At 33.9% G+C, this 53,267-nt stretch overlaps 2 protein-coding genes across 7 annotated transcripts; both read left to right on the top strand.

Moving 5' to 3' along the window:
* The first annotated feature begins 11,969 nt into the window (after positions 1–11,969).
* LOC117339412 (methyltransferase-like protein 27) lies at positions 11,970–23,231 on the top strand. 2 transcript variants are annotated; one of them, XM_033900981.1, is made up of 7 exons: positions 11,970–12,140; positions 16,685–16,822; positions 20,901–21,067; positions 21,511–21,642; positions 22,064–22,199; positions 22,406–22,498; positions 22,714–23,231. In XM_033900981.1, the coding sequence occupies exons 3-7, from the start codon at positions 20,945–20,947 to the stop codon at positions 22,896–22,898; spliced, it is 669 nt and encodes a 222-aa protein (XP_033756872.1). In that variant the 5' UTR covers positions 11,970–12,140; positions 16,685–16,822; positions 20,901–20,944; the 3' UTR covers positions 22,899–23,231. The 2 variants fall into 2 exon arrangements, with proteins under 2 accessions (XP_033756872.1, XP_033756874.1); XM_033900983.1 differs by lacking the exons at positions 11,970–12,140; positions 16,685–16,822 and adding an exon at positions 19,988–20,256.
* Positions 23,232–36,361: 13,130 nt separating this feature from the next.
* Positions 36,362–53,035, top strand: LOC117339142 (HEAT repeat-containing protein 4-like). Of its 5 annotated transcripts, none has more exons than XM_033900558.1 (16): positions 36,362–36,565; positions 37,337–38,396; positions 38,668–38,807; positions 40,761–40,775; positions 43,878–44,018; positions 44,265–44,479; positions 44,887–44,995; positions 45,607–45,938; positions 46,121–46,315; positions 47,002–47,106; positions 47,326–47,509; positions 47,990–48,175; positions 48,547–48,736; positions 49,385–49,580; positions 51,131–51,259; positions 51,884–53,035. In XM_033900558.1, the coding sequence occupies exons 2-16, from the start codon at positions 38,236–38,238 to the stop codon at positions 52,775–52,777; spliced, it is 3,192 nt and encodes a 1,063-aa protein (XP_033756449.1). In that variant the 5' UTR covers positions 36,362–36,565; positions 37,337–38,235; the 3' UTR covers positions 52,778–53,035. The 5 variants fall into 5 exon arrangements, with proteins under 5 accessions (XP_033756449.1, XP_033756447.1, XP_033756451.1 ...); XM_033900556.1 differs by lacking the exon at positions 40,761–40,775 and adding an exon at positions 39,438–39,455; XM_033900557.1 differs by lacking the exons at positions 36,362–36,565; positions 40,761–40,775 and adding exons at positions 36,821–36,918; positions 39,438–39,455.
* The last annotated feature ends 232 nt before the right edge of the window (positions 53,036–53,267 follow it).

Genomic DNA, 53,267 nt, shown 5'->3' with positions numbered 1-53,267 from the left:
GCAAACTTTATCACAAGATAGTGCTTCCTCTTATGTAATACTGTGTCACAGAGTCTAAATCATTCTAGACGGGAGCTTGGTTATACTAACGAATATGAATTTACACTTAATAAATCTAAATAACAAGTTTCAGTGACGACAAGATTTTTTTCATTAATATAATATGACACCAGATGGGAATATAGTTAAATATGTTCCCAGCATTAAGACATACAAGCAAATAACATCTCCAAATATTAAGTTAATGAATATTTATGTATATGCAGAATTTTCGGCATATGTCTGTATATCAGCCATAGAATCAATCAGCCTGATATTGCATAAAGCTGTATTGTACTATCAGTGTTCCAGTTAACTAACGACAACATATGTAACCATGTTTCTCTATCCGAAATAAAAGTCATGTTGAATTCTACAAACGACACGTTCACGAAATGACACTAAAGTAGTTTTAGATTGATGTGACAGGATATCAGATATAGTGTGCGGACGTATGCACTCGTGTGTGGTATAAGAAACATCAGACTTCCAAATAGACCTAGTGTTTGCTCTTGATGAGTTGGGTCAACGCATTTTGACATCATGTTAAAACTTGCTAGGGTAGACAATGTAACGAAGGTGTTAAAGTAAGAAGATAGCAATATAAAATGGTATATATAGAATAAACAAATGTGAAACACCTAAATGCAGCTATTTACATTAAGTTACAGTCTAGTTAGAGTTAAAATACAGTCATCTTATGCTTTGCAATTATGAACATAACATACAGTTAGTTATCGAATGAGACAGAGGGTCATATTTTCCACTATATTTAGCGACATTCCTTTGGGTAAGGTTTCATCAGAGGGTAAATATTATGAACATATGACACTGAAGGTAATATAAATACAATTAACAGAGTAACGTTGGAAATCATATATTTAAACAATTGAATTCTAATTTCAAGAAACATCACTTTAAAAAAAAAAAATTGACATATTTTTCTTATTTTCTTTTTTAGTAAGTTTGGTCGTTAGGTTATCTGCTAAATATGTACAGTTACTGACTGTGTATGATATAGATAGAAACAATATATGTGTAATAATTGACTGTGTATGATATAGACAAATGCAATATATATGTAGTAATTGACTGTGTGATATAGATAGATATGTGTAGTAATTGATTGTGTCTGATATAAATAGATATGTAGTAACTGACTGTGTGTGATATAGATAGATAGATAGATATGTAGTAATTGACTGTGTGTGATAGAGATAGATATGTGTAGTAATTGAATGTGTGTGATATAGATAGATAGATATGTAGTAATTGATTGTGTGTGATATAGATAATTATATGAAGTAACTGACTGTGTGTGATATACCAGGTAGATAGATAGATATGTAGTAATTGACTGTGTGTGATATAGATAGATATGTAGTAATTGATTGTGTGTCATATAGATAGATATGTAGTAATTGACTGTGTGTGATATAGATACATGTAGTAATTGGCTGTGTGTGATATAGATAGATAGATAGATATGTAGTAATTGATTGTGTGTGATATAGATAGATATGTAGTAATTGATTGTGTGTGATATAGATATATATGTAGTAATTGACTGTGTGTGATATAGATAGATATGTAGTAATTGACTGTGTGTGATATAGATATATATGTAGTAATTGACTGTGTGTGATATAGATAGATATGTAGTAATTGACTGTGTGTGATATAGATAGATATGTAGTTATTGACTGTGTGTGATATAGATAGATATGTAGTTATTGATTGTGTGTGATATAGATAGATGTATGTAGTAACTGACTGTGTGTGATATAGATAGATATGTAGTAATTGACTGTGTGTGATATAGATAGATGTATGTAGTAACTGACTGTGTGTGATATAGATAGATATGTAGTAATTGACTGTGTGTTATATAGATAGATGTATGTAGTAACTGACTGTGTGTGATATAGATAGATATGTAGTAACTGACTGTGTGTAGTATAGATAGATATGTAGTAATTGACTGTGTGTGATATAGATAGATATGTAGTAATTGACTGTGTGTGATATAGATAGGTATGTAGTAATTGACTGTGTGTGATATAGATAGATATGTAGTAATTGACTGTGTGTGATATAGATAGATATGTAGTTATTGACTGTGTGTGATATAGATAGATATGTAGGAACTGACTGTGTGTGATATAGATAGATATGTAGTAATTGACTGTGTGTGATATAGATAGATATGTAGTAATTGACTGTGTGTGATATAGATAGATATGTAGTAATTGACTGTGTGTGATATAGATAGATATGTAGTAATTGACTGTGTGTGATATAGATAGGTATGTAGTAATTGACTGTGTGTGATATAGATAGATATGTAGTAATTGACTGTGTGTGATATAGATAGATATGTAGTAATTGACTGTGTGTGATATAGATATATATGTAGTAACTGACTGTGTGTGATATAGATAGGTATGTAGTAATTGACTGTGTGTGATATATAGAGGTTCCCCAACGAGTGGAGGTTGTTTATCATTTTTATCCAACTCGAATTAGTAAATTTTCTAATTTTGAAAAGACACGAGCTTTAGCGAGTGTCTTTTCAAAATTAGAAAATTAACTAACGAGAGTTGGATAAAAATGATAAACAACCTTTACGTGTTGGGGAACTTGTTTATCCCATAACTCTTATTCTTCAACTGTGCCGAGTTCAAATTCTCCCAACGTAGCCATTGATACGCTGTTAGCCGCATCACTCCTTGACAGAATATAGTTCCTAAATAGAGAACTCTTAATATGTCGTTTAGAATAACGCTCGTGATAACTGTGGTATATTAGTTGCTGTTAAGGAAATTGGAATATGAAATTATACAAGAAAATAAACATTTTAAATGAATTTCATTAATACAGCACTTGCTATAAATCACTCCGCGTTACAAAGATGACACCGCGCTCCAGGTCGAAGCTACCAGCTACAAGCTTAATCACTGTCCGATTCGATAATGGGACGTTTCCTGGACTTTGCAGCAATGTAATTATTGTTAACTGTGATGTTAAAAGTCCCCCCGAAGATCTGTCCATTCAGTACACCACAAGGAAGACGCGTATCTGCAGGCTTTCCGGAGATAGAGGTGGAATGCTGGCCTACTGTCATGGCACTGGTCATGGTGGAGCTGGTGACACGTGTAGTTTCGGTATTCATTGCTGATGGGATCACAGGACAGCTAGCACTGCTGCCATAATCAGAGGACAACATATTCGAAATTGTCCGTTGTTGTTGAGAGTTCAACGTCGAATATGCGTTAATGCTTTGCACATTTTTGTGTCCGGAGATCTACAGTGGGAAAAAAATCGTGCATTAGGAAATTTGTCAGTTGATCCGAGATCTCTTTTTGAATTTAGGCCTTCCAAAAAAACTAGTGATAAAAAATAATATGGAATTGTATATTTTGTGTTTGGGATATAAATTCATAATAAAGGTAAGTGGACTGGTTTAGAAGATGGTGTTTGTTACATGTGTTTTACATTTTTAATACCTGCATGATTTGTGTAGGCGCTATACCACTGTCGTTCAACTTCTGGACAAGGTACTTCCTGGCCGAATGGTTGGTCAACCTTTTCCCAGTTTCCCCTTTTACTTTGAGGCCTATGAGAAAAGCGCATAAACTGGGTAACCATTGTGCATATTTAATAATACATTGACAATTTTAAAAATAAATATACGACAAACCGCGTGATATGAACGAAGGGAGACAACTCGTATTTATTTTTAAGTAATCATACCTGCTTTCACTGCCATCGAAGGCATGAATTTCGACAACTTGTTCACTCCCATAGGCTGGTTTTTAAACCATTTCTCCGATTTCTCGGTGTTTGTGTTTGTCGCAATGTAAAATGGCGTTTCTGGTCCACTACAGGCTGCCGGCCGATGGTTACTGTACATTTTATAATACTTTACAGGACATTTGTCAGGGTTTGTGGGTGTCGCCCATGCCCAAGGGGGGATCGCCCGAACATTCCTTGTGTTTGAACCGGGACGAGTTTTCGTCTGACGTTCATTGTATTCCAGATACTCTCGGTTGTCTGTGTCCAAACACAACTTCACGTCGCCCCATTTCATGTTGTGATGTTCAGTTACCCCGCGCATACCGAAATGAATTGTATTCAAAAACCAGACTGTCCTCAACAAGGCATCTGGTGTTTTACTACCAAGTTGATCGAATTCAAAACGGCGATCAATCTCTTCATCAGTGATTGGATCTGCACGGTGTTCTAAATTTCCTTTGCCAGAACGTTTCAATTTCTTCTGTTTGGTTTTGATAACTTCTTGAAGTTTAGAAAAAATGCTATCATTCACGATACTGTAACCATAACTTTTTTGGCGAAGATATCTATCTATACTGGCAGCGATGCCACGAACAGTGCTCGGTTCATAATCATCGCCGTCTTTTTTCTTCATATTAACAAAGAAAATGCACAGCAATTTGCACAAATCATTTGGAGGAATATGTTCAATTTGGCGACATTCCTTCAGTTGTGTTTTCAGGAAATCCGACAGATTTCTCATATCATTTTCCGTTTTCCGTGCAGTGTTTTTGTTTTGTTCTTCTTCGATAAATTTATCTACATCCAAATTGTACAGTTCCATATCAAAACCGTTATCGTTAGATAGCTCTTTAGACTCTGTGACTAAATTTGTTTTCTGTTTTGGTTGAGCGACAGCGGACGTACCAGGGACAGGGGGGTCAGATTTGGGTACATCAATCCGATATCTGCCTCCGTACATGTTTTACCGTCATCAAATTGAATATCAAAGGATTCAAACCCCAGATTATTCGACTTTTCCCGTACGACACCCTTCTTACCCATGACAGTCACTGTATCGCCAATGTTGATTACCGGCAAGTCTAAAAACGTGGCCATGTTGACGTTTTTTGATTGACAGACGACAACAAAACAACACGCGCTGGGTTAAAAGTAGTCCGGTGTCAAACGTCAGAGGTTAGCCAATCAGAACTGTTGCAGGTCAGAGTTAGCCAATCGGACGCTCTGAAAGTGGTTACACACCGCGGTGTGTAAACAAAAACAATAACACACTGCTACGATCTTTAACACGTGCCATATCAGTTGTGAAACAAGCGTAAAACATGTACGGAGGCAAGATATCGGATTGATGTACCCAAATCCGACCCCCCTGTCCCTGGTACGTCCGCTGTCGCTCAAGCAAAACAGAAAACAAATTTAGTCACAGAGTCTAAAGAGCTATCTAACGATGACGGTTCTGATATGGAACTGTACAATTTGGATGTAGATAAATTTATCGAAGAAGAACAAAACAAAAACACTGCACGGAAAACGGAAAATGATATGAGAAATCTGTCGGATTTCCTGAAAACACAACTGAAGGAATGTCGCCAAATTGAACATATTCCTCCAAATGATTTGTGCAAATTGCTGTGCATTTTCTTTGTTAATATGAAGAAAAAAGACGGCGATGATTATGAACCGAGCACTGTTCGTGGCATCGCTGCCAGTATAGATAGATATCTTCGCCAAAAAAGTTATGGTTACAGTATCGTGAATGATAGCATTTTTTCTAAACTTCAAGAAGTTATCAAAACCAAAACAGAAGAAATTGAAACGTTCTGGCAAAGGAAATTTAGAACACCGTGCAGATCCAATCACTGATGAAGAGATTGATCGCCTTTTTGAATTCGATCAACTTGGTAGTAAAACACCAGATGCCTTGTTGAGGACAGTCTGGTTTTTGAATACAATTCATTTCGGTATGCGCGGGGTAACTGAACATCACAACATGAAATGGGGCGACGTAAAGTTGTGTTTTGACACAGACAACCGCGAGTATCTGGAATACAATGAACGTCAGACGAAAACTCGTCCCGGTTCAAACACAAGGAATGTTCGGGCGATCCCCCCTTGGGCATGGGCGACACCCACAAACCCTGACAAATGTCCTGTAAAGTATTATAAAATGTACAGTAACCATCGGCCGGCAGCCTGTAGTGGACCAGAAACGCCATTTTACATTGCGACAAACACAAACACCGAGAAATCGGAGAAATGGTTTAAAAACCAGCCTATGGAAGTGAACAAGTTGTCGAAATTCATGCCTTCGATGGCAGTGAAAGCAGGTGTGATTACTTAAAAATAAATACGAGTTGTCTCCCTTCGTTCATATCACGCGGTTTGTCGTATATTTATTTTTAAAATTGTCAATGTATTATTAAATATGCACAATGGTTACCCAGTTTATGCGCTTTTCTCATAGGCCTCAAAGTAAAAGGGGAAACTGGGAAAAGGTTGACCAACCATTCGGCCAGGAAGTACCTTGTCCAGAAGTTGAACTACAGTGGTATAGCGCCTACACAAATCATGCAGGCATTAAAAATGTAAAACACATGTAACAAACACCATCTTCTAAACCAGTCCACTTACCTTTATTATGAATTTATATCCCAAACACAAAATATACAATTCCATATTATTTTTTATCACTAGTTTTTTTGGAAGGCCTAAATTCAAAAAGAGATCTCGGATCAACTGACAGATTTCCTAATGCACGATTTTTTTCCCACTGTAGATCTCCGGACACAAAAATGTGCAAAGCATTAACGCATATTCGACGTTGAACTCTCAACAACAACGGACAATTTCGAATATGTTGTCCTCTGATTATGGCAGCAGTGCTAGCTGTCCTGTGATCCCATCAGCAATGAATACCGAAACTACACGTGTCACCAGCTCCACCATGACCAGTGCCATGACAGTAGGCCAGCATTCCATCTCTATCTCCGGAAAGCCTGCAGATACGCGTCTTCCTTGTGGTGTACTGAATGGACAGATCTTCGGGGGGACTTTTAACATCACAGTTAACAATAATTACATTGCTGCAACGTCCAGGAAACGTCCCATTATCGAATCGGACAGTGATTAAGCTTGTAGCTGGTAGTTTCGACCTGGAGCGCGGTGTCATCTTTGTAACGCGGAGTGATTTATAGCAAGTGCTGTATTAATAAAATTCATTCAAAATGTTTATTTTCTTGTATAATTTCATATTCCAATTTCCTTAACAGCAACTAATATACCACAGTTATCACGAGCGTTATTCTAAACGACATATTAAGAGTTCTCTATTTAGGAACTATATTCTTCAAGGAGTGATGCGGCTAACAGCGTATCAATGGCTACGTTGGGAGAATTTGAACTCGGCACAGTTGAAGAATAAGAGTTATGGGATAAACAAGTTCCCCAACACGTGAAGGTTGTTTATCATTTTTATCCAACTCTCGTTAGTTAATTTTCTAATTTTGAAAAGACACTCGTTAAAGCTCGTGTCTTTTCAAAATTAGAAAATTAACTAACTCGAGTTGGATAAAAATGATAAACAACCTCCACTCGTTGGGGAACCTCTATATATATATGTAGTAATTGACTGTGTGTGATATAGATATATATATATATGTAATAATTGGTTGTGTGTGATATAGATAGATATGTAGTAATTGGTTGTGTGTGATATATATAGATATGTAGTAACTGACTGTGTGTGATATAAATAGATATCTAGTAATTGACTGTGTGTGATATAGATAGATATGTAGTAATTGACTGTGTGTGATATAGATAGATATGTAGTAATTGACTGTGTGTGATATAGGTAGATATGTAGTAACTGACTGTGTGTGATATAGATAGATATGTAGTAATTGACTGTGTGTGATATAGATAGGTATGTAGTAATTGGCTGTGTGTGATATAGATAGATATGTAGTAATTGACTGTGTGTGTGATGTATATAGATATGTGATTATAGATACATGTAGATATGTATTAATTGACTATGTGTGATATAGATAGATGTATGTACTAATTGAATGTGTGTGATATAGATAGATATGTAGTAACTGACTGTGTGTGATATAGATACATGTAGATATGTAGTAATTGACTATGTGTGATATAGATAGATATATATGTAGTAACTGACTGTGTGTGATATAGATACAGTAGATATGTAGTAATTGACTATGTGTGATATAGATAGATAGATATTTAGTAACTGACTGTGTGTGTTATAGATATATATGAAGTAATTGACTGTGTGTGATATAGATAGATATGTAGTAATAGGATGTGTGTGATATAGATATATATATGTAGTAATTGACTGTGTGTGATATAGGTAGATATGTAGTAATTGACTGTGTGTGATATAGATAGATATGTAGTAATTGACTGTGTGTGATATAGATAGATATGTAGTAATTGACTGTGTGTGATCAAGATAGATGTATGTAGTAACTGACTGTGTGTGATATAGATAGATATGTAGTAATTGACTGTGTGTGATATAGATAGATATGTAGTAATTGACTGTGTGTGATATAGATAGATATGTAGGTAATTGACTGTGTGTGATATAGATAGATATGTAGTAATTGACTGAGTGTGATATAGATAGATATGTAGTAATTGACTGTGTGTGATATAGATAGATATGTAGTTATTGATTGTGTGTGATATAGATAGATGTATGTAGTAACTGACTGATATAGATAGATATGTAGTAATTGACTGATATAGATAGATATGTAGTAATTGAATGTGTGCGATATAGATAGATATGAAATAACTGACTGTGTGTGATATAGATATATATGTAGTAATTGAATGTGTGTGATATAGATAGATATGTAGTAATTGACTGTGTGTGATATAGATAGATATGTAGGTAATTGAATGTGTGTGATATAGATATATATGTAGTAATTGACTGTGTGTGATATAGATATATATGTAGTAATTGACTGTGTGTGATATAGATATATATATAGTAATTGATTGTGTGTGATATAGATATATATATAGTAACTGAATGTGTTGTGATATAGGTAGATATGTAGTAATTGACTGTGTGTGATATAAGAATATATGTAGTAATTGACTGTGTGTGATATAGATATATATATAGTAACTGATTGTGTGTGATATAGATATATATATAGTAATTGACTGTGTGTGATATAGATAGATATGTAGTAATTGACTGTGTGTGATATAGATAGATATGCAGTAACTGAATGTGTGTGATATAGATAGATATGTAGTAATTGACTGTGTGTGTGATGTATATAGATATGTGATTATAGATACATGTAGATATGTATTAATTGACTATGTGTGATATAGATAGATGTATGTACTAATTGAATGTGTGTGATATAGATAGATATGTAGTAACTGACTGTGTGTGATATAGATACATGTAGATATGTAGTAATTGACTATGTGTGATATAGATAGATATATATGTAGTAACTGACTGTGTGTGATATAGATACAGTAGATATGTAGTAATAGGATGTGTGTGATATATATAGATATGTAGTAACTCACTGTGTGTGATATATATAGATATGTAGTAATTGACCCTGTGTGATATAGATAGATATATATATGTAGTAATTGACTGTGTGTGATATAGATAGATATGTAGTAATTGACTGTGTGTGATATAGATAGGTATGTAGTAATTGGCTGTGTGTGATATAGATAGATATGTAGTAATTGACTGTGTGTGTGATGTATATAGATATGTGATTATAGATACATGTAGATATGTATTAATTGACTATGTGTGATATAGATAGATGTATGTACTAATTGAATGTGTGTGATATAGATAGATATGTAGTAACTGACTGTGTGTGATATAGATACATGTAGATATGTAGTAATTGACTATGTGTGATATAGATAGATATATATGTAGTAACTGACTGTGTGTGATATAGATACAGTAGATATGTAGTAATTGACTATGTGTGATATAGATAGATAGATATTTAGTAACTGACTGTGTGTGTTATAGATATATATGAAGTAATTGACTGTGTGTGATATAGATAGATATGTAGTAATAGGATGTGTGTGATATAGATATATATATATGTAGTAATTGACTGTGTGTGATATAGGTAGATATGTAGTAATTGACTGTGTGTGATATAGATAGATATGTAGTAATTGACTGTGTGTGATATAGATAGATATGTAGTAATTGACTGTGTGTGATATAGATAGATATGTAGTAACTGACTGTGTGTGATATAGATAGATATGTAGTAATTGACTGTGTGTGATCAAGATAGATGTATGTAGTAACTGACTGTGTGTGATATAGATAGATATGTAGTAATTGACTGTGTGTGATATAGATAGATATGTAGTAATTGACTGTGTGTGATATAGATAGATATGAAGTAATTGACTGTGTGTGATATAGATAGATATGTAGTAATTGACTGAGTGTGATATAGATAGATATGTAGTAATTGACTGTGTGTGATATAGATAGATATGTAGTTATTGATTGTGTGTGATATAGATAGATGTATGTAGTAACTGACTGATATAGATAGATATGTAGTAATTGACTGATATAGATAGATATGTAGTAATTGAATGTGTGCGATATAGATAGATATGAAATAACTGACTGTGTGTGATATAGATATATATATATGTAGTAATTGAATGTGTGTGATATAGATAGATATGTAGTAATTGACTGTGTGTGATATAGATAGATATGTAGTAATTGACTGTGTGTGATATAGATATATATGTAGTAATTGACTGTGTGTGATATAGATATATATGTAGTAATTGACTGTGTGTGATATAGATATATATATATAGTAATTGATTGTGTGTGATATAGATATATATATAGTAACTGAATGTGTGTGATATAGGTAGATATGTAGTAATTGACTGTGTGTGATATAGATATATATGTAGTAATTGACTGTGTGTGATATAGATATATATATAGTAACTGATTGTGTGTGATATAGATATAGATATAGTAATTGACTGTGTGTGATATAGATAGATATGTAGTAATTGACTGTGTGTGATATAGATAGATATGCAGTAACTGAATGTGTGTGATATTGATAGATATGTTGTAATTGACTGTGTGTGATATAGACAGATATGTAGTAATTGACTGTGTGTGATATAGATATATAGATATGTAGTAACTGACTGTGTGTGATATAGACAGATATGTAGTAACTGACTGTGTGTGATATATATAGATATGTAGTAATTGACTGTGTGTGATATAGACAGATATGTAGTAATTGACTGTGTGTGATATAGATAGATATGTAGTAATTGACTGTGTGTGATATAGATTGATATATATATATAGTAATTGACTGTGTGTCATATAGATGTATAGATGTGTGTTGTCGTAAGCTGCATATATGTCCGAAAGAGAGATTAGTTGGTCTATACATTTGTGTGGTGAATGTGTATGGTATTACTTTACTGTAAGTTTGTTCACAAGACAGATTGATGGTAGTTGTCTTCATACGTGTGACGTCTGTGTGATTAAAATAGTTTTGTTGTAATTGCATATGAGAGTTTGTGTGTGATAGACATACGTTTGCTGTGAGTACATATGAGAGTTTGTTTGTGATAGACATATGTTTGCTGTGAGTACATATGACAGTTTGTGTGTGATAGACATATGTTTTTACATGAAGCTATATGTGTTATCAATTGACATGATGTCTGTGGTCAATAAATTTCCATAGCAATACAATCGATAGACAGCTGTTGAGTTACCTGAGCAATAAATCTCTGTCTTTCGGGAAGTAATACAATATTCAAATCTGACCGTATGATATCTACCCTTCTGGACTTTGTTACTATTTAAGTCTCACAGATGGCGCTGATAGCATTGTGTATAAATACCGTAAACAAGTTGTTATCTTCCTTTTCATACAATTAGCTTGTGCTCAACACACACGTATAGAGCTACAAGATGATTATAAATTTAGAAGGAATGTGATTGTATGTTATCGTTCTATGTTTCAGTAATAATTATCATGTATCTTCTTAGAAACATCTGTTTTTTAATATCATTACCGAGAATATTAATTCAGCAATTTTGGAAGCAATGGTTATTGAAATTAAGGGGGAAAAACATTGAAAATTTCACAAAAGTTAGTATCTAAATTGAAACTAAAACAGAGTAAGCTGAATTTCAAAATAAATTAATGGAAGTGAACGGAGAATTGGCAAAGCTCATTCAGGTAGGTATATAATTATGCTATATATAATATTGGTTTTGAAAAATTACACCATAAAACAATTGCAGATGCAATTTGATTTGAATGCAAGATATCAAAAATATTCGTACACAAAATGTTATTATTTACCTTAAAAAACGTTCCTAGATATGACTGCATTGTCAAAAATGATTCGTTCAAGTACGACACATAAAATGGTCTTTGGAACGTTTCAATATATTGGATTTTGTGTTCGTTTATTCTTCTAATTAACTTATAACAAATGGATCACCGGTAAGTATTCTTGCATTTATTTACATGCATGGGTAAGCCAGATGTTTTAATAGCAAAATTACCTTCCACGAAGAGTGATAATAGATACCTTTGCCGTAAGGAAATTGTTCACTCGATATTATATACAAATATAAATACTGATGAATAAGGTACATGCCTGGTTGAAACATCTGGTTTTTCAGTGCTGAATAGTTCAATGTTAGCCAATAACTATTTCAAAACTTATTAACCCTCATACTTGTTCATATCTTGATGTCAAACATACTTCCAACGATATTTGTACCAATTACAGATCATCTTCATTAACCAAACATGTATAAACAGCACAACAAAAACCCTTGATTATTTTTGGTGTACTTAAATTAAGTCACCTTAGATTTGACATTTCAGAATATTTCATTGCGCAGAACAAAGCGAATTGGGCAACAGGCGTAGTTTACACTAACTCTCTCCCTGAACAATACACAGTATTTTGTAAATATAATAGATATATATTATCATATGAGATACATAACAACTATCGTATCATAAATAGGTCTCTTAATTTCCGTCATTGCAAAATAGAAAATATAAGAACAAGAGAAAAGTCATAAGTATCAATCAGCTGGTCAACAATATTACTGGTGGATGATAAATATTTAATTACCTTATTTAAACATTTCTAGATTGTAAACTAGCAGACAAAATTTAACAACCGTAGAAGTATGTAATATTTTCTGTTTTGCTCCGGCATTTGGAAAGTGTTTTCTGTGTTGTTTTTTTAATAATGAACGGTGGCATGTGCTCAGACTATTCACACATACAGCTGTATACGTACGTAGTAGATAGTTTTTATCAGGCAAATTTTGATGCTTCAAATCTCCCTTCTGGATTTTCTGGAGGCCCTATAGCAACAATGACGAGTCGTAAAAAGACAAAACACATGTATGATACAGTCTTATATGCATTATTTTGGAATCGTTGATTGCCTTATTGGACACATTTTTTAATATTCCAAAAGCAAAGTATAGTTGTTATGCAGCATTATATGCAGTATTACATATTATGCAGAGAAAGTATATGCAGTAATATAAATATATCATGTATAGAAATAAAATGTTCACAAATTTCATCTCGCATTTCTTGGACAATTTATTTAAAAGCATGTACATGTATATATTTTGCTTGTCACTTTTCGAAAATATTACGTTGGTCTACCTAAACGTATAAATAAACTGTGTAAATATAATTATTCCTTTGTCAAAACGACAAAACTGTCTCAGTGTATCAAGAAAAACAATAAGACTAATTATGTAGGTTTTAGAATTAATATATATATATATATATATATATATAAACTTATCAAGCTACTGTAAGATTATTAATCCTTGTGTTTTAACTAGCTTATATGTTGGGATCTGATATACCGACGATAGCAAATCTACCAAAACCTCTATGCTTCCATAAAACGTAACTTAGATTGAATACAAATCCATATAGAACTTTGAAGAATGTCTTTAAAACATTACAAAAATAAATAATCTGTGTAAATACGGTAGGTGCATATATTTGTTTAACAGATCTAGTTAACATGCTTGTAATGACGTGTTGTACAAAATGTCCAGCTATTCTATGATAAAAATATATATAATTAAGGTCAAGATTTATTTTATCTGAATGTTGCTGACCACATCATCTTTATCAATGTAACCTGCAATCAAAATATCACAAAGTGAAGTGCGTGTATCGTCCATCTCGACTATTGCCCATTGCACTTTGAGACAGAAATTCTATAATTAGATAACCCGGCCGACCAGTGACGTTTATCGTCACTAGACATGTCGCTAGGTGGCGTTAGTGAGCACCGGTATATAAGCTCAGGTGACGCACAACACTGCCTCTATCAGATTAAATATGGTTGAGTATGGAGCTAATAAAATGTGTTTTCTTACTTTTAACTTAGCAATGATTTTTATGGCAAATTATATGTAATGTAAATATAACATAAAGTTATGGTGTTTTGCAGAATGCGGGTTTCTAATAATTGCGAAATAAATGGAAACACGCTGCATGCAAAAAGTAGGTTTCTTACAACACAAAGCCAATTGATCGAACGTAAATAACTGACTGTGGTCGGCAGTCATTGATATAGATGAGTATTCCCTCTCGCAACTCATATAATACTGCTTTAGCGCTGGTGACTAACCCGAGACCTTTCAATTATTTACACACGACTTATCTTGAATATGCTCAGAATATTAACAGCTGGAAATATTGTACAATATCCGATAAGGCTTTGTTGTAAGCGCAATGATGCAATAATGTTGTTGTTTTCCTTATCCCTCCCTTACCACATCATAGTTGCGTGGTATTTTTGCTAAATGCGGTGTTGTATATTTGGTGACAGATTCGCATGTCAAGACTACATTTTGGGCCAGCGCCAAGAATTCGCTCATGTTTTTTGTGTCAAGGCTATGTCTATTTGAATTATGTTTGTCACGAATCTGAATTTGTTCTGATGGCTTAATAAAAAAAAAGAACATTAACTTTAAAGTATTTTGACAAAATGACACAAAATTAAGATCCCCTGTTGAATATCAATTTCTTCGTTTAATATATGATCATATTTGACAATTATTCAGTGATTTGTTGCACTTTCAATGAACAACATTTACATTCAAATACATTAATAACTTAATAGAAAGATTGATAACCAAACAACTGCATAGTAAATGTAGTTTCAACATTATAAAATGTCTGAAAAACATTTTGGCTATCTTTAGCTATGAGATCAAGAACAGGTACTCAAGTACTAAAGTATTCCGATGACTAACCAACTTTTGTTTTAGATATCAATATCTATATCAATTAATAAATTAAACGAATTAAAGGACCTTATTTTAAACATGAAATAAAACTCTTAGGTCAAGTAAATATGCTCCATTTTCAATTTAAATAAGATAGACTGTATTATCTATTATGAGGCGTTACTGATGTATAAATTCGGTAATCGTAACCTGAAGTAAATCAGTAGACCACGTGTGTGATAGGCCATGTGACAATAGAGTCCCATAAAGGTACCTACGATAACGATAATACCAAGGGTTCGTCTCGAAACCCAATAAAATCGAATAAAAAGTGATCATATACAATAAAATTAAAATTAGCTAATGTTATAAAATGATATGAAAATAGATTATTAGAGTGATGTGATGAGTTAAAAACCGTTTCGTTTTGTGTAAATAAGAATGAGACACAATTAAATTTAGACAACAAAAGACAAAGAAAAACAAACAGAAAGAGAAAAAAAAAAGTCAGAATAAAAATCTCGAAATGAAAAACTATGATGACATTAATCCTTAAATGAAAATAGAATTTAAAAAGAAGAAATATTATTACAGTTAGATTAAGACAACAGGTTGAACTAATGGAGAGTATACTAGAAATTATCTGTGTTTGCGAGTATCTTCAAGCTATCTCCTGATAAGGGGACTGTCAACAAACGTTTTCATATATTTGTGTAGGAACAATATTACAACCGTCGAGGTTAGTCTTAGGAAGGTGAAGGTCGATACCATTGCATCTACTTATTTTCTTAAGTAGAAACCTTTACCGGTATTTGCATTTGTATGCAGATATTACTATATAACCCTATGAAACCCAATTGTCCAACTGTTAACGTGTAACCATGGTGACGTTATATTTGTAACGTTGAATAACACTGGACATACTGGATGATAAATTGTTATAATCCATCAAACAATGATAAAAGTTGCACTTTTTTATTCCATGGTTAATTTTGAAAATTCGACGATGCTATTTTCGATTAAACCGTTTTCGCAGGTGCCCCAGTAGACGAAGTACGCTAATGAAAAAAATTCTCTTCTGTGACGAAAAACCACATAACTATTAATTTACTTTCAATGCTGAAAGGAAAAGTCTCATTTCATTATGTAGCATAATTCATTTTTGTGACATTGAATGAAGGTCAATTTCATTTTTAAAATCATTATTCATTCACATGAACAACGTACAGACCAAATTTTACCAAGGAATGGGGTTTTGATATTTCTTTTAATTATTTGGGGCCTTTTGATCGCCCTATATCACCACTTTAGGCCCTTAGTATCCCTAGAGGGATAATAAAAAAGTGTATTACAGTTTAATTCAGTTTGGGTCTACTATATCAAACTCTAAATTTGTTTTGAAATGTGTTAATATCTTGCGTGTCGTTTGTACAATCCTGTGAACTGGTATACAGAATCATTAATAATTAGTATTAATTTTCATTTCAGTTTTATTCCGGATAAGGAGTTAAACCAACAGAAAATGGATATTTATTGGAAGTGGTCAACTGCCACAGGCACTTTACACAAAGTTGACTGGATCTCGCAAATGTCTACAATGCATTCCATGGGCAGATCGATATGCAGGTGAATATAGTGTTTATATTTTACATCACCATGCCAATGTATAGCCACCCCTAAAATAAAAAGTATCATAATTCTTAAGTTCTTAGTAATTCATTAAAGATAATTTCAACAACCTATATTGATCATATTCATCTATTTCTGATACTGATTTTTTCAAGAAATTCAAGGGGTATAACTCTAGCACAACCAATTGGATTAATGTGCTGGGTATCCTTAAAATCCGAAACACACAAAAATGTTATACAATCCCTGAAACATTCATTCCTTTAAATCCCTTATAATGGTTATATATAAAACTTACAGAGCATGTAGAGATGAACTTGATAATGACTATGGTGATAAAAGGGATGAATTGTGAAAGTTGCAGAAATCAGTACTGTATTACACCTGAGTTGTATACATTTTGTTTGTAGATATAACCTTCCAAATTAAGTAAATACATACGGCTTTATCAATATAGAATACAATCATATAATCATTTTTCACAGAACATGTCTTTATCAGCATATTTCAGTCCTAATTAAGAGGTCATTCGACATTTACCATACATTTAACACCTACATCTATTCGCGTTATTCATGAACTCATCCTATTATATTAGTGGCAACTGCATCTAGTTGTATGAAGCAACTTATGTTTAAAGAATATTTATCATATACTCTATTAATATCCAACTTCTAACTTTTACATGTTTTACACTACTTCTAAAGGGTGATAAATCACACACACGTGTACCAAATTATTATTTGCATTATATAATATCATTTTCAAACTCACTATTTTACAAACAGCAATGTCTTCGTTCATATACCAATAATCTCAGGAAATAGGTCATCATGACCCCAACTCATAAAATTAAAACACTGCTCTATTCTACACATCCTTTCCTGCATTATCAACAACTTATATGTTACCTTAACTTTACTTTTACTTTAACGCTGTGTAAATATTCAATGTCACTAGCGACTGCGAGGGACATAATATGTAACCATTACAAAGCCTCTACTATGACTCAGATTTGTTCAAGCGGGAGGGGGGGGGGGGGGGGGGGGGGGGGGGGGGCATTCCTATGTTGACAGGGAGAGAAAAGTTTAAACGGACAGGACACGAGCTGAATTTACACAACAGGAAAATTATATATTCCCAACTATATCGCGGTATTAATTCTCAACTCTGACTTGCAAAATTGTAAAGAAACAAATATGTAGATCATTTTGTTATCTGGGCTTGACGAATAGAAAAAAAGGTTATACCAATAAACATAAGACGAGTTCCAGAACTTAGTGGAAACGTTATAGATTCTCAACCCTTCTTATGTTATTTCATCAGTCAAGTGTGTGGTATTAGTTGTAAAAATGAGTCGGGCTTTTTTGGACTATGTGATTGGTTAACACAGGTAACAGAGATATAAACAGAACGTCAGCCATTACTTTTAACGTAACCTTTACAAAGACTTTCACATTTGCATAAAAATGGGGGCATTCCTGTGTTGTCTGGAATAGAACATTTTAAATAGAGTTGAGCAGGATACGAGCTGAATGTGCCCTGGAGAAGCAATTATATATTCTCATCTATGAGTCTCGGTATAATTTCTCAACTCTGACTTGCACATTAGAAATAGGGAATTTTTTAAAAAATTTTTTTGTTACTTAAGAGAGACGAACCCTCAGTCAATACAAACAGGACGTGTTCAGAAATTAGAGGAAACGTTATAAATTCTCAACCCGATCGCGATTTCAATTTTTCATTCGCAACTTACACAATTGTAGATAGAAATGTGGGGGATTATTTGTTGGGAGGGATGAAATAATCGCAGATTGGTGTTGAACATGATATGTGGTAATTCATACTAGAAATATTTATAAATATTTTAAAACCGTTCACTTGTGACTTACAAAATGTTGGTGATATTGCACGATTATGCTGTTGTCTTGCATTAAATTTCTCAGTTCGTTGGCAAGTGTTTTTTAGAATAGATGCTAGGATTAGCAAATTTAGCTACTCTGCCTTTAACAAAAATTAATTTGTATTTTAACGCTGTTTATCTATGTCAAAATTAGCAACAAATGGCGCTCTGTGATGTTAACCAATTAATTGGCAATACCCGTTCTATTCAGCGTGTAATATTTAGAGGCTTGATCAAAGACAGACAATAAGATGATGCATGATTCGGCTTGTTACAAAAATCATATTTAGTATCAAGTCATTAAACGTTTAAGAATCGATGTTATTTATGCATACATCAAAATCCTTATTTGATCTATGTGATGATTTACATGCACACAGCCCTTGACTGGAGAGGTTCGTTATTGCATCAGTCGAGTGTGTATAATAGTCAACATCATGTGTGGAATTACTTGTAAAAATGGGCTGGGCTTTTTTGAGCAATGTGATTGGTTAATACAGGTAACAGATGCGTTTTTACTGTATATAAATAAATACGCCGGCAGCTATTACTTGATATAGAAGTATTTGTGTTGGATTGATTAAGGAGAACATAGGTAGGTAAGATGATTTTCTTGTTACAATTTTCATACAGTCAAAGCTCCATACAGTCCAAGCTCCTCTTCTGTAACATACATAAATTTACATGTGTGTTAGTGGAATTTTTGTGACGTAGCCTTTTGTTTTTTTTTAAGAATTACGTACGCTATTAGATTCAGAACTAGAAAATATAATGTGTATACAATTCCTGCATGCATTAGAAGACGGAATTAGTATACGTGGATGGGGCAGACATGGATATATATCCTACCATATACTGTAGATTGCAGCGAAATATTTCTGCTGGACTTGAGTTAACTTCATTGTCAATCATGAATGACCCTGCTCACACTATCGTACTCCACGCCGTATAGGCGTACATGCTGTGTTGTTCTACTTAGTCCCTTTATCTGTGATACAGTAAATACGACATGTGTGTCAACATTAACATCTCATTGTTATTCAAATATTGTTTTCATCTGCAATGTTTCATGCATAAATCTAATTAAAAGCACCCGAAAAACAAACAGTTAATTGCAAAAATGAAAAAAGGTGATATTCTAGTCTAAATATAATGTTCTGTCAGTATTATCTCAAAATCAGTTTTTATTTGTTTATTTGTTTGTTTTCTTTTTTAATTGATTCTTTTTTACCAATAATTTCATGAAAGTAATGTAGAAAAGTAGTTTAATTTTTAAAAGAAGAAGATTCACAAAAATACATTTTGAAACGTTCCTTTGACATAAGTTGGGTCGGAATAGATAAAATTTTCAAAACCGGTTGAAACCGGATGAACGTAGACTATAAAAAGCCGACAGATCTAGTAGGTATTCACAACTCCTGCCGACACCACGCAGAATACTCCTCTAGTGTGACATCTACACGACTTTACAGAAGAAGGCAACTGTCCGCTCACTTTTCATCAGTCATACACAACGTCTTAACTTCAGGTATTGATTAACGAAAATTAGAGTACATTGAAGAAGATGCTTTTCAGATATAGAGCAGACATTTTTGTCTTTGTACATATGTTGCCAATAAGCTTTAAAGATCGGTTTTCATTTTTTATTGATGGCTAGGAATTCATTACAATATTATGTTAATCCATCATAGGTATCGTCTTGTTATATTCAAAACCAAACTCACCGGTATCTTTAGATTAAGAGTGGTTTACAATTTGAAAATAAGAGGGTTTAAACAATGTAAAATATGATTTTTTTCTACAAAATATTGATGACGGATTGGCAAGCAATTACTCGCTGGTCAGTTAAGACAGTTGTATGGGTTCTAAAGTGCGACAACCTCATTTTTTAATTAAAGTTTCAATAAGATTACGGCAAATATGTTCGACTAGACTTGAATATATCATACATCACAGATTATTTACTGATTTTTGTCGGTAACAGTTTAAATATCAAATTCAAGCCACATCTTCCGTAATAGATACTTGTCAATATGGTACAGCTTTTTATTTAGTGTACAAACAATCTGACATTTAAAAAACGAACATGGAAGAGGTATACTTGAATGATGCTACGATAAACAGGTATAAAGGCACTGTTTAAAAAAATATATTTTTTAATCATTTGTACAGACGCAGTCCCAAGCATTTATCTACACTCGACCTATTAGAAGAAGATGGAGACTTTAAGCGCCGACGATCACACTGCCTACCACGTAAATGCCAAGGTTTTCAATGGCAACATGGAGAAACAGGAAATCAAAGAGTACTACACCAAATGGGCCCATCAGTATGAAAAGGTAAAATATATTTCATACAGTGAGGTTGCATGTAAATAAAACATATTATGTACATCAAACTTCAATCTGGTTTCCATGGAATCTGCGAAGAAGGATTCGAAACTAAAAACTATTTAAATTATTTCCTGGGTTTATTTTTATTCATATCAAACAGTTTACATTTCAATGCAACAATTGCCATTAATATAATTTGTATGTTTACATTACTTGAATCGCTAGTAGGTTGCTCATTCATGCGATATTTACATACGTTTACATTCTATTTTATTTTGTAAAACGATACTATGATACTGAATATCCAGAATACTTAGGTTATAAACAAACAACTACACGTATTTGAATGTTATTCATAAATAAAGAATGTTTACTGTTGATATAAAGTTACTATCGTCGCTATGGAATGTGCTAACCATATATTTATATTTATATATTTATTTATTTAGGATCTTGCTCCTGGGAGATATAACGGCCCCATGATGGCCGCAGAGACATGTGCACACTGTTTCAACGAGAAAGACAGAGAGAATGTGCGCGTTCTCGATGTAGCGGCCGGAACTGGAACAGTTGGAGAACAGGTATGTTATAAACTACATTACAGGTCAGATTAGGGTAAAGTTAACAATTCAAATTGTATGCTCCAATGTCATTTGAAACAAGTACATCGCAGATATACATATGTATACTAATAATAATTGTATTCATTACTGATTTCTTTATTTGGTGAAAATAAATACTATTTGTAAACTCTGAATTTAATTTTCATGCTGATTAATGGTTTACCTCGTAATATAACTAATTATAAACATTATTAATGATAATGTCAAAATATCACCTCGTTTTAACTTCGTAAGACAACATTTTCGATGCTCTCATGAATAATATTCACCATAGCCGATAGTTATTCTGATAATCAAGAATATCACCAATTTATATAATGTTGATTACCATCATTTTTAATAAAGCTATCAATGATTACACTAACATTCTTTGTTGCAGCTTGTTAAACAGGGCTTCACTGATATACACGCGTTGGACCCATCAGAGGGAATGTTAGAAGTAGCAAAGAGCAAAAATGTTTACACAAAGTTCCTAAATGAATTCCTAACAGAAGAAAAACTTCCGGTGGAAGATGGTAGGTATATATATCTGTATACAGGAGACAACTCAAGACAATAAGTATTGCTAATTTACCCACGTACAGTATTTGAGTAACTAATATGAGTCGACTAACTTTCCTATACAGTATGTCAGAAGCTAATATAGTTAAAGTTACCTCGGGTGTATTAAAGTATTTCAGATTAAATGATCTAAACATGTTGATGTTATGTTTTAATTCAGGTTATTACAATTGCGTGACCTCATCGGGAGGAATGGGAGATGGACATATCCCGTGTGAAGCGCTCTATGAAATCATCCGTATTGTGAAATCTGGTAAGTGTCGGGAATTCCTCAGCTATAAAATTGATGTTTTTTTGTAGTGTATTTTATCAAGCAGTATTAAGCAGTAGATATATATTTTTACAATGTATTGTTAGCTCAATAGCGAACTCTATTTTGGTTATAAAATAAGAAAATATCTAGAAATAAGGCATTATCCCATTTGTCGGTATAAGAAGTGTTTTGATTGTGGGTATCTTATTATACAGGTGGCTTTGTGGTAATCGTTATGCGGGAAGAATATCTCTACAATGTACCTGAGTACAAGGACAGATTGGAACCTCTCATGGATAAACTAGAAGCCGAGAAAAAGTGGACCAAGATCGAAAGGCGTATTGTCCCTAATTATGCCTTCCAAAAGAATGGGCTCGTCTTTGTATACAAAGTACTTTGAGGATGATGGTTCGAGGAAATATCTGGTTTTTAAAACTGATCAGGTGAACATGCGAATCGCTTCCTGAGACTATATGAGATTATCTGGAGCATGTGAACTTAGTTAAGGTTGAGTTAGTCCGATTAGTTAAGGTCAACGCTTGGAACACGAGGAAAGGCACATATGATCTTCATAACTATCACACCAGTTTGAAATGTCTTCAAAAGGTTGAGAACGACATACTATGTGTATGTCATAGATAGACCTGTTTTGTGGTTGGTAGATCTTGTTTATATATATATATATATATATATATATATATACGTTGTTTGTTGTAAATATGTACATAAATATAGTACCATGTCATTGATGTTAAAATGTTATGTTATTTACTGTTGAATAAAATTTCATTTATTTATTATAATACTATTGTTTGTTTTATGTAAGAAGTCTGTATTGTTGAGAATGTAATGATATTTTATTAGTCAATGGCTATGAGGTGAGAAAAACTCTTCAGAAATATGGACACGGAATGTTGCAACAAAACGCATTTAGTCATCAAAATGACAATCCCTCATCAGTCTGGCATCATGGTTTGCTTTCGTCAAACGTGATAAGAAAAATCGATATAAAAATTGTATAATCAAAATAATATTTTGATAAAACAAAATAAATCTACGTACTGCAATGATTGGGCAATAGACACAACAGTTATTAGCACCTTTTGAAATAAACTAAGGCAGTAGAGCCCCGATTAATTATAAACCGCATCATACACTTACTACGTTCTTCTAGGACTCGTCAGTGATGCTTGGGTCACAAGTATTGATGAAAGGAAGCGACCAAACACTCGAAATATGTCAAAATATATTTCAAAATCGGGATGGAAATGTGCAAAAAAAAACCACTATTCAAACAATTTCAAAACTTTAGATATAATATTTCAAAAGTACATTGTAAACCGTGTCATTATTCGAATGAACTAAACAAGACAAGCAGGTTACGGTAAACCTCGAGGCTTGAAAAATCTACCAGCATTGTCTACCACTTGCAATCGCAAAGGATTACTCAAAGACACACTGGTCAGTAACGCATTTGAAAATAAATTAAGTTATAGTACAGCCAAAATGAATCAAACTGCATCCATACAGCTGTTTCGTCCTTTTAGGACTCGCCAGTGGTGTTAGTGACACCATATAGCTGTCTGGTCTTTCTGTAACTCGTCATTGATCAAAGGGACATCATACAGCTTTTTCGTCATTCAATGACTCGTCAGTGATGTTAGGGACATCATACAGCTGTTTGGCCTTGTAGGACTCGTCAGTAATTTTAGGGACATCATACAGCTATCTTGTCTTTCTGTTATTCGTCAGCGATGTTAGAGACATCAAACAGTTGTTCCGTCTTTCTAAGAAAAATTCAAAATAGGTCAAAACATATACAAATTTAAAGATAATTAAAATGAATTAGGAGGTGCAAAAGACCCACATCTAAAATAATTCAAACTTTTCAATATTAGATATCAAAAAGAATATTAAATGGAAGAAGTGGAAGCCTCCTCTTGATTATCGCCCCATTTTGAGGAGGGGTCTTCTTGTAGTAGTTGGTGACTGTCTCACTGAACAACATACGTCCCTTCGCATGCTATCCAGAACAATGATGGTGAAACGTCTTGTCCCAAGGACAAAACTAAGACAGTACAGACCGACCCGTTTCTTCGCTTCCCCAGAAACGCAAACCGAGACGGGTAGGGAGCGTCGAACCACGCACCTCTGATCTTCACCCGAGATTACGTGGCCAGCGCTCTAACCAACTGAGCTTTACATTTGCAGGATGTTGGTATTGTACTTAATAGTGACCACTCTCTTATATCAAAATAATAGTGCTCTCTTTATACTTTATTTCCTGAAAGAAATGTATATGGAAATACCAACTGATTATTGTATCAAATACACAGTGCATCATAAATCCCAATCATAATGTGGATCATGTATAATATAATCAGATCAAGATGTTAATAGTCTAGAACGAATTTTAAGCGGTGCGAAAAACTATACTCTATACCGTATACGAATTGTTTTGACTATAGAAACAAGACATTAAGCGGTAAAGAGTAAAGACATCCAAATTAAGTAAATATATAACATAGGGCATGCATAAACAGACAAAACCGATACACAAATATAACCCTAAGTCTTCAACATCATCAATAAACAAATGCGGCATAATCATTGGAGACCAATGCGAATAAGGTAAACCAATCCGGAAGGGAAAGCGTCTTCTGTCTCTAGGTCAAATCCCAGTCACATCGAGATTGGAACAGGGTGGGTACCACATAATCACCAGGCATATAATTGGCATCGAACACGGCTGAATCTTAATATATGTTTATTCATAAAACAATAGGCAAACCATGTCTTTGTCCTACATCAACAATAACAATAAAGAAATTATCATAACCATTATCATCCATTAGGTAACATCATGTAATAGGTCATACAGTTTTATGTTATGGCTCCGTATCCCTACGAGGGCTCGACTGAAAAAAGCCTCACTGCTGACGGAGTAGTTTAAGGGCCATCAAACTACAACAAATTCAATGATAGTTTACAAGCCTATATATAAATTACAGCTATGGTACAACTTATCAGAAGTTACTTGATTAATTGTTAGTATGCACCATGTATAATCATGGTATTTGCTGTTGACAAGTAATTTATTAAGCTTTTTGTAAATTTCGATAAAACATGCGAAAAATACATGTTTCATGGGAACACAATTAGTTCATGTGTATCACACCATATTGCATGAAATAAGCATTCCTTTATGCTCACATGTGTCTTGGCCAGATTTGACTTTTTGTATGTATAAACACTGATTCTATTTTGGCCTTGAAATGCAAATGTTGGTTGTGAATATCACACCTATATGACAGATAGGGAGGCATTTCAAGCATCAAAATGTTCTTATACGACACGATTAAGGACGCTGAACATGGGAATAAGAGTGTTCAACCGCTGAGTTTTAGGTAAAAGATGCATATTTTTAAAGAAAAAAAACACTCCACAGTTTAACTAGTTGCCTTCTTACTATGGCTATGATCAGGTGTGTTAATAGAATCCTATTTAGGAAGCATTGTCATGAATTAAATACCTCCTTTTATGTCATTTTGTAGATTGCAATATTATTCACAACCGCCATTTGCATGTCAAGGTCAAAATAGAATTAGTGCTTATACAGTGTACGTATATAAAGTCATATCAGGTCAAACAAATTATTCTATTGCATCTAAATAGACAAGTGTGACCTAACAGCGTGGTTATTTTTTAGGTTTGATTATCTGTGAGACTTATGATTGTTCGCTGATGAATCTTACTACAAAGTTATATCACACATGGAAATGTCAGTATCTACAGCTAACTATTGAGGAATTTGAAAAAAAAACTACACCTGGTCAGACAAACATTTTGGTATGTTACATGACTATTTTGTGCAAATGTGGATATTGGTTTGATTTTAAAATTCAACATTATCTTCCTATAGATACGACGCTTAAAGTAATTCATACTCATTAAACGGTTATTTCTTCTTATGAATATTGGAATGGTTGTAAGAAATAGTGATACACGAACCTATATTGTGGATACACGGAGATACACGAACCTATATTGTGAAAATGGCATATGAATGTTAACAATGATACACGGAGAATGCCGAAGGGGTGCGATAGACAAATCCGAAAAGCGTTCTGCTTATAAATGACACGGTAATACTGACGTGCCTTCCAGTAGGACATACCGAATTAGAATGCTATTTTTGTTTACACTGATTTAGGTAGATTTTTGTTTCGTAATTAATGGAAAGTCTCATCTTCGTAATATGTTTAAAACAAGAATAGCATGCCTGCTCATTTTTTTTCTTTTCTTTTTTTTTCTGCATTGATAGTCGTTTTAACCGAAGGAAATTTTCAAATGATGTCTGTAACAAGAGATGACTCCTTCGAACTCTAGACAAACACTCTAACCATTTTGAGCTTCCTGGTTACCGGCGCTCAGTTCAGTTCAGTTCCGCTACACGGCATCATTGGAATGTCAATTGTTAACAAATGTATGTGTGTGCTTGTGCTATTCATTTCATTTTGGTCAATATCAAATAGCAAATACCCATCTACATTTAAGGTTTTCTGAAGAAAAAAGGTTTCTTCTTCTGATATCATAAAGGGCTGCACCAGTGAAATGTAAAATAACTCCGTCACGTGATCTCTTGGCTTTACACTGCCATTACATGAACATTTTCAACCTTAACCCCTTTTCATCATACATAATACAATATTTAGTCTGATAATGGCGTGCCTGTTGTCTGCTGTTTATCACGGTGTAGACAGCTAGGGTCATTTTGAGGTGGTGTCGTCCTTGTCTATTTCACTGGACACTGTTTACAATAGGTCTACAACATGCTTTTCACAGCTATAATGTATGTCCTTTTCAAGGTCACACTTACTACACCACATGACGGTCCGTGTCCCGGCTACCTGAATAATCTTCACTAGACAATTCGGTAACGATCGATATGTCTGCCCTATGAGGACACCTGGTTAGGGAAGATGCTTTTAAAGCTATTACTTCTTACTGCCAGTAAATTTCACTTTAAAATATAAAAAAGGTGACATTTGTTTTCTTGCTTTGAACTGCATGGGCTTTTAGTTAACCAACTTCATACATCTCTCAATCATTTGAGTATACCAGTATAGAGTACGACAACCTAATTAATTTTCCAATTAACGTTACAATAGGATTGTGGCAAACGTGTCCTATTAAAAATTATATCCCATATATATCTCAGATTATTTACTGAATGTATTTGGTAATATATCTTATCACATTCATGTTCTTGAATTTTTCAACAAGTGCTGTTTTCGTGAATTTTTCAACAAGCATTGTTTTCGTGTAATTTTTGGCATGCACTGTTTCGTGTTATTTTCAACACGCACTGTTTTCATGTAATTTTCAATTTGCACTGTTTTCTTGTAATTTTCAACATGCACTGTTTTCATGTAACTTTCAACATGCACTGTTTTCATGTAACTTTCAACATGCACTGTTTTCTTGTAATTTTCAACAAGCGTTTTCATTTTTCTGATATCATTTGACCACTAAATAAAACAACAATGTTACGGAAAGGGGATTAAACATGCAAATTAACGCCTTCGGGAAATTAAACAACAACTTCTACACTTTAATGATAAGTTATATTCGTTTGGAGTCGGTGAAATCACCAATGCCACATTTCCACCGGATGTCATACTTTCCTTATATCATTCGATATCGACATTTATCGGATATTACTATACCACAAGGTCTTCATCAGTGAAAAACAGAGATTCGCTTATTCTTGCAATTGTTTCATATTAAGTCGTGTGCAAGCACAGGCTTCTGCATCTGGTTAATATTTATAGAAAAAATATCCCCTACTCCAACCATTATCTTGTTCATATAGTAGGAGTAGGGGCTAATATATATTTTTTCTTTGAATACTAATAAGATGCGGACGCCTAGCTGTGGTGGAAGGAACACGATGACATCATGAGAACAGTCATCACGCCAATAAGATGTAAGCAGGTTTGAACTAAGTCATAATAGTGGAACTGGAGAGGAAGTTTAGAGCATGAACATTTTACGCACGGACGGTGACGATGGCGGACGTACAATTGTATGGGGTGCTAGCAGTTTCAAAAGTGAGGACCGCGCTCCCACAAACTCGGAAGCTCGCTCCTGGATACTCTAGCATTCGGAGCGCGCTTCATATTATACTAATATTTTTATCGTCGAATTGTAGGTTAAATTGGAGGGCGACAGGTCATATTGTCGTTCGTTAATATGTATATAGTATGCTATGCGGTTCAACTACTAGATTCTTTGTCTTGACTTCAACGAAATATCACTAAAGGGAACTGTTACTGTTTTGTTGGGGTTTCAGTTTAAGATCCATTGTCCAAAATTACGTATTACTCTTACTTTAAACAACGATTATTTTGGTTAAAAAGTCATATTTAGGTTAGTTTTGAGAATAAATTATTTTGCGAAATTTGTTACTTAAATTGTTTTGCAATGCATTAACATGTACAAATGTCTATTTCCATATTGTAACTTAGTTTCTAGTCAGAGTTTCCTCTGGCCCTGACACCATGTCTGGTGTACACCAGATATGGTGTCAGGGTAAGAGGAAACTCGGGCTAATTAGTTTCATCCTCAAGTTTAACTGGTAACCGCAACGTATTCACATCGAAAACAGTAACAGTATTTGATTTATTTTTTTTAATTTCGAAAACCTTTATTGTATTTTTTCAGTGGATATGGGAATAATTTCAGGAAATGATTGCAAAGTTTTTCACTTTCTATTATTATAAAATCAGGATATAAATATGGATGTTGTTTTTTAAAAGTAAATGTTTGCATCCCTTGAAAATGTGGAAGTTTAAATGTTAAAAAATAACTGAGGCCATTGCAATATCAATATCTATTTCATTATATAAAAATCTTATTTCTAAATATATCGAAGAAGTTTAAATGGCAATGGAAGCTATAGCCCTTTAATTTTCATTATAGTACGGATCAGTGATTATGTTACATAGTGTATCTTTAGTAGTTGACAGACATGGCTTTTACATATTTTCCAGTTTGTTTTGTTGATTTTGATATTGTCAACACTTTGATTTCCTTAATATACTCAACTCTTGTTCTCTACATCATTGTTGTGGTTGTTTGTTTCGTGAACACTCTTTTTTAACCTCTCATGGGGTCCCGGAGTACCTATCTGAAGTGAAGACAGAATTGTAGAATTAAATGAGACTTTCCTGTAAGTTGAAATTTGTCTTCACTTCAGATGGTACGAAGGGGATCACATATGCCCACCCTTGAGGAAACCCATGCACCCTTTTATATATACATGTCATACATTTATTATGGGTAGGCCTATTGGGTAGCTGTACGTGGTTAAGTGTTCACCCCACGACTTTAAAGAATGACTGGTGATATGCGCACGGATCTAGTTCGTACGAAAGCCGGTTGGGACCATTTTCGTAGAAGAAAATAATATTTTCGGTGTTGAAAATAATATTTGAGCAAAGTGAGAATGTTTAGAATTGGCCAATCAGGAAAGGGGAAAATCACAGTCATATGATAATACGCGTTATTTTCGCGTAATAACGCGTTAGTTTCGCAATATAACGCGTTAGTTTCGCGTAATAACGCATTAGTTTCGCGATATAACGCGTTAGTTTCGCGTAATAACGCATTAGTTTCGCGTAATAACGCGAAAGTTCCGCGATATAACGCGTTAGTTTCGCGATATAACGCGTTAGTTTCGCGTAATAACGCGAAAGTTTCGCGATATAACGCATTAGTTTCGCGATATAACGCGTTAGTTTCGCGTAATAACGCATTAGTTTCGCGTAATAACGCGAAAGTTTAGTTTTTAGTTTAGTTTAAACATATTTTATTGTCAATTAAGTGAACAAAAGGATAAGGCACAAGTTATGTCAACTTATTGACGCCCTCTCCTAAATACAATATAATATCTATTGGCCTGGACAATATTAATGAAATATAACACATTACATGTATATACATGTATATATAATACGAATGCATATCTTAAAATCTTTTGCTGGACTTTATAAAATAATGCACATGTCTGAAAATATTTAGATTTACATTATCGGCATACAGATTGTTACCATACAATAAAGTATTCAATGTTATATTAATATTTAAGTTTCTTAAATTGTCAAATAAAATGCCTCTGCAATTTACATACTTTTCACATTCAAAGAAATAATGATAGACACTCTCGCAACGATTTCCACAACTGCAATCTGGACTATTTATGAGATTTACACGGAACAAATCATAATTCAATGCACTGCATCTATGTCGTAATTTAGTATGGATAATATTTGTCTTTCTGTCACCAAAATTATAAAATGTTGGGTATTTATCTTCATCAGACCTGGATATACTGTTTTTTAAAGTTGCCAAGGAAGGAGATGATCTAGTAGATTCATCCACATGTGTAGAGATGAAGGTATAAAGGAGGAGGTAGTAAGGGAGAGTCTGTAGTGGAGAATTCTGTAATTATTGTTAGTTCGTAAGATGTAGTTGTTAGTATCGCCGACATTTGGAGGAAGAAGAGAATTAAGATAATGTGGAGTTAAGTTCCTATCCATTTTGTAGAATAGACTTAATTTTCTTCGTTTTCGTCTCTCAGAGAGTGTCTCAAGGCTCGTTTCCGAGTATAAAGCTGAAACATTTACATATGATGGTAAACCAGTGATAATTCGTGCTACCTCACGTTGGACTAATTCTAATTTTATAGAGTCTGATATTGAACACCCGTCCCAAAGTTCACATGCGTATTCTAAAATAGGTAAAATAAAAGTTTTGTAAATTCTAAGTAGAGCATCTCGTTTTAATATGAATTTCAATTTCCTTAACATATTGATCTTTTTCATAGCGGACTTATATATAGAATTAACATGATCTCCCCATTTAGCAGATGAACTGATTAATACACCAAGATGCCGATGAGTCTCTGTAAAATTTACAAAAATTCCATCAAAAACAATATCAAGGTCTGCTTCAATTTCGTTTGAATTAGATATGAAAATCATTTCGGTTTTATTAGGGTTAAACGTAACTAACCATGTTTTAGCCCAGGTGTTCAATACTTCAAGATCTCTGTTAAGTATTTGCTCTATCTCTTGACAGGAGTGGGAGGAAACTAAAAGAGAAGTATCATCTGCAAAGAGTCTAGAAACTGATTCAAGAAAATCGGCTATATCATTTATGTATATCAGAAATAGAAGAGGTCCTAGAATCGAGCCTTGAGGCACCCCTGCTTTAATCGTACTAAGAGATGAAAATGAATTGTTTATAAAGACTTTCTGCTTACGATTTGAAAGATAATTTTCAAGCCATTTTATAAGTTCACCAGTAAAACCATATGATTTTAACTTAGCAATAAGTCCCCGATGCCATACACGATCAAAAGCTTTGGAAATGTCGCAAAATATCATACACGTGTGCTTTTTTTCTTCGAGGGCCAAACAGATTTTGTGGTATAGTTCAATTAACTGAAAAACAGTGGAATGACCTGGCATGAAACCTGACTGATACTGATAAAACAATGAATTCTCTAACATGAAATTATGCATATGTTTGTACACAACTCTCTCGAACACTTTTCCTACTGTTGATAAAAGAGAAATTGGTCTATAATTAGTTACAGAATACCTATCATTTTTCTTGAATAGAGGCATAACATTTGCAGTTTTCCATACATCTGGATAAACACATGTTGATAAGGATAAGTTAAATAACAATGTTAATGGTATACAAACAGACTCAACAGTATATTTCAACATATGATGGCTGATTCCATCATGGCCAGATGCCTTGCCGAGTTTCAGTATTTTTAAAACATCTTTAACTTCACTTTGTGTAACTATTATATTACTTAATGTATTATTAGTTCTAGAGGGATAAAAATGGTAAAACATGTTCACTGTCATCAAGACTGGTAATGCCACAAAAGTATTTATTTAATAGATTCGCTTTTTCGGAGTCTGTAGTGGCTAGAGAATTAGAATCAGTATCTATAAGAGTTGGAATCTGTTCAGTTGACATATTGGATTTCATAAGACGTTTAACAAGTCGCCAGTAAGATTTAGAATCCGAACTATAATACTCGTCAATAAGACCATGAACATTTTCATAAAAAATTAAGCGTGCATTTTTTTTCATGTAATTAATTTTATTTCTCTGGTCTTTATATTTTCTAATATCCGGATCGCGTTTTGTCGTTTTGGCCTTTTTATATAACCTATCACGGAATCTGATATTTTTCCTTATTTCTGAATTCATCCACGGCTTATCATTAGGTCTAATGGAAACTTCTTTAGAGGGGATACATTGATTAGCAAATTGTAAAAATAAATCGGTAAAACGATCACAAGCTAAATCTACAGAATCGCAATTTGAAATCATATTTTCCCAATTATACTCAGATAACAGATTATTAAAACGATAAAAGTCAGCTCTTCTATAAATCCAAACTTTACGTATATAACTCGGAGAAATAATTCCGGGTACTTTGATGCTAGTCATACAGCCATCATGGTCACTAATATTCCTATCGATAGCAACAGTTGAAGAAATAGAACTGGAAAGAGAATCAGATAAAAGTATAGGGTCAAGTAGAGTATTTCTTGTCTGCCCAAACCGTGTTGGTTCATTTATAACATTTACGAGACTGAAGGAATTAATGATGTCACAGAAAATGTGAGTGGGTTGAACAGTTAATAAGTCTACATTTAGGTCACCAGTTACAATTACGTTTGAACACAGATCAAAAGCATTACTTAAAGAAGCGCGAAGATGTTCCCAAAATATCGCAGTGGAATGTTCTGGTCTGTAGGCGGTACATACAATAATTGAGTAATTTTTTAAATTAATCTGAACCCAAACTGTTTCATCCTCTGGATTTTCTAGATGATGTAACCTAGTAACATTTCATAAATTTTTAACGTACACAAGAATCCCCCCACCCGCGTAGTTTCTATCACGTCTAAAAGGGGCATGAAAACCTTCGATTGTCAAATCGTCAGACGATATTCTGTCATCAAGATGAGTTTCGGTTAAACATATTACGTCATATTCACTGATTATATCTTCGACATATTCTAATTTATTTCGAACGCTTCTAATATTCAAGTGAAAAAGTGAAAGCTCGTCAAGGCTCGGACCAGGATTCGGCTTAACATCCATACATTGTAGAATCAATAATACAAGTACTAGCGAAAAATCCAAATTATGGAAACAAGAAAAAATATTGGTAACTATACAATGTAAATAGTGAATAATATAATGATTCATTTTTAAAATTTCACTGATTTTTAGAAGAAAAATAAAGTTCGACTTAATCAAACAATAACTGTAAGCCTTTGAATAGAAAACACCAATCGCCATTCTATGGCTCATGTAATCGTTACCCATTATCAAAACAGAAACGCGAGTAGTTTGTTAGGCGATTGGGTTTACATTCAGACAAACTTGCAGTCCAGCAAAAGGTTAGATATATGAATTCTAAAAGTAAGGACATCTTAAGTAAGCAAAAAAGGAAGTCATAATATGTACATATAAATTTGAAAGATGACATGTAAAAAAAGACCATGAGTCGTATAATCACAGTCACGTAAAGCAACATGGTTCTGTTGAGTAACAAAAAACGAGAGGAGACATTTATCAAAATAAGGACTTATTCATATATGAAGAATTTATAAACAAATGGCTGGGGAAAACACACCGTGAAACACACTATCTTACATACAACGCGTTAGTACATGCGTGTACATGTAACAGATAGACTAGTTATTAAACGGATAGATATACATAATCATGCTTCAAAGTACAATACTGGCTATGGTAGTTGTGGACTCTTATAATACACTGTACATGTAGTTTTGGTGGGGTAGTGTGGGAGTTTTTTCCTCCTCCAGACGGTTAAGGATAAACTAATCACTATTCAAAACATTCAGCTAATACAAATGTCCGTCACATCCCGTGCCAAAATAAGCTTTCTCCAAGTTCATTCCATTCCTTCTGGGGTATGCAAGTCATTCCTGCCGTTTGGATAAGGAAAAAACAAAGACACTACCAAATTAATGCGAAAGTTAAGTATAAACCTCACCCTATACTTTCAATCCAACTACCATGCCACACATGTACTTATACACTATAAAGTCCACATACAACCAATACAGCAATGTACAAATTAGACATGCATAACTTGTCTACCACATACATACATATTGACTCTGCCACTCACTCACACACACACACACACACACACACACACACATAATTATTACCTCACCTAAATAACAAATATTTTATGAAAACAAACATCATTTCGCTTATGAGCAAATGATAAACTATATACACATCCCATGTATTTTAAACTTTTATACATTGTATATACAGGTATACAGGTAGGGGGGGGGGGGGGGGGGAATAACATACAGTCAAATGTTAAGTATCAAATACTTATTTTCATACTGTTTGTGGACAAATGAAGATAGCTAGTACTATCTTATAAAGGTATTCAGGGTAATTGATTTCATTCGCCTTATTTATTTATTTATTTATTTATTTATTTTTTATAATATTCATGTTACTTCACACAGTTCATTAAATGTACTTGTGACCTATCCAAGTTTGAACATATGATAGATGCTAAATTTATAGGATAACTTGAAATTTACACAGTTGAATCAAGTATGCCCTGAGTCATCATAGACATACATGTACCGAGATACAAGAAATTCATCAAAACATAATTAATTTTGAAACACAAAAACAATACTATATTACACCAATTTTATTAATGAATACTGGATTTGTTGTCTGCAACAGTTATAAATATGACATCACCAAATGACGCCAACTCCATACATTTTACAATTAGTAAATAGCTATATACATATAGGAAATATAGCGAAAGTTCCGCGATATAACGCGTTAGTTTCGCGATATAACGCGTTAGTTTCGCGATATAACGCGAAAAAAATATTATTTTCTTCTACGAAAATGGTCCCAACCGGCTTTCGTAAGTTCACTTATATGAAAAAAATGAAAACCACAGTCCCATGAAACCTGCAAGTCGGCGATTTCTGAAATTCAAGGATTTGCTCATTCTCTATTTAAAACTTTTTTTTTATAATTTACTTTTTATTCAGTTTTTAAGCAATACAATGTACATGTACATTATATATGACTTAGTCATATTTACTGTTCAATTCTACACATCTAAACCAAGTCAGTTACTGCAAAATCAATCACACACTGCATCACATATATGTATATATCTATTAAAAACTTATTCTTTTTCCATATACATGTAAATCGGATGTTTGTAGAAAGTTTGATGTTTTTTAATGCTGTTTTTTTTAAACGATATTATGTTTAACTATTAACAGCTAGGGTCATTTAAGGACGTGCCTGGTTTTGGAGGTGGAGGAAAGCCGGAGTACCCGGAGAAAACCACCTATGGTCAGTACCAGGCAACTGCCCCACGTGGGTTTCGAACTTGCAACCCAGAGGTGGAGGGCTAGACTTAGTCGGAGTACAGGAATGTGGTCCGTAAAATGGAGCGGCGTACAATATCGCCCCGTCGACACAAATCATACAATACACATTGACTTAGGCCTACAGCAGGGTTGGGCATTCGTTCAAAGTCCCTGTGATACATGCATTTATATACAATACGAATGAAAAACGGCATTGAATGTAAATAGGATACAATAGTAATGTATAACTATGAAAAATAACTTTTTCTAACACACATGAATCAGTTACTCTACACTAATTAAGTAGGCCTATCGCAAGAGTTACTGCCCTTGAACTACTAAAACATTTTATCGACGCCGATCTGTCATAGAAACGAAGAAACAATATGGCGGATGCCGAGCTGTTAAAAATATAAGGAAATGTTTTGTGTGCACTAATGGATAATAATGGCCCGGGTTAAGATCAAATGATACACGGGTATTACAATCAGTTGGATTCGGCAGCATTCTTAAGTAAGACATGCAGTGCACGTGTCTAGCAGTGGAATGTAGTGCGATATTTACAGTAAGTTTATACAGCAGACGGATAACAGTCCGTGACTAGGCCTAATGCATGATGTTATGACAAAATAAGTACGCCCATGTATCAATTATGTATATGTTTGTAATTATGACAAATCATAATAATTAAGTAAATGCCACGTAAACATGAAACCTTTGGGAAGCGTAAATTGACACAGATCTCGATTCTACTATATATATTAAAACGCTCTGTGTCTTATCTTGGGCACAACTTGATGTAATCCGAAGGGTTCTGATGTTAATATCGCCAAAAGCTGATTAACATAGTAAGATCGTCAGAAAATTCGGACTTAACTTGATGTTACTTCCCAGGCAGTTTAATACCGGATTGACAGTGTAAGTAATATGTGTTAGAACTATAAACATTTGTTTTCTACTGTTATGTTAAAATTCTATATCACAATGTAAACCATTACAATATTCTTTATGTGAATTTTATACATGGTTTGCCAGTAGATGTACTAAAAAAAAAATACTTTTTTTATTATCCACTCAGTGTTACATAAAGAACCTTAAGCATCCATTTATAAAGCTATTTTGATGCATTGTCTATGTCCATTATTTTAACTTATTTACAAGCTGGGGTGTTAATAGAGAGTAGAACTTAAATTGTGTTATAATAAATATTAAAAGAAATGCATTTAACTTTTGTGTTTAAATTGACATTTTTGAATTATTTCGTTGACTTTGACTTAGGTGCTAACGAAACCCCTCCTAATAACAACATAATGATCAGAAATTATTTTATTTCCAGATTTTCCATTAAATAAAAAAAGATATAATCAACAAAGATGATGCGTCAAAGCAGGATTGGCATGAATACGCCATCTCTGTTTGCATGTGCGGACAAGGTCAAGGTCCCACAGCTTGGATCTGAGGATACTACCACTTCCTTGGACCTGATGATTGCACGCAGAGGTGGTAGGGAACCAACTACAGTTGTATTTCGTTCTAATCAACTTAAGGATGAACCTGTCCAAAAAGATTACCTAAAAAAGATTAGTACTGATATCAGATTTGAGGAAGATGTGGTTAGAGACCGCTGCTTTCATATGCTTCCCTATGATGATAAATATTTGTATGAAGCTCTAACTCCACATGGTCTAGTGGCACCAAAACCTAAAATGAAGATTCCTCCAGGAAGACATGATGCCAGGAATACTGACAAGCGTCATATGCCATGCAATCTCACTGTTTCTACAAAACCACAATTAAAACCGCTGAAGAGGAAGATTATGGACAAAGCCATGCAAATGCATAAAGATGCACTAAGGAAAGCCGCACTTGAAGAACAGTTTAATCCATCTTTGAAGAGTAGTCAGGAAGATTTAGGTGGATTTTTCATGACTGAAGTGAAATCACATGCAGAACTAAAGAAAAAAGAAAAGAAACCTATTTCTGCTCAAAAGGAGGTTGATAAACCGTTATCAAGTAGAAAAGACAGCAGGAAAAGGAACACCAGTTGTGCAATCTAAACCTGATATTGAGAAAATTGAGGAGCTGCCGGAAGCACCTAGTCCGACAAAGTCTGAGAAAAAGAAACTTGTAGAGTTACCAGATATTCCTATTCTTGAAGAGAAAGACTTTGATTGGGATGGGTATGTTTTGTCAGAGTTGAGTAAATCATCAGCAAGCTGGCTTGTGTATGAGAGGATGAAGACAGCAGAAGATAAGGAAAAGATGCAAGCCATGTATGAGGGTTGGTATGGGAAGCCAGACCACAGTGAACTTATCAGAGAGGAGATGGATGCTGCAGAAAAGGAAGAAAAGCCTGAAGTAAAACCAAAAAAGAAGTGGAAGAAAAAAGAAGCTACGTAAGTTAGATTTTCTTAAAGCATGGCATTACCGTCAATGTTAATTACTTCATGAATACTATCTATTCTTAAAAAGTTAGCTTGGGGGCATGGTATATATAAACGGGGGAGGGGGTAGTTTACCTAGCTTACAACCAGATAATAGCAATACAGTATAAACCAATATGCAGGCTAACATAATATCCATATCAACTGGTCAAGTCTTAATAATTTGAAAAAGAACAAAATCAGCCCTTAATGTCAACAAAATGTATTTTGCAATTTATATTAGTTTGCTGGCAAAGGTTTACAACATAGAAGGTACAAAGCCTGAAGCAAATGACCCATACTCAGAGGAAAACAAGGCTCCATTCTACAGACAGCCAGCAGGCATACGCCGTATCAAGAAAAAGCAGGAGAAAGAGGATGCAGGTATGTACGAATATGTATGAACACATTTTACTCTGGATGTAGCTTTTAAAGCTAGTGTATCATTTAAACTTTTGTCAACAATTGACTAGATTTTGAAGCATTTTATTTCTTATAACCTTGGAGATATACATGTAGATAAGGGTAATACAACTGGAAACAGTAGGTGGTATAATTGTATATAGCATTATAGTCGAACTGGTGTTATAATTGTGTTGCTTGACCATTATATTTTATACTACTGTCAATTTGGGGAAAAGACGGATTATAAGTTTTATACTTGTGTCTAATCCCACTTGTGTTTTGACAGGTAAATATGTTTAAATCAAAAAATAATGTCAAAAGGTAAAATAACTATTTATCAGGAAAATAGTATTTTCATCCCAGTTAAGAATATTCGTTATGTAACTGCACTGTATGTAAACAAATTTGTCTATGATTTTGAAATATAACATTCTGGACCAATAAAACCTCACTCACAGCTAGTGTGGGAGATTTTGTAGACAGAATTTGAACAAATGACCATTTCACTTTGTTAACATCAGGGGTATTTCAATTTGAAAGGCAGCCAGGTTTGAAAAAGTTTTGGTAAATTGAGAGACACACGTATGTACAATAAGATTTCTGTTTCAGCTGTGTATGACTTAAATGGTAATGAAAGCACAGTTAAATTGCACAAGAGTAATAGTGAAACCTGTCTAATCCAACACTGGAGGTCATACTCAATTACAGATTATACAAAATACACAGGGCCTAGCTATATGGTCATTTAAAAAGAGAATTATGTCCAATAGATGTCATATATTACAAATCTAATGTATTACATATTATGTTGTTATTAACTCAGGGGTTAGATTAGACAGGTCTTCACAGTACTTAATAATATATACAGGAAACTCCTCCACATACTGACAGTATTACAGCAGCTAGTCTTCTGTAGGATAACTTCTGCTATAATTAAAACTACATTAATGTTTTCATTGGTATTACTCAACTTAACAAGTAGTTCAGATGCATGATGATTATAAACACTTAAAAAACAAACAAAAGGAAAGCCTACTTAATCCTGGCCACAACCTGGCAAAAACAAAAAGCAAAGAGAATCCAAGAGAACTTGATTAATTTATGACATATACACATACAGTAAAACTCCAATGTTTTTAACGAACTTCAAGGGGCCTGGAAATTTAATATATGTACATGACATTGTGTCTGTCTTAATTGTATCTTTAAAAATACCGTAAGCTAATGACATTTCATCATTGTCAATCATTTGTAGATAATTTCATGATACATTTTGATTATTATCATACACATTGATTATCATTGCTTAACACATTGTACAACTGTAGCCTTTTGGTAAGGTTGATACATGGTTTTATTAACCTGAAAACAAACATTGACTGGGGATGAAAGTGTACTTGTACAGTTCTTTGTATACCCGTCTGATCACAATCACAATTCAAAGACTTTAGAAGCAGAAGGATCAAACATAACCATTTAGGGCACCTGAAAGTCAAGATGGATTTATATGGCTCCAAGTCAAACTTGAGAGGGTATTGAAATAATGAGTATAAATCAATATTTGTAGAAATTTTCATAAAAATAAGATTTTTTTGAATGGATACTTCAGATGGTTGAATCCAAGTTGACCGCTGGCTGTCAAATTATTGAATTGTACATATGTAAATGATTTACCAGGTATCTTAAATGAAAGTGTAATATATCTTTTTTTCAGTCTCTGTATTGCTTATTGTAGGTGTGCAATGTGAATATCATAAAGGCTTTCATGATACTGATGTCCACATTTTTATGTATTAATAAGTATAAAAAAAAATTGCTAAACGTCTCAAGGATATCCATTTACCCAGAATACATCACAAAAATCATTTGCAATATCAATCTAAGTATAATCTTCATTTACATTTTCTTTTTTTTCTTTTCTTTTGGTTTTAGTTTTAGGACAAAAAGGTAACTGGTTTAGATGCCTGTGGATTGTTGTGTGTGTAAGGATTTGAGCTTGTAGAGCAGGATGGAGAGTAGAGTCTCGCATACCCAGTACTTTAATTAGGTCATGTTTGTTGATGTCAGAGTAGCATCCTCGTAATCCTATATGACCAGATTGTTGGGTTCTATCATTATTTGTTAGGCTTTGATATGTTTCTTGTCTGTTGAAGAGGAAAATTCCAAACTGTTTCTTAAATTTTCTGACTTATTATGATGGTCTGGGCTATAAAATAATCCTCAATTGCATTACATACTTGTACTAATATACCGATGTATAATATAAATGCATGTAAAAATACCAAGATTAATGGCAGAATTTAGTCTGTTGAACAAAACATGTACGAAAATGTAGGGCAGGCCTATGGGTGTGTGATATTAGAGTTCCCATAAGTCAAGTTGATTAAAGGGAAGGAAATCTAAAGATGATCGAGTCAGAAGTTAACACGAAAAAGACTAAACTACCAAACACTGGCATTAATTTGTGTTTCCTTTTTCAACTCACTCGTTCTTACTTTCTATTAAGAATGCATTAGATCAGTAACCAAAGGAAAATTGACTGCATTACATGAGCCAATTGAGTACTTTGTTTTTGTATTGGGGAGGCCCAGACCATGATTGGATATTCTGTAGTGACATCCTCATCTGAGTTAAATCTCATTGTTTTTAAACACTACTGTAGTTTGGTGTAAATTTACAATAAGAAACATTCATGAGGCAATCTGGAAAATAAAATTGATCTTATTGGAATAAGTATATATATACATATAAATCAATAACTGTGAGAAAATTGGTTTTGGTAGATGTAGTAATTTACAATGTATAAATGTTGAAGTGTATTCACAATGTTTGTATAAATGTCTGTCCATGTCATAACTTGAATATTATGATTGGTGTAGAAATAACTTGTTAGCGATTTGTTTGTTGTGTTTAAAAATGTTACATCAGTTTCTGTAAAAGTGAATATGTTTTGTTTGTGGACTTAAATTACTGTGATGAGACAATGTCTATATTAGAGACTGTCATCTTTAACTTCAATACTCAAGCCTGGTCTGAAAATTGTCCAATGTCTGGTAATAAGCCCACCCCTGAGTAAAGGTTTATGATCGAGTTAATTGGGCCGGAGCTTGATAATTGTAGGATAGGATTCCACCACAAAAATATTCCATTTACAGTTATCGAATGTGTATGATATATACAGTACATGTACTTGTTGTATTATATATATCTATGTTGGTATTATTGGATAATATTCACAGTGGTATGTACAGGGCAATGTATAATAGTACAGTAAGTGACTGTAATGTTTGGGCCTATTGTGTTGGGATCTACCATGGGTCAACTACTGGCTGCATTTATCAGAAGCATGAGAGACAGTTATGGGCTATGTTGTCACAATCATCCTCACACAGAATTTTGAACTTAAATGGAATTTAATTGTTACCTTTCAGAATTTTAAGATTTGCATTTGTTTAACTACCGGATTAAAACTAGCATTAAAATAATAATTGTATAGTAAAGTGGTGAATCTCTCATATATAAAAATAATGATACTGTACCATTGACCAGTATCAAATGTTTATTTCATAAAATATAGTCTGGTAAGCTACATTTTTCTGTATTTCTTTAAACATGCATTTTTTTTAATTCATTATTATATTATTTTTTTTCTGATTTTCATATTTTCATTTACCTTCCTAGAGTTCAGAACATATTTGAGAATGATTGTGAGACAAAACTACATATACATAAACATATCACTCACGCATTTCTGCTTAAATGCTTACTCCGCCATTACAATGCTCTAAATCATAATCACCATAATAAGTTGTATCTGTATCACAGGGACTTGAGAAAATGTTACAGTCTATCTGTATTTGGACCTACATGTATCCTAGTTTACAGATACATTTTTTAGAGATTCTTAAAGAGGCCATTACATGTTATTGACATTCAGTATTTATTAAAATGAAGTATGAACAGAGAGGTGTGTCATATATTTATACCTAATTTACACTAGGATATGGTTCATATACAATTAGACTTCACATATTCACAGGTCCCTGTGAATGTGAGACTGCATGTTCATCTAAGTATAATTACCTATTTATTTTCAAATGAGCCCTCTCCGGAATGCCCCTAGTGTAGAAGTGTAGTAGTTTAAATTTTCATTGCTTTTTTATGGTGTAGGTGGGCTTAATTGTGAACCAATTTTAATTGATAATCCTATGAAAATGAAAAATGGGGCTTATTTGTGGACTGGAGCTTATTTGCAGATAAATAGAGTTATAAGTTGAGAGGTCAGTAATTGCATTTCATTATATAGAAAATTAGCACATGTTGGTATTTTGAAATGACAAATATTATAAATTTCAGAAACAAATGAATGTTTACATGAATTTCCATCAGGGAAAATCTTCTTGTGGCTGGGTGCATTATGTTGAATACTGATCCACTTGATATAGATTTGTATATTTTATCTCTACTATATAGACACCCTGTAGTGATTCAATAGACATGTTTATAGGGTAATGGTACTAAATGTGTTCAATTCCATCATCTTCTGTACCATAACATACTTGTATCTTTACTAATAGACCTACATATTTTGTCTCCCCCAAATTTCAATTCTAAAGCTATACCAAATTAAGTTTTACTTTTACAGATGTCATTACAAAAAATGTAATCCCTGATGAGCAACAATTCCAGTTTTACAAAGTTATTTTGGAAGTTCCTTGAAAATGTGAATCTAAATTTCGGTCATATATCTACTTTACAGAAGATTTGTGAACAGGCAAATCTATTTGGTATGGCCTTGTACTGTATAGGTACTGTAGATGTCTATCAGTGCAACTTTAACTAATAACTTACTCCATTTGTATAGCCAGCTATTAGGTATCGAAACGTCTATTTCTATATAAATCTGATTCATATATAAGTAAGTATAAAGGTAAGCCATCAGTACAATCCAGAATATAAGGAAATAGATATATTGATCTTGTCAAATATTTCCGTCATATTTAAACATGATACTGATACCGTTAATCACAATGCTTACTTTTTGACCAGGTGCAATTAATGCTACAGCAGACATCACGATGAAGTCCTACTCCCCACCACCACTGCCCACCATTCGCGACTTTGTCAATCCTGAAGTCGGAGACAAACTTTTCTACACTGAAAACATGTTTGAGCAGGAATGGTTGACTGGTAAGCACTTCAAATTGGAACTTAAAAATTGATTTTTCACAGATTTCTTTGGACTGATTGAAATTAAATAACTTTATATAATGTCAAATTGTAAATACCCTGTATTGCAAATAAAGTATCTCTTAACAAAATCTGCATAAAAAACAAAGCTAGGATACAGAGAAACAGGCATTTTATTTCTCAAATTTATATTAAATTAACATTTGGGAGTTGGATGTACATGTATACATTCTAATCCTGATTCAGGTGCTGAACAAATCCATGACCTGAAAGGTGACAACACTAACATCTACATGAGCACAAAGAATCAGTACCGTAAACAGCTACAGAATCAGTATCCTAAGCCTCCAGAGGACTGGTACCCTGAAACAGACCAGGAGAAGTACAGTATTCACAAACCGGCTGTAAAGAAGGTGGAAAAGGGTCTCCAACGATGGCACAAACTTCCAGTGGCATCAGATGTAGGTTTTTATAGGAATCAGACACGTTATAATGCACTCTCGAATTCCTCATCTTTATGGAACACAGGCACAAACACCAAACCTATGGTCCATATACAGCCAACCTTACACTTGAATTAAAGCTACCTGTTATACATATAACAAAAACTTGTCTATTAAGGCCACCTGTCCCGGTTCCTTATTTAACCTAATTAATTGTATCAACATCTATATAAAAGCTGCATGCCCATTATAAAGGCCATTTTTCTTTGCTCCCTTAACGACCTCTGTAGACTTGTAACTGTATGGATCATGGCTATGGAATTCATGGCAAGTCCTTCTGACAAGGAAGTGAATTCTTATGTACAATAAGCATGCTTATTATGAAATTGATTAACAAAGCTGGGGTTTCATTTTTTTCCCGACAGGACCTGGATGGCCGTATAGTGCCACCTGGGTATGACCCCGAGTACCACAGGTCACCTGACCCCACCACTCGTAGGATCACCAGGAATAACCAGGCTCTCACTCAAGTCAGTAAGTAGTACTGTCAGTTACAGTGGACACATCAATTATCCTGACTCATTATATCAAATAAACACTTCCTATAAGTTACAAATGAGATGAAATTGTATATGTTAGGATGAAAGGTCAGTGTATTAATAGAGCTTGATAATCCGTTTCACATTATAATTGTTCATATTGTATACACAAGATAGATGTGCTAAAACTCCAAAATATTTAATCATAAAACTTTCATTTTCGAATTAATACAAAAAAACTAACACTGTTTCACAAAATCAATCACAGTTTTGAATCGAAGTCATAAAAAATTGCACCTGTAAAAATTTTCAGTAAAAACGTATATACAGTGTACCACATATATGCCATTGAAAAAGTTTTTTAAATGATTGTATTGTTTCTGTCCTCATATCTAGCTGTGAATCTTCAGAATTATATCAGTAATATTCATTCTAACATTTAGTAACTGTTACATGCCTCAGGTCACAATAAGCTAGGCCACTAGTGGAGTGTATAAGTTATTTTATACAGCAACGTGAGGTTTACTTAAACTCCAGGTACTCATATAGCTGACAAGAATTTATAGTTAGATTCCTCATTTGCTGAAATGTTCTTTCTTTGACCAGTTGATGAATGGAGAGCTAAATGGCACCTGAGTGGTCAGTTGGCAGACAGTACCACAGATGACCTCATAAAAGACATGGCTGATATCCAGACGCATGTCCGACTGAAGGCCATAGCAACTATCGCCAAGGCAGCAGAGATGCAACGAGCCAATGCCAACAGGGATGACTTTGAATATGTACCTCAGGAAAACCAGTTCAATTTCCCATTGGGAGATGGGGAGATTCCAGAGCGTTTATTAGTAGCGCTGGAATGTCTGTTGGAGGATGCTGAACAGCATGTTCAGATCGCTGCAGCCATCACATTATACTCCCTTAACAGACCCTCTGAAGAGGTAAGTGCATGAGGGTACCTTCATCAGTTTCAGAGGCTTCAACCAGAAAATGACAATTAAATGGTGCTAATATTTTGAAGGTCACACAAGTTTTCAAAACCAATAATCAAAGTAGGTTAATTATTATCTAATTTTGTCGAAAAGTCATGTGATATTCTGGAATTTTTTAAACTCTGTTTCAGGCTAAGGCAATTTTGCATATTGCCCTGGAGAGTGAGAACGTAGTTGATCGCTGGGCAGCAGCACAGTGTCTGGCTCACTTTGGTGTTTGTAACTCCCTGGTTGTAGGGGAGGTGATCCACCAACTCCTCACCACAGAGGATACCATCAAACACGAAAAAGCCATCTTTCTGCTTGGCAAGCTCAGTCTGTTCTCGGTAAGATTTCATTAAAAACTTCTTTATTACAATATATGGTCTGCAATTTTGAAATATTTTGAGCAATAGGATTAATATAATGACCATGTTGACTGGTTTCTTTGCTCTACTGGTGTACTGCATGAGGAGCAGACTTAATTGATACCAGGTGGATCTAAGATGGAATTCAATACATACATATATTTACACTGTATTTTTACTTATGAAATGGTATTTTTCTTGACATTTGGGGTCCTCCTAGTCCCCATATTTGCTTAAAAATAAGACACTTGTCTGTGCTATCATTTTGTATCTGAATATGCATTATTAGTAACCAAAACATACACTACCTGTACATCATGTAACACTGTACTATGTAAGCGGCTGTGCCCTGAGGACGGCCTACCTAAGGCCGAAAAATGTCGGCAACCAGCATTCCTTTTCAATACAACAATTAGATACCTGGATTCAGGAGTTGGCAGTCTTCTTTTTATTTTGTTATTTACCTGGATTGTTTAAGAGGCCTCTGTATCTACTATGGATCCTCCTGGAACCAAGCAATGAAACAAAGCATCTTTTTGAACTCTGTAGGACGTTGGTTCTTGGAGAATTTCTCCTTAAGGGAGAATTTTCTCTTCTGATTTTATTTACAAAACATACACTGTAGGTGTCACTTTTAAACGGAAGATGAACATGTTTTTTGGCAGCCCCTGGTCCACGGTATGGTGGCAGAGCAGCTTAACAGCAGTAGTTGGCGACACAAGGTGATCGCTTGTAAGATCCTCCCCACACTTAGTGGCACCATCAACAAGGTCAGTACAACACACAAGATCAGGCCCTGTACAATATTGGTACCATCAAATATGGAATCAATCTTTATATATAAACTTTGACTGTTGTTAGGATCTAAATCTCCACCAAATAAACACATCAATATTTATCAACCACATGTAGTATATGTAATTTATGGTAGACATAATTATGCATATTTCTAATAGATCATTAACATGAATTGGTCCCACTGTGTACAGGACATCACAAACAAGTTGGCTGATCTAATGTGGAATGACTGGCATGAAGATGTACGTAAATCAGCGGCCCAGTGTCTGGGCAAGACCAGCCATGGTAAAGAAGTCCACGACGACCTTTGTAACCGCCTCCTTACAGGTGATGAGATGACGCGTTTGGAGGCCATCAACAAGATTGGACAGCTTGGTGAGTGGCAGGGACTATTGTTCTATTTCAAAATGAATACACAAATTTTAAAGAGAAATATATATCTATATTATACAAACAGATTATTGAAATAAACAGCTACATGTAGTTTCCTCATATCCAGAAGATATAACCTCATTTGGGAGAAGAATATCTCCCTTCACACTTCACGACCACCTCATACTTGGTCACTCTCAGTCAACCTTCCCCTTCCATGGATGACTTATTATCCAGTCAACCGTAATTTCTTTCCATTGGCAACTGTGTATTCAGGTATGCCCTTCCATGAACTACCCCATCCTTAAATGACTGTAGCTGTTGATAGGAAATCAAGCAATATTGAACCAAACTAAATCATGAAGTATCCCTTGGTACATGTATGTAAATTATATTATGTGTATGAGTTTTTATTAAAAGTTAATATAAGTATGTCTTTATTACAGGAATTACTTAAGTTTGTTATTTTGTTTGTGTGTACAGGTATAATGACTGCCAAACTACTCCCAGTATTCCTGAAGAGTTTTGAGGATGAATACGTGTCTATACGCTCAGAAGTGTGCATCACGTGTGGTAATCTGGAGATTAAGGATGAGTTAGTGCTAGAACAACTCCTCAAGCTATCTACTTTTGAAACCATTTGGAAGGTCAAGGCCTTAGCAGTTCAAGGTGAGTTGCTTGCTTCCCAAGTTCTATTTCTTTGAATTTTAAATTAGATGCCTATGTTATAAGTATTTCTTATTGTTATATAAAAAAAAAGACAGAAAACGATAGTTTTATAAATACAGTGTAGCTAGTTTTGGGTTTGAGCTTACCAATGATTACCACATTCCTCCTCCTCTTCAATAAGCGTAAAGGGAACCAATACATAAATTCTGAAAGTATTAGAATATGTCATAAAGATCGTTTAACTTAAACCATTTTTTTTATGTTTAAGTACCTAATATTTCATTGGCACAGAGTAAGATAGTTGTATTTTTTCAGATTTGCTGTTTTGCAGCTACATTTTGTCATTTTTAAGGTGGTTATTTGTTTTGCAGCTCTGGGTAAGATTGGTGTGATAAATGAGGAGATCACAGAAACATTATTGTGGGCTGTGAGGTATGAGGAGAATGCTGCAGTGAGAGCTGAAGCCTGCCATACTCTCATGTGCCTCGAACTGAAAACCCCAGAGGTCGCTGAGGTTCTTCAGGAACGATTCCTGGTAGAGTCCAGTGATGTTGTTCGAGAGTAAGTTAATATTTGTTTTGTTGTCTTCAAAAAGTAGGACATATTGATAGTAAAAAAAATACGCATATGAATTCTATTTGGATAAATATAGGAAAATAACAAAATAATAGCTGCCAATTACTTTCGGCCTAGAGAGCTTTCAATTAAATTAAATTTTATTTGGTAAAAGGTACAACAACACAAAACGTTCCTAAAAGCTGTTGAGCATTGGTATGTAGTAATATAATCCGATTGTAACCTATATTAATAAAATAAATAGTTTTATCTATACTTTGGCACTGTAACAATTAAGCTACTTTGTGATGATATAGAAATATTAAATAATATGTTGCCCTAACGTGCGACATTCTATTCATCTGTCACCCAAATTGTATTCATATCGAATGTATACACTAGCATCTGGTAACAGTTCAATACTTGCTCACAAGAGTTCAGTCAGTGTTATTGTATCCTTCAAAAGAGCATTTTCATTACTGTTTCTGTCTTGTCTTCCAGCTGTATAAATGGGCAATAGCTTGCCAGAAAGTTTTTAAAATCATAGCTGGGTTACACTTCAAAACTTTGCTGCAGAATGAGGACAGAAATTACATCTAGTACACTTGTATGTATATATCACTTCAATATTTAATTGTGTTTGTATTTTATCAGCGAGATTGCTAAAACTCTGGAGATGTTTGGAATCAATGCCACGGAGGATATGGACATGGTGGCCCAGATCAAGAATGAAGTCCGCAAACTATGTACACGCAATAACATTGCTGCACAAATCACTATCAAGGAGAAAGACGACACTAAGCGTGAAAATTTGGCTCGTATGATCTATGAGTCGGAGAAGGAACTGGAGGTAACACACGATGACAGCTAATCCTGTCCTAGTGCTTCTTATATATATAGTAACTTGGTCCTGCTGTGTGCTAGTGTTTGCTTCTTAAGCTTAATTTTGTTTAGCTTTTTTGTGCTATACATATATACTATGTAGTTGATATATTCTCACTAACCTAGTTTCCCATTGTTTCTCAAACCAATATAGTACTCATCTATAAAATTAGCTTGTTCTGCTTTCTAATCATTACAGGGTCACATTAATAGTATGGCACTAGGAAAAGCAATATTAATTTTAATGAATATATTTCGTTTAATATATATCGCTTATTCATTTGAAGGGAACATATATGATAACAAAGGAACATAGATATAAGCTGATTTCGTTACCAATTTCTTGAATTTAAATCAATTATTGCTAACAATACACAAAAGGATTGGACGAAAGTTATCACAACTTATCAATATCCTCTCCGTAATACAATTATGCAAAACTTAGCAATGGCCTAATGATAAACAGCGAATAATAATTCTATTATATTATATCGCTACCAGGCAACATTTGTAAAAACAAAAACAAAAACAAAAAGATTGGAGATTTGTAGCGCACTGAAATCAAACAAAGATTATGATATGATGTACCTAACCAAAGATTCATGACTTGACATGCTCAGAAAAAATAATAACAAAAAAATTATTAGAGACAGTTGTGGAAATCATTATGCTTTAAATATTTGTTGAAATTGTATCTCCAAAGTTCTTTTTTATTTCGAAAGAGTAACAAATTTATTAAGATTATAAAATTCAAATTCAATTAAAACTTAATTAGTACTACTACGTTATACTGTAACACGAAAACATGGAAACAACAAAATAATGTAAATTCATACTTGATACCAGAGATATATATACTATATATGTCTCTGTTGATACAGGCCTGTCTTCCTCAGATCTAATGACTCTTTATTTAATAAACAACTCTGAAGTATGATCTTCGTACTAGATAACGACATATATGATGTTTGTAAAGTTTGCGTGATCACTGAAAGTTGGGTTAAAGCTTGTAAAAGAACTAACTGATCGTAAATACATAATTGTTTGTGACAACACTATCCGTGTTGTATAATAACTAACCGATCGTAAATACATAATTGTTTGTGACAACACTAGTACTATCCGTGTTGTATAATAACTAACCGATCGTAAATACATAATTGTTTGTGACAACACTATCCGTGTTGTATAATAATGTGCCTGCCTGGAATTGTTGGTGTACAAAATAACAAAATAGAATTTACGAAATAAGAAACAAAATTCAGTAGATGAATATGAATTATCTTTTATGTTCAATCTTTAAAGCTGGGCCTTGTACATCTATGTGTAGATAACAGTTGTGTTGTAGTTGGCTGTGGAATGACTATCATATAATATATCTTCACCAAAACATGCTGCCATTAATCTATGCACTATTCACTTCACCTGACTAATGCTTGTACTTACCTTGCATGTAACTTGTTATAAATGCTTGTACCTAACACTAAAAGCACTCTCTCCCCTCTGCACCCTCTGTAGAATTTCTTTCGTAGACATAACCCTTATAGAGAGGTGAGACTGAAAGCACGCGACAGGAAACCACTCCTCCTTGACCCGTTTCACACCCACAGTTTCTCATACTCCAGATTGTGTAGTGTGACGAAATTTGTAAGTACAAGTTCACATGCATGCCATTCCAGAAATGAATGAATTTTATGCACACGAAGAATGTAAATGATGAACTAAAAATCAAATGAAGAAGTATCATGATTTTTTTTTCAATGTTTTCTGTGAACATGCATGGCCATGGGGTATATTGTTGGGGTTCTGTTTGTTACAAAATAGGTACGTAATTTTGTCTAACTTTCGAAACTTATTTTTCTCTCTCAAGAATATTATGCTAATCATATTACATTCATGTAATTTATGGTATGCAGATCTTGATACATGTATATAACGTTTTGCTAAAATTCATGTTTCATTTACATAATTAGTTATACCATTGGTATGTTAATTCTAAATCTTAATTTCAGGAAATCATATTTAGGATTAATAAAAAAAACTAAGATTCCCAAAACTTAGTGAACTGGTTAAATCGAACACATAATTGAATTGGTGTATTGAATACAAATAATTTCAATCAAAACATTTAAATATTTAATAAGGATAAAGTTATTTTGTATATCATTTTTATAAGTAAATTAAAGTAATAGACATTTATATTGATTTAGATTATAAAAGATTGTTTTACATATAGTTACTTTTTCTAAAACATATCTGGTTGATTATCAGGAACATGAACCAGAGAAGGAACCAATGATGCAGAGAATTCGGTCATCCATGAGTCAACCCAGTAGTCGTTCAACCACACCACATCATCGCATGCTCACTCCGACAGCGGACGAGGAACTCAAACAGATTCTGTCCCGTGATGACACGAGCACCTCCCCCGACACAACATCAGAGATGGAGTCTACACCAGGGCTCAAGTCACGACCATCCACAGTTGATGACGAATCTGATGGGGAATCATCCCGGCCACGATCAAGTAGGATGGATAAAATATCTGAGGAGGCTGACGGTAGCCTCAGTCAAAGCTTGTGTGAGGAAAGTGAGGCTGGAGCTGACGAATTAGAAAAGGAAAAGAACATCGAAGAAAAAGATGGACGTCCGCCAAGCGTTGTCAAATTTGCCTCAAATTTGGAAATTAACGATATTCCATCCAACAAAGAAAAGCTGAGCATGTCTCCAACAAAATCTGGGCCAGGTGATGGAGTATCCCGACTCAGCAGCATGGCACCTGGCTCAGAGATTCGGGCGTTTAGTCGTGATGCTATTAAGGAACGCGACATCATTGACAGAGAGGCTCGTAATGGTTACGCTGGACTTGATGAACGTTATCATGAAATGATTGATGATTTAGACGTTGTGGATAATACATACGAAATTCTTGTCAGTGGCAGGAGACCACAGGAGAGGATTCAGGTAATCACCTTCATCACTGAACCGGAAGAGGAGGAAAACACGTCTGAAAAAGTGGGGGCACCAGATCAGAGTATCACAGTGGAAAAACAGGAACAAAAACAGCCAAATTCAGAATCTGACCAAAAACCACTGCCACCAGAGTCGGATTCGAAGTCAAAACAAGAGACCGAGTCTGGTTCAAAATTGGTGTTTAAGAAGTAGTGGTATAAACTCTACGTCCTCATTACCACCATGCATTACTGTTACAAGGTCACATGACCGCTGTGTTGAGGAATAATCACTGAATAGTTTTAAACACGTAATGCACATTTGTTTTACCATATACAATATCTGGTAATATCACCTTAATTTACCTGAAGTGTGCATATTATATATATTGTAATAGTATGAAATCAGCTGCTGATTCTTTGAAACATATCTGTGATATTTTTAACTATTAAAATTATTAAAGTCTCTGTTTCCACCGTTTGTTTTCACAAGATTTAATTGATACATTCAGGTTAACATGAGTAACATGGACAGAATGACAAAAGGAATGAATTAAACATGCCAATATAGACTACCTTCATTGTACTGACATAACCTTTCTTGAATATAGTGCCAAATTGTTCAAGACAAGAACATTGCAGATTTTCAGCAGCCATTTTAACTTGGGAAAATTTGGATTTATGATAAGTAATTAGTTTCTTTC

The sequence above is a fragment of the Pecten maximus genome, chromosome 12, assembly GCF_902652985.1.
Source record: "Pecten maximus chromosome 12, xPecMax1.1, whole genome shotgun sequence".
Taxonomy (NCBI): Eukaryota; Metazoa; Mollusca; class Bivalvia; order Pectinida; family Pectinidae; genus Pecten; species Pecten maximus.
The sequence above is the reverse complement of the archived record's forward strand: the minus strand, read 5'-3'. Positions and strand labels throughout refer to the sequence as shown.

Excerpts from the sequence above, each read along its gene's own strand:
- LOC117339142 (XM_033900560.1), top strand. The coding sequence starts at position 37,374 with ATGATGCGTCAAAGCAGGATTGGCATGAATACGCCATCTCTGTTTGCA. Across the intron at positions 47,107-47,325 it reads TTAGTGGCACCATCAACAAG|GACATCACAAACAAGTTGGC; the intron begins GTCAGTACAACA and ends CACTGTGTACAG. Across the intron at positions 49,581-51,883 it reads AGTCGGAGAAGGAACTGGAG|GAACATGAACCAGAGAAGGA; the intron begins GTAACACACGAT and ends GTTGATTATCAG.
- LOC117339412 (XM_033900981.1), top strand. The coding sequence starts at position 20,945 with ATGGAGACTTTAAGCGCCGACGATCACACTGCCTACCACGTAAATGCC. Across the intron at positions 22,200-22,405 it reads AAAACTTCCGGTGGAAGATG|GTTATTACAATTGCGTGACC; the intron begins GTAGGTATATAT and ends GTTTTAATTCAG. Across the intron at positions 22,499-22,713 it reads CATCCGTATTGTGAAATCTG|GTGGCTTTGTGGTAATCGTT; the intron begins GTAAGTGTCGGG and ends CTTATTATACAG.